This window comes from Mya arenaria, chromosome 12 (assembly GCF_026914265.1).
Source record: "Mya arenaria isolate MELC-2E11 chromosome 12, ASM2691426v1".
Classification (NCBI taxonomy): domain Eukaryota; kingdom Metazoa; phylum Mollusca; class Bivalvia; order Myida; family Myidae; genus Mya; species Mya arenaria.
This window is the reverse complement of record NC_069133.1, coordinates 32,464,573-32,536,661: the sequence shown is the minus strand read 5'-3', so window position 1 is coordinate 32,536,661 and position 72,089 is coordinate 32,464,573. Positions and strand designations below refer to the sequence as shown.

The 72,089-nt window shown below is 36.3% G+C and overlaps 2 protein-coding genes across 6 annotated transcripts in view; both read left to right on the top strand.

Annotated features, from left to right (window-relative positions):
* Window positions 1-27,077: 27,077 nt before the first annotated feature.
* Window positions 27,078-59,179, top strand: LOC128211209 (NHL repeat-containing protein 2-like). Of its 3 annotated transcripts, none has more exons than XM_052915734.1 (14): window positions 27,078-27,130; window positions 30,709-30,872; window positions 31,321-31,820; window positions 32,635-32,724; window positions 46,547-46,681; window positions 47,041-47,173; window positions 48,900-48,993; window positions 49,874-50,008; window positions 50,500-50,590; window positions 50,947-51,069; window positions 52,219-52,428; window positions 55,828-55,887; window positions 56,481-56,655; window positions 57,025-59,178. In XM_052915734.1, exons 2-14 carry the CDS (start codon window positions 30,725-30,727, stop codon window positions 57,261-57,263), a joined length of 2,133 nt encoding a protein of 710 aa, XP_052771694.1. In that variant the 5' UTR covers window positions 27,078-27,130; window positions 30,709-30,724; the 3' UTR covers window positions 57,264-59,178. The 3 variants fall into 3 exon arrangements, with proteins under 3 accessions (XP_052771694.1, XP_052771693.1, XP_052771695.1); XM_052915733.1 differs by lacking the exon at window positions 27,078-27,130 and adding an exon at window positions 28,485-28,625 and having other exon boundaries at window positions 57,025-59,179; XM_052915735.1 differs by lacking the exons at window positions 27,078-27,130; window positions 55,828-55,887 and adding an exon at window positions 28,486-28,625 and having other exon boundaries at window positions 57,025-59,175.
* A 3,753-nt stretch (window positions 59,180-62,932) lies between these two features.
* LOC128211208 (uncharacterized) overlaps window positions 62,933-72,089 on the top strand; it is a 51,345-nt gene continuing 42,188 nt past the window's right edge. The window contains exons 1-2 of one of the 3 annotated variants that reach the window (XM_052915724.1): window positions 71,019-71,288; window positions 71,471-72,089. The exon at window positions 71,471-72,089 is cut by the window's right edge and continues 375 nt beyond it. In XM_052915724.1, the coding sequence (XP_052771684.1) occupies window positions 71,785-72,089 (305 nt within the window). In that variant the 5' untranslated portion in view covers window positions 71,019-71,288; window positions 71,471-71,784. Of the gene's footprint in view, window positions 62,966-71,018 lie in introns of those variants that run through there. The other 2 variants (XM_052915732.1, XM_052915723.1) reach the window with 2 other exon arrangements.

Here is a 72,089-nt window from a genome sequence, read left to right as displayed (position 1 = left end):
CCGACATGTGCAAGTTAATATACCCCTTTTCTTCGAAGGGGCGCATAATAAAAAATGTCTTATTATGCACAACAGTAATTACATTGACAGAGACATTTTTCCTTTGAAGTATTTATAAATTGAGTCAGTAGCTGAGTCCTTGGATGACATAACAGTGTAGTATGTTGGTTATAATATTTGTTTCCTTTTTAAAAGATATGCCAGCATGTATAAAGATGGTCTCTTCTTCCTGTATAGAGTCAACATCAAAGCCCACAGTAAATAGATTCATGTGAGTTGCACGAAGACAGAATTTTCAAGTTTAAACAATTTACAATGTTGAATTGATGTAAATAGTTGCTCAGATCACAGCGAGGGTAAACTGAATCAGAATGAATCCATTGAAGGTGTTGAAGCAGTTTCTGTTTGAAGGCTGTTCAACTCAAGCACAATCCTTTGATATGAGATGGTGGCATAAACTGTTTTGTGAATTCTGTCCTTGAAAAGTCTTTGGTAGTCTCAAGTATCATCTTGAAAAACAGTTAAGATGAATTTTGTAGAGATTGGAAAGTCTATTGCTCTTTCGGTAACTTTCATTATAGGTTCCGAAGTATTTGTAACATGGTGCTGAGTCTCTGAAACGAAAAACAAAAATTATTTAAGACCAAAAAACAATGATAAAAAAAATTGAGTACATACAAAATATTTTAAATTTACACCTCTTAACAGTCACAGAATATTTCACAGAGCCACTTGTAAAATATGTATAATAAAACATCTGTTGTTTTCTCAGTTAAATAAAGGGCATAACTCAAAATCACTTAAAGCCGGATTTATAGACCTAATAATTAGGACCTATACATCATATACAAATATAATACAATAACATTAGTGTATTGTCTCTGACATGACAGACGGCTATAATGATACCTTAAATTTGGTTCTTTGACAACAGACTTATCTGCTAGAAATCATTAAAAACCCTTTTTATTTCATTTGTTTTCTTCAAGGCTGCATTCTTACAGATTAACAGTTTTAATAATATTTTATCTTTTGTCCAGGAATGAGCAAATTTTGTGTAAACATCTGAAAACCAGCGATACAAGAATGCTGACAAAAGACTTTATCACAGTTTTTCATATTTCTGTCGCAAATTAATGTTTTTGAAAAATGCATAAAACATCAATTTTTGAAAATAAATATGAAAAGTTGCAATGTTTCAGCAGTCTTATATCACTTGTTGCTATGCATTTTCACATGCAATGTTACATATATACAGTATCCAGTGATGTGGATCATTCCATATATATGCTGCACATCTTTAATATTATAATTATAGAATGTGCATCAAACTATATGCATGATAAGCTCAAAAGTTTGTATTAAATTGAGATTTGGTAAAAACAAATGCTACAAACTGACTGTAAATACATACATAATGCACGATTTCCACTTGATTCGCTCTTGTGGTGTATTTACTTTTATCTTGCTTATAAATAACACAAGTAAACCGGAAATATGGAAATTTAGTTACCCATCCAGAAACCTGCAGTTCTGTGTAAAAATCCGTCCTGCCTAGTTACCAGCATCTTGGATCCATGTCAGGATCTGAAATAAAAAATGAATAATCTATTTATTTATAAACAGGCTGTTTTCTTTGTGAAGCTTAAAATATGGTTGACATTTTTCTTTAAATGCAAGGTGGTTTCTGTTTTAATAAAGCTTTTGCTTGAGCTCAAGTATTCATCAGTCGTGGGGTTCAAGATCTGAACCTTTCCCACTTTTGCACCCAGGTTTACCGTACTAATATTATACCGTTCATGAGTGTGTCCCAGTACTACCCCACAAAGGTCAGATTGTTTGCAAATTAAGTTATCAGGAACAGTTTGTCGAGCTGGTTGAACAATTCAACTGCAAGCTTTAAGTTATTTTAAGTTCTAAGGGCCTGTGAGCCAAGTTGATAGAGCACAAACTTGCAAACAGGGAGTCCCCAGTCCAAGTCCCATTACTAGCTGCAATGTTTTCAGAACCGCAAGAAAATTGAAAAATAAAAGTAGTTTGGGACAAACAACCCAACTGTGACCAATATAGCTTATGCTTACCTTCTGGCTGCTCTGGATATTTTAAAAAAAATACTTTTTGACCCATCCCCCCCCACCCCCCCCCCCCATCCCTAGTCATTCTAAAATGCCGTCAAGGCTTTTTTTAATGATGGTTAGCCTGGCTAACCATCATTAAAAAAAAGCCTGGACGGCATTTAAGAATGACTACCCGCATCCCCACCCCCAGGCAACTTTTAAATATATAAGCTTCAATGTTGGTTTAGAATTTCTGAACACTATTAGAGACATGATAATCTTGTAAATATAAGTCAAAGCAAGTTATTTAAAACTTATAAAAACTTTGACAGATGAAATGACAGATCAGTGTAAACACTGTCATAAAATCAGTCTGTTTTTAGCTTGTTTGATTTATTTAAAACACCGTAAAATTCAAATACCATGAGGCTAATGGTTGGATAGTATTTCAGTCTATATTCCAGTGTTCTTATCACAACAAAACTCTTGAAATGCATCGAAATAAGAGCATTTTGTTTTTCAAAACATTTTGACAGTTGGCGCGAGGTTGCGTACCCTAAAATTTAGTCAAAACGGCGTCTTAACGATTTGTTAATTTACTCACCGGGTTTCAGATTCCACGGAGTCGTCTTCTGTCTTGAAATTGGTAGTTGGTTTTGTTAAAATACGCCATAATAAATGAAAGATCGCCAATATAGAATATTTCTGTTGTTGTGGCGGCCATTTTTTAGTCTACGAAGTTCGTACGCCACCCTAAGAACTTTCGTAGAAATTTTCGTAGATCTACGAAGAAACAGGTGCTTGTTCGTACGAAATTCTTAATAAAACGGCTAAACAGCCTGAGATACATCGTACAAAGTTCGTGAGCAAAACAGACTTCGTACGAAGTTTAATAAAACTGGCCCTTATTCTAGTAAAGCTTGGAGTCCGGATTTATTCTAGCAAGTAATTTGGTTGGTGCCAAAAAAAGGAAAAAGTCCAATGTCATTAAATGTAACGATCAGCTAACGCAGGAAAAAATCAAGATAAAATAAATCATGCATTCTTAAGTAATGTATTTTAAACATATCCTTTGTGCTTTAGAATTATAGGTTTATTGCATAATTATTAATGTTCTTGTAAGCTATTGAATATTACTGGTGTTTTAAGCATTGAAAAACCGCACTCTTTCTTCGACCGAGACAGGCGGTAAATCGGTTTGTAACTTTTCAGCCGATTGCCCCTACTATGAACGCTGCCCTGAGCGGGGACCGTCCAAAAATCAGATAAGCGTAGTCAATACTCGAGTAAGCTGATATTAAAAGAAACAGAACATAGTAGCAGCTATTGTGTAACAAGTAGAATTCAGATGTATAGTGTGCTTCTAAAAGATTGTCGGTTAGAATATAATTTCTTTTCTTTGCCAAATCATGCCGTATATCTAAAAGATGCACTTTCATTTGGCAATTTTAAGCTGCTATAAAGCTTTTAATGAACTAGGCTTCCATGCAAGAGCTGATGATCAGATCAGGATACACCGTTAGCAAGGAAGCTCAAAAGCCTGCAATTTACGGAAGTTAATACCTTCCAATACTCAACGGAAAAAAACCTTTTTTAAGATATTTATTTCTGCTATAAAATCGTAATAAAAGGAGTAAACATATGTATGTGTTTCAATCACGTATTCTTCTTAAATATGTCTAGTAGATGCAATAAGATTTTTGCCACACTACAAAACTGACAATGTGGAATTATTTTTGCTTAATTATATATCCATTGGCGATTACTTCATGTTCTTGAAAGACTTCCAAGTACCACATTTTTGAAAACCTCATTTATAGTCCGCCAATATGTTTATATACAAATGTAGTCGAATATTGTATAAAAACGTGCTCATAATCTTAAACATCTTAACGGTCTTAACATAAATGGCAGACTCTTAATTTCCAATTAAAAGTATTTAAATTCGTACCACTAGATTATGTAGCAGTTTTATCTTAAACTGTTGAACTAGATCAATGTACAATACGATTACAACAATGCCATTTATGTTTTCGTTGAAACGTTAATTCAAGAAATTATTAATGTATGTTGTTTTTTTAGAATTATTGTTTTATGTTAATTCAGTAGTTTTCTTTGTCACATCTTTAGCATCTTTAGTTTCGAGTTTGCATAATAAAACTAATTTTTATTGTACTTAAATGAATGAGTGGACTTTCCTTTTTTTCCAGCTTTATAGGATGACATTTTTAGATATTTATTTATTTTATCTAGCAACGTTTGTGATTCAATCTGAAAACTCGAACCGTCTTACTGTAGCCACAATGCGATAGCGTTGACACTGACATTGCGCCGATATATTCGCATGCGCAGTTTTAGCAATTTACTTCACCATAAAGAGTCGTCATCAGCAGTATGTTATTACTTTTTACAAATAAGAAACTAGACATTTTTTTTTTATATCTAGCGCCCCTGATTGTATGAAAAGTTATGGTAAACACTAACTTTATTTTTATGATTTCTGTTATCATTAACAGCCAATAGGGATTACTTTAAACTCACTAGAACAGAAAACACATGAAATTGAAGCATACTAATCTGGATATATTAAGTACTTGCCGGTAACCAGCCAACAATTCAAATTTCTTCGCACTTATTCATATTTTCGTAGCAGCATTAAATTCAGTACCATCTTTTAATGACCTGATAACCGTTCGTAGAGCGATGATGCATTAATATACAGTGATGTGATACTATGATAAGATATCACCTTAAGGACACCCTAAATTTAGGTTTTGTTCTACGGATTAACCGCACCATTTTTTTTAAAAATAATCAAAAAAGTATGTGGGACCTCATCTTCATTATAACCAGATTTGTTGTAGCAGGAAACTGCAAGTTAATCAATGAGGACTTTCCTAAGCACTGATTTGCCTTTTTTATTGTTTATATTATTTGGTACACATACGTGGTAAATTTGATTTTACTCCATTGTTTAGATCTGTTCACCTATCTTTGTATTCATATGAACTACTTTGAGGAAATTTTGTGCAATCGGCCAAGGATAGTTCAATTTGCTGCTTCAGATAATTGATGTCTTTATACACATGAAAAAAATGCACAGTGCGTCATCGAAGCCGTTTGAGTCGACGAAACAAACAAAACGAAAATTGTCATTCGTGTAATGATGATTTAAACATCATTTACTGAGGTAAATGGGTGTACCATTACTGTCCGTGATTAAATGGGTGCTTAAACATTTTGTTTTTGTCTTATTTTTTGATATTAAAAGAAAAAGAAAGCAGGCCGTCATATATGTTATCAGGTTCTTAAACAGACTACGGTTGTAAGGATAAGTTTCATTAATGTCAGATCTTCACGAAGGAAATTGGAAACTGGTCTGTATGAATATTATGAGACGAATGCCTCTCTATAACAAATCACTTTTAAATTTAAGCTTACATCGAATACTTTCGTTTTACTTTTTCTTTACAGTATGGTGTCTTTCAGATCATTGCAATGGTGTCTCTTTTCAATCATTGTATACAAAGCAATATCAAAATGGAGGATAGTGGGACGAAAAACAATAGCTAGATGTGTTCTCGTATTAATCCTAAGTAATAAGTTAGAGCCAATCGTTTTCAAAACCTGTCGTTAGGACAACGTGTGTAAATGGATGCATGCACTGATGAATTCGTCACCTCTCGTTATTGAAAGTATTGATATAAAGTCATAAAACTTATAGATGACGAAAGGACATTTTAAAGCAGCATATACTTTAAAGTTTTGGTAGATGGCGTCTAACATATCATTCTGGCCCCAATATCACGAAAATACTTCAGTCAAATCTCAAGCTCAGTCTAATACATTCATTTAACCACATGGCATTAAAATTTATTCAAAATCATATATATTTTTACATCCTTTGAACGTGCATTCTATCAAAGCATATTTTGATTAACTACGGAATGCTGTTAGGGCGATCGCCTGTGAATGTGTTGATCTGAAACGCGATACTCGAACGTACAATGATGAAAACGCAAAATTGCGACAGTACGATGGTGAAAACGCGACAGTGCGATGATGAAAACGCGACAGTACGATAACGAAAACGCGATAATACGACAGTACGATGATGATAATGCGACAATAGTCCAGCAGCGGAAGTCGAGAACCTTGCATCGGATTATATAGAAAACGTTTTTTTTTTTTTTTTTAGTAGCTTAGACCCCCTTGTTAAGGAATCCGTTTGATGGCCTCTCGCCACCCTTGGGGAAATCGAGATATTCAAGATGGCGGCTAAGATGACCGCCAATTTTTACCAAAATCAATAATTGACTTTGACTTTTGTGTCAATGCATTGATAGTAGTGCAAATCTATATTATTATGGGTTCTGAATATAAAACAATGAATTCTTTTAAATTTCACACCATATTAAGGCCATCATGGCGTCCAATATGTCCGCCAAAACGAAACAAAACGGTCTTATTCGTTATATTTTGTTGCAAATTCCACCATTTTGGATTGTTTTAAGATTTATGATACGTGTGTGCAATATATATTGCAAATCATAACATATAGTCACATATATACCAAGATGGCGTATAAAATGGCCGCCATAGCAATTTTAAATGAACACAGAGTATAGAAAACGTGCACAACATTTTACGTATGTATAACAAACTATGGTATTTTTTCTTCATTCAAATCAACAGTATTTTATATGGTATGGTTATATGGTATAGCTTTTTGTTTTTGAATTTGCTTATTCAAAGCCTTATGATTTGTTTGTTTGCTCATTGCAGCAAACTTCTGACCCTTGACAGTTGCAAAACATTGTTCATGACATCCGCGCATGGTTGCAAAGACATCGAAGAGTAGGACTCTGTGACTCACTGGAACACTTTATCATTTTAAGAACATTATCAGGCGCTACTGGAATTTCTTTTGGTAGCATTATTGTAACCAAAGAACAGGTCTCCTCCTTCTTTTCCCAACCATTCTCCAACGGGTCCAGGTCTGATGGTTCTGGATCGACCGCATGTTTCCATATAAATGTTTGAAGATGAGCTCTTTTGACATTTTCCTTAAAAATGTCTCGTTTGTTGTGGGTAGAGAAGCAAGCTTTGGAGCACACGATGTCGATTTCCCAACCTTGGAACTCCATAGTACCTTCTGTCGAACTTTTGCATCAGACATTTCTTCATCATCAACTGTCACGCTGTAACATTGAGAAATAAAACGAGTTGACGCTCGTTTTACTAAGGAGAAGTCAGATGTTTCTTCAACACATGTGGGTGATACTTGTTGAGATTTCTGCAGTTTCAACACTGTACCTTTACCTATGCCATAACAACAAGCAGTCGTATCTGACCCCGATAATGCGTGTGCTGCAAATAAATCTGAAATTATAGGTTTGTATTTATTGACTTTTTCAGTTATATCTATCATCTTTCTTTCACAGGTGACTCCATAATCACATTGTTTGTGATGTTTTGTTCCAGGTTATGGTGAAACAAAAGTACAAAAACATCTGTATCGTCTAAAATGACTTAAATGCCTTCATGGTTTTCATTAGCTACACAAATCACTTGTTGAGCAATGATGATGTCGGCTTCTACATGTGTGTTGCGCATATCATGACGCACAATTTTTACCGTTGGTGTAAATTTAAATGGTGAAGCATCGCCTCCAGTAACAATAAGCTTCCGTGAAGCACTCGCATTCTTACGGGAAAAAAATGTTGCTACACAAGTCCGACATAATCAATGCAATCAGTTGACTTTTGTTTTCCAGTACAAACAGGATTGCTTACTGTGGAGCAATTTGTATTGTAGTTGACAACTGGTGTAATCGCTGATTGTACACCTTTCAACAATACCGGGGCGCTTGCTTTAAATATGACTATGCTTGCAACACCAGGTGCTGTGAAAAGTAGCAGATCGTCACCAAATCGTTCAGTCAATGAGCCAATGGGTCAGTATTACACCTCCTTCAGCCTTATACTTTCCAAAGAGTTATATTGTATTCCACACAGTCGAAGGATTCGCTAACATAAATCCACAAATATATTCAAATGCTAAATCAACATCTCTTTTTTCAATGTTAGACCCTGTAGACAAACTGGATGCAGTGCAGTGAATATTTTTGGGTGACATGAATTTAGCCTTTCTGTCTACATGATATCAGGCAACAGAAGCATGTACATTACTTACTGCTCCGTGTAGTCTTAACTTAACATCACTTATCCATTTATTCCCACGCATTTTACACGTTTGAATGATATCATTTTTGTAATCACCAATATCACTTAGGGTTTTAAACAAATATTAAGCTTCATTCACCGCTCAGTGTGCCTATAGTCTCGTTTTATGTCACACTTTTTCCACAAAATAAAGAGTGTTGTTGGAAATCAAAACGTTTAGTGTCAGAACGGCTTCTTCGTTTAGGAGGAGTCTTTGCATTGTCTCCGTATTTAAGGAACCGGTCGATAGTCTTTGAGAATGTATATGTTGAAACACATGATCGGTGGGTGTCAATGGTAAAATCACTGTCACACTCTCTATCTGCCTCGAGTTGTTCATGAAGATTGTCATTATAGATCTTATTATAATTGATAATGGTCTGTATTCGTGCTTGTCCGTTAGATGTTATATGTTAAGAGTCTGGACATCTGCAATTTTCAATCCTGGAAAATAACATTGCTCCATGACTTGCTGCTAGCTTGCATATCTGTGTTTATTATTTTAGAAATAATAAGTAAATAAAAGTTTTCTTACGCCACTTCGGTTACATTAAAACGATATTTGTGGGTTTAAAGGGTTACTGACCTCTATCTTCATTCTATGTGTACATAATCACAACATGGTTGTGTATAGGCCTGCAAAACACAATCATAACATCTGAGTGAAGTAACTATGTTACAACATGGTTACGCTATACTTATAACTGATTAACTGATCAAATAAACAAGACGCATACATCACCAGAGGTTTTTTCTATAGTAACATGAAACCAAGCATTTATTCTTAAATCAGTGTATGCTTACTACCCATTTACGGCATATATCGCGCAATAGTTTGATAATCCGGTAAGTTTTGCTACATCTAAAAGAAAGCGATTTAAATCAGAAAATTATATATAATAAATATTGGTATATATAATAGATATTGGTAAAGCATAGAACTATGTTATATGTATACGTCAAGTAATTATGATCTAATTTGTCGTAAAAATGTCTTTCCATACAGGGTTGTGCATACTTTTATTAAATTGATGTATTCGGGCGGCCATTCAGATTGAACGGCGGCCATTTTGGACGCCATCCTGGTAAATTTGTGACTATATATTATGTTTTGAAATAGATACTGCACAAATGTATCATAAATATTAAAACAATCCAAAATGATGTTATTTGCAACAAAATAAAACGATTTAGACAGTTTTGTTTCGTTTTGGCGGTCATATTGGACTTCATCGTTTTAAATTCATAACCATAATAATATAGATTTGCACTACAATCAAAGCAATGACACAAAAGTAAAAGTCAATTATTGATTTTGGTAAAAATTGGCAGCCATCTTGGCCGCCATCTTGAATATCTCGATTTCCCCAAGGGTGGCGCGAGGCCATCAAATGGATTCCTTAACTAGAGGGTCTAAGCAACTAAAAAACCCAACATTTTCTATATACTCCGATGCAAGGTTTAGCCAAAAAGTCCCATTTGGCTGCTGGACTAAACTATCGTGTTTTCACCATCGTACTGTCGCGTTTTCACCTTCGTAGTTTCGTGATTACGCGTTTTCAACATCGTAGTATCGTACTGTCGTGTTTTCATCATTGTACTGTCGCGTTTTTATCATCGTACTGTCTTGTTTTCATCATCGTACTATCGCGTTTTCATCATCCTACTATCGCGTTTTCATCATCGTTCTGTTGCGTTTTCATCATCGTACTGTCGTGTTTTCATTATCATACTATCGTCTTCCGGCGCGCATGCCCAGAGAAGAATTTGCCCTCCATGTGACAAAATGTCGAATGCAAGGGTGCGTTTCATAGCATTTTTACGATCTGCCATTATCGTAAATGTACGATCATAATAACGTCCAACTTTATGATAATTACAAAGGCGTTAAATAAACGTCTCGTTAACTCTGCAGTCGTTTACCAAAAAACTAACAATAGCGCAGCGTTCAAGCGAATGGCACATCCTGAAGTAAAATGACGCCAAGTGATATAAACCTGATTAGAACACCTGTCTTTTTTATGAATGATACTTCTATTACGACCACTACTGCTTCTGCTACTGCCACTGCCATTGCCACTATCACAACTACAACAACTACTACTACTACAACTACTACTACTACTACTACTACTACTACTACTACTACTACTACTACTACTACTACTACTACTACTACTACTACTACTACTACTACTACTACTACTACTACTACTACTACTACTACTACTACTACTACTACAACTACTACTTCTACTACTACTACTACTACTACTACTACTACTACTACTACTACTACTACTACTACTACTACTACTACTACTACTACTACTACTACTACTACTACTACTACTACTACTATTACTACTACCACTACCACTACCACTACCACACTACCACTACCACTACCACTACCACTTCCACTACTACACTACCACTACCACTACCACTACTACACTACCACTACCACTACCACACTACCATTACCACACTACCACTACCACTACCACACTACCACTACCACACTACCACACTACCACACTACCACACTACCACTACACTACCACTACCACTACCACACTACCACACTACCACTACCATTACCACTACCACACTACCACTACCACTACCACTACCACACTACCACTACCACACTACCACTACCACTACCACACCACCATTACCACTACCACACTACCACTACCACTACCACTACCACACTACCACTACCACTACCACACTACCACTACCACTACCACTACCACACTACCATTACCACTACCACTACCACTACCACACTACAACTACCACTACCACTTCCACTACTACACTACCACTACCACTACCACACTACCATTACCACTACCACACTACCACTACCACTACCACACTACCACACTACCACACCACCATTACCACTACCACACTTCCACACTACCACACTACCACACTACCACTACCACTACCACACTACCACTACCACTACCACACTACCACTACCACTACCACACTACCACACTACCACACTACCATTACCACTACCACTACCACACTACCACTACCACTACTACCACTACCACTACTACTACTACGCGGGGTCTCTTTTCTGATTGCCTATATGTTGCTTATGCTACTATTGTATCAGTAATATATCAGTCTTATACGTTTTATTCTTAAAAAACGTCTAAAATAATCCACAAGCACTTGTGGATTATTGTAGACGTTTTTGTTCAAAGATCACGGCATAATAATGAGTGCTTGCTAGCGACTAATTTAACATAAATTGAATGATGAATTAGAGTGTTCTGTTGTTGTTGTTGTTGTTGTTGTTGTTGTGGTGGTGGTGGTGGTGGTGGTGGTGGTGGTGGTGCTGCTGCTGACCTCAGAGGTATTGCATTTGGAAAACTGTTCGAAGATACTGTTTGACTGGTTGGCCTTATTGTATAAAGACAATTAATAATTTAATCTTTATTGCGTCAATCGTTGTTTAAAATTGTAATGAACAGTATTTCAGTTAAATTCAAAATGCGTGATAAAAACTTCAGCTGAAGACATGATTTAATGACTTAATACAAGCACCCCTGAAACCGACATTTTGTCACATGGAGGGTCAATTATTCTATGCGCATGCGCACCGGAAGGCGATAGTACGATGATGAAAACACGACAGTACCATGATGAAAACACGACAGTGCGATGATGACAAGGCGATAGTACGATGATGACAACACGACCGTACAATGATGAAAACAGGACAGTACGATGATGAATACTCGACAGTACGATGATGAAAACGCGAAATCACGATATTACGATGGCGCAAACGCGAAAGTACGATGGTGAAAACACGGTAGTGTATCGCATTATCCTCATCGTACTGTCGTATTATCGCGTTTTCGTTATGGTACTGTCGCGTTTTCATCATCGCACTGTCGCGTTTTCACCATCGTAGTTTTGTGACTTCGCGTTTTCATCATCGTACTATCGAGTATCGCGTTTCAGATCAACACATTCACAGGCGATGGCCCTAACTGCATTCCGTAATTTAAAACGCATTTGGTCAAGGTTCCAAGTTAAAGTTGTTCTACAGCCAAAAATGTAATTGAGTACATTTCATTGCTTTTTATCAATAACTCAAGTATATTTCGTGCTCTGGGAGTAGTTTTCTATGAAGTATAAAGAAATATTTTTATCAACACATTCTATGAGAACACAAGTTTTCAAAAAGTATAAAAAATATGTAAGATTTTGAATCAAACTATGCATTCATGTGATAAATTGAGTTGAGATTGAGATTTGACTCGAGTATTTTTGTGATATTGAGGCCCGGATTATGTACAAACGTGCGACTCAAGAAGACATACATAATCATTTATATAGTAGAAGATTTATTGCGAAAGTCGAATTTCAAACAAGTTCAATTACATTTGTTAGAACTATGCATCTTCCATTTTTATTCAGGATTAAACGTTTTATAAAAGGGACACAGTTTTGAAGGCAAACACCTACGTTGTAGTTAGGGTTGCCGTAACAACAGGAATAAGAGGTTTTATTTTTTAATAATTTGTTTTTGCAGTAGAACATGAAATAGTACGTGTTATGTGTTATTTTATTACACTTAACTCCACGATAATAGCATCCACATTTCCACATTGTCGCGCATTATAGTTAAACTATGGCATAACAACTTTTCAGAGACAAGTTTATTTCTAATACGGAATAGGGAACCAAAAAAAATAATATTATACGGAATAAAGTACAACCAGTGAAGACCTTGAACCCATAAGTGTTCTTTTTAGAATTCAGCCGGTCGACGGTTATTGTTTAATTTGATACAAGCAATTAAGCTGTCCACCGAGCTGTTGAACTCGAGCCTTTTATACATACAATAGGTAATAAACACTCAAGACAAACATACATTTTCACATAAGAATACATGATTATTTCAAACATAACGAATTTCTCACATAATGTGCCTATGAAGTCAGAAAATAAGATCATTAGAAGTTAAGACTTTGTTTAGAGCTAACTAACCTTATGTAAACAGCAAATTGAAACATGACCGGTTGCTCAACTTATTTAACTAGTTTTATACAAATAAACATATCTCAAATAATGGAGTGCAAACATCTATTTTACAACATATAAATATATAGCTACAGTATGGTTTCCTGTGAAGGTTATGATGTTCCCATGATCGACACTACTCTAATATCGACTGGTAAGGTCAAAATCTGCGACTATCGTTACTTGAATGATATTATGATGAGCTGTTGTTCCTTGATTTATTAAACCATTTCAGTCCAAAAACAAAAACTTTTCCCAAAACTAATCAACGATATTAAAACTAAATTTTAGATAATTCCCAACACTGGTGACAGTTGTTCATGCACAAGACGTTTTAAGGTCACATGAAAATGCCACACAACCTACGTGAGCCCTCATGACCCCCGAAAGTTCTTTCAAACAAGACAATAGTTTCAAGGAAACGTGCACGAGTGGCATAACATGTGTAATATCACAACAAACTGAACACTTAAATAAAAACTGTTTACCATTTACGTTTTTCCAAACACTGATATGTATGATCCATATCTAGTTTTTATCTAAACTGAGCACAAAGTGCTCACCGTGATCTATTGTGATAGGTTCATTGTCCTTCGTCTACCGTTGTGCGTCCTGATCATTTTCCTTCAAACAACTTCTCCTAAACCTCTGGGACGATTTAAACCTAACTTAACAACAGGAATGTTCTTTGGTTGGTCCAGAGTGCTTCAGTAAAAGTAGTTCCATGCAGAATTCTGGATGTCATGGCAACCGAAAGGAAACTTCTCAGAAATCGCTGGCCCGAAAATAATTCCACAGAAATGTTCATTAGATCGCCCTGTATCAATTCGTTAACCCCATGTTGATCCATGAAAAAACATGGCTGCTCAAATCTTAGTCATATTTCACCAAAATGTTCCAAATGTTACTCTCTATCAAATTTCTTCAACCCTTGTTCATTCGTAAAATACATGGCCGTAAGGGGACGGGACCACTTTTCACTATATATTTACATGGATATCTTTGAATATATTCCCTTCAAAAACCATTCACCCGATTTCAAAATATTTTCACAGAAAGAAGTGATCCTGAGGTTATCCTTTTATACAAATTATTACTTTTTTTATTTTATTACTGTATATTTATTTTTTTATAATTGTTTTACTGTTTTACAATCATTGAAAATATCAACTTCAAACTTCGTGAACTTATACACAGTAACAAAGAGCCTTTTTGTGACAAGTATTATAACTCCAATTTAAAAATGTAAGAGTTATGGTCCTTTGTAATTTTTTAAACAAATATATAGTTCTCATTTTTGTATACGCCCGTTCAAAAACGGCACGTATTACAGTTCCACATGCGGCCTACGGGCGGGCGGGCGTTTCTTGCGGATGGCGTTCTTGATGGTGTCCGATTTATAACTTTTGAACATTTCGTCCAATCATGACCAAATTTAGTCAGAATGTGTATGGGTATAGTATCATAGACAATGGCGATAACCTTCCACATCGCTCGAGCTACTTGAGAGTTATCGCCCTTATTATAGAAATTACCTAAAATACCAAAATCCTTTGTCCAATCACCACCAATGTGGTTAGAGTCTATTAAGACGAATTAACTTATAAATCAAGTTATTATCATGGACCAATCATTATCTTTTACCGTTTGATGGACAATTTCTATATGGGTTACATATTTATCGACTTACAACAATTGTAATATGACAATTATTAATCAATAACAGAGTACCTACATGAATATAATTATGAATCTCAGTTCTAAAGGTTTTTACATATCATTTTAAGAACAATGAATGTTCTTCAACTCAAGTTCGTGAACTATACACGTTTATGAACAGCATTTCGAGAACTGCTCCTGTTCTTGAACCCAGGCACAAAAAATATTCTAGTGCTTCATTCTTGGCTCAGGAATTATTTAATGATTGTCTTTTCTAGAAAAGTTCTTCAAGTTCTACAGGAGTTTCTATGACTTATTGTTAAGTCTTGAGCTTTTCTAGCAGCAGTTCGCGCTTTACCTTTTAATATCAAACAATAGAACTTGGATTGCATAAGGTTGGATATCAATAACCATGTTTTGCCTTTAAGTTTATAATTCCACTGGAGAAATGTCATTGAACTTAAGTACAGGGATCACATTAATATTTATTGAATCGGAACATCTGTAGGCTTCAGCGCATACAAATAAACATGGCAATGCAGTCCACGTGGGTTGAATGCCTTCAGTGCATACATATAAACGTGGCAATGCAGTCCACGTGGGTTGAATGCCTTCAGTACATACATATAAACATGGCAATGCAGTCCACGTGGGTTGAATGCCTCCAGTGCATACATATAAACATGGCAATGCAGTCCACGTGGGTTGAATGTACATATAAACATGGCAATGCAGTCCACGTGGGTTGAATGCCTTCAGTGCATACATATAAACATGGCAATGCAGTCCACGTGGGTTGAATGTACATATAAACATGGCAATGCAGTCCACGTGGGTTGAATGCCTTCAGTGCATACATATAAACATGGCAATGCAGTCCACGTGGGTTGAATGCCTTCAGTGCATACATATAAACATGGCAATGCAGTCCACGTGGGTTGAATGTACATATAAACATGGCAATGCAGTCCACGTGGGTTGAATGTACATATAAACATGGCAATGCAGTCCACGTGGGTTGAATGCTTTCAGTGCATACATATAAACATGGCAATGCAGTCCACGTGGGTTGAATGCCTTCAGTGCATACATATAAACATGGCAATGCAGTCCACGTGGGTTGAATGTACATATAAACATGGCAATGCAGTCCACGTGGGTTGAATGCCTTCAGTGCATACATATAAACATGGCAATGCAGTCCACGTGGGTAGAATGTACATATAAACATGGCAATGCAGTCCACGTGGGTTGAATGCTTTCAGTGCATACATATAAACGTGGCAATGCAGTCCACGTGGGTTGAATGTACATATAAACATGGCAATGCAGTCCACGTGGGTAGAATGTACATATAAACATGGCAATGCAGTCCACGTGGGCTGAATGCCTTCAGTGCATACATATAAACATGGCAATGCAGTCCACGTGGGTTGAATGTACATATAAACATGGCAATGCAGTCCACGTGGGTTGAATGCCTTCAGTGCATACATATAAACATGGCAATGCAGTCCACGTGGGTTGAATGTACATATAAACATGGCAATGCAGTCCACGTGGGTTGAATGCTTTCAGTGCATACATATAAACATGGCAATGCAGTCCACGTGGGTTGAATGTACATATAAACATGGCAATGCAGTCCACGTGGGTTGAATGCCTTCAGTGCATACATATAAACATGGCAATGCAGTCCACGTTGGTTGAATGCCTCCAGTGCATACATATAAACATGGCAATGCAGTCCACGTGGGTTGAATGTACATATAAACATGGCAATGCAGTCCACGTGGGTTGAATGCTTTCAGTGCATACATATAAACATGGCAATGCAGTCCACGTGGGTTGAATGCCTTCAGTGCATACATATAAACATGGCAATGCAGTCCACGTGGGTTGAATGTACATATAAACATGGCAATGCAGTCCACGTGGGTTGAATGCCTCCAGTGCATACATATAAACATGGCAATGCAGTCCACGTGGGTTGAATGTACATATAAACATGGCAATGCAGTCCACGTGGGTTGAATGCCTTCAGTGCATACATATAAACATGGCAATGCAGTCCACGTGGGTTGAATGTACATATAAACATGGCAATGCAGTCCACGTGGGTTGAATGCTTTCAGTGCATACATATAAACGTGACAATGCAGTCCACGTGGGTTGAATGCCTTCAGTGCATACATATAAACGTGGCAATGCAGTCCACGTGGGTTGAATGTACATATAAACATGGCAATGCAGTCCAAGTGGGTTGAATGCTTTCAGTGCATACATATAAACATGGCAATGCAGTCCACGTGGGTTGAATGTACATATAAACATGGCAATGCAGTCCACGTGGGTTGAATGCCTTCAGTGCATACATATAAACGTGGCAATGCAGTCCACGTGGGTTGAATGTACATATAAACATGGCAATGCAGTCCACGATGATTAAATGCCTTCAGTGCATACATATAAACATGGCAATGCAGTCCACGTGGGTTGAAATCTTTCAGTGCATACATATAAACATGGTAATGCAGTCCACGTGTGTTGAATGTACATATAAACATGGCAATGCAGTCCACGTGGGTTGAATGCTTTCAGTGCATACATATAAACATGGCAATGCAGTCCACGTGGGTTGAATGCTTTCAGTGTATACGTATAAACGTGGCAATGCAGTCCACGTGGGTTGAATGCTTTCAGTGCATACATATAAACGTGGCAATGCAGTCCACGTGGGTTGAATGTACATATAAAAATGACAATGCAGTCCACGTGGGTTGAATGCCTTCAGTGCATACATATAAACATGGCAATGCAGTCCACGTGGGTTGAATGTACATATAAACATGGCAATGCAGTCCACGTGGGTTGAATGCCTTCAGTGCATACATATAAACATGGCAATGCAGTCCACGTGGGTTGAATGCCTTCAGTGCATACATATAAACATGGCAATGCAGTCCACGTGGGTTGAATGTACATATAAACATGGCAATGCAGTCCACGTGGGTTGAATGCTTTCAGTGCATACATATAAACGTGGCAATGCAGTCCACGTGGGTTGAATGTACATATAAAAATGGCAATGCAGTCCACGTGGGTTGAATGCCTTCAGTGCATACATATAAACATGGCAATGCAGTCCACGTGGGTTGAATGTACATATAAACATGGCAATGCAGTCCACGTGGGTTGAATGCCTTCAGTGCATACATATAAACATGGCAATGCAGTCCACGTGGGTTGAATGTACATATAAACATGGCAATGCAGTCCACGTGGGTTGAATGCCTTCAGTGCATACATATAAACATGGCAATGCAGTCCACGTGGGTTGAATGCCTTCAGTGCATACATATAAACATGGCAATGCAGTCCACGTGTGTTGAATGTACATATAAACATGGCAATGCAGTCCACGTGGGTTGAATGCTTTCAGTGCATACATATAAACATGGCAATGCAGTCCACGTGGGTTGAATGTACATATAAAAATGGCAATGCAGTCCACGTGGGTTGAATGCCTTCAGTGCATACATATAAACATGGCAATGCAGTCCACGTGGGTTGAATGTACATATAAACATGACAATGCAGTCCACGTGGGTTGAATGCCTTCAGTGCATACATATAAACATGGCAATGCAGTCCACGTGGGTTGAATGTACATATAAACATGGCAATGCAGTCCACGTGGGTTGAATGCCTTCAGTGCATACATATAAACATGGCAATGCAGTCCACGTGGGTTGAATGCCTCCAGTGCATACATATAAACATGGCAATGCAGTCCACGTGGGTTGAATGTACATATAAACATGGCAATGCAGTCCACGTGGGTTGAATGCCTTCAGTGCATACATATAAACGTGGCAATGCAGTCCACGTGGGTTGAATGTACATATAAACATGGCAATGCAGTCCACGTGGGTTGAATGCCTTCAGTACATACATATAAACATGGCAATGCAGTCCACGTTGGTTGAATGCTTTCAGTGCATACATATAAACGTGGCAATGCAGTCCACGTGGGTTGAATGTACATATAAACATGGCAATGCAGTCCACGTGGGTTGAATGTACATATAAAAATGACAATGCAGTCCACGTGGGTTGAATGCCTTCAGTGCATACATATAAACATGGCAATGCAGTCCACGTGGGTTGAATGTACATATAAACATGGCAATGCAGTCCACGTGGGTTGAATGCCTTCAGTGCATACATATAAACATGGCAATGCAGTCCACGTGGGTTGAATGTACATATAAACATGGCAATGCAGTCCACGTGGGTTGAATGCCTTCAGTGCATACATATAAACATGCCAATGCAGTCCACGTGGGTTGAATGTACATATAAACATGGCAATGCAGTCCACGTGGGTTGAATGCCTTCAGTGCATACATATAAACATGGCAATGCAGTCCACGTGGGTTGAATGATTCAAATGTTAAGTCGTGGAATTGCCACATCAGACATATGAAACTCTCTATTATTGAAATATTATTTAATGAAGTTAATATCATATTATCCTTATAATGATACTTGCATATTATCTTGGCAAACGATATAACAATATAGGTTGTTTGTTTTCGAATCACCATATCATCATTTCTGTTGTACCATGGAAACAGACCTGAGGGCACACCAATCAGTGTATAAGCAATGTTTGTGAAAATAGAGATTAGAGAGAAAATTACGTATCATCTCAATGGGCGCTGCCATATTTTAATGCCTGTACGTTCTTAAAAGAAATTGACCACGTGATCACCGCCTCTGTATCCAAAAAATAATACCTAATTTACAAAAACACGCATATTAAGTTTACAGGAAAAGATATAATAGTAATTTCTTTTTAGCAGAAGGAATGCAAAGACTAATCATAACAATTAAACACACTGAGGGTCATAAACCCGGGCTAGCGACTACAGAGTACGGACACTATAATGTTTACTAAGATCGCCACCGGGCTGAGATCAAATCACGGAACAAATACTTGTATAAAATTAGATCACTTGGAGTCAATTTCAATTTTGATAAAACGATCAATGCCAACAAACAGGTTAAAAGGTTTAATGGAAATACGATCTGCACTGGATGAAAACCAGTCACTAGTATTAAATCATTTTTACGAGGCTTATTAACACTCATTGGAACTTTTAAGGTTTAACACACACAGTTAACGTTGTATTTGCTGAAGCATTCGGAAGTGTTTACTCACTGTAACATGGCTTATTTATTTTAACTAAGAACACTTGACAGTGAATTGAGGCTCAGAGGCTCAGACCTTCAGCTATACTTTCCATCTTTAAAGGTTTATAAGCTGACAGTTTTGTTATTTTAAAACAGGCTGATTATGCTGGATTTTCTTGATTTTTTTTTACATTTTCACTGCATTCTTTGTTTCCTTACACCTGATATCTTCACTTTCATTCAACCAACTTTTTTCTAACGCTGATTATTACACAAGTGGAACTTTCTCCCCATGTATCTCTGTGAGTATACCACGTGATTAATGACGTCATATATGCTACATCGGGAGACAATATTTTTCTTAAAATGAAGACTTTTACTGAAACAAAGGGCAGTCTATGCCTCTGAAAGAGCCCCGCCTTCGTTTTATTATCGGAGTTTGATAAGGCGATTAGTTTCATCAAACACTTCGACAAACCTGTTTCCAAAATAATGATTTGACAGTGCTCCGTCAGACGGCCGTATTTTGAAAAGGTATGTCGAATCGTTTAAGAAACTAAACTCTCAATGAAACTCTGGTAAAAGACCGAAGGTGGCGTTCCGTAAGCGGCGTAGACTGCGCTATGTATCATTTAAAATGGTGAAGAAATAGTGCAGTTATCTTTGTTTAAAGTCTCCATTCGAAGCAAAATGTTGCCTTCCGACGTTGCATTTATGACGCAATTTATCACGTGGTATACACACACTGTATATGGTGGTGGGGTCGTGAAGGTCTAGAAATCAGTGTCATATCGCATGCAAATTGATCAAATCATCAGAATATTGGGAAATTTATCTAGTGGTCTGTAGCCTGAATGTTGCATTGTGGTTTATCCTGAACAATGTAATCGATTTTGATAAAGGGGAATCAAGAACTTGTTCTTAATATGTTTATCGCAATAGCTTCAACTAAATGTTCGTGTAAATTCAATGAGAAGTCTTGGTATCTTGTATTTGCTACCGCAATAAGCAACGTCTGCGTCGCTTGCATTTTGATCCTTATGTGTCAATAAACAAGATCACACTAACTTCACCTTTTGTGCCTTACTATTGCACAATTATAATCTTTTCCCATTCGATCTCCTTTTTGATCTGCGAGAAAAGATTGAAAACAAGTTAAAAACAGTTTCCTCAAATTATTCCAAGGCTTGACTCGCCGTAAGCCAAGTCGTTAAAAAGTATTTCCAATACGAAGATAAAGAATAACTTTTTTTTATTTTGCATCATACTGGTCGAGTTATTTTGTATAAAAAGGTTTCGTTGTGCAAATATAACAAGCACTTAACTAGGATTTTCAAAACAATGGCTGATGAATATCTGTCAGTAATATGAATAAATCAGAGGCAATTGAATACATTTCTTGACAGAACTATTTGCTTGAGACGCCTGAAATAATTCCAGTGATCCATTGTTTTTGAAAGGCATGCAAAACAACCAGAGAACCTGTCTACCACAAAAATGCATTTGATATGATAATGAATACTAAATCAAAACCTTCAGTGTTGAATTGATTTGTGTTTTTATCAATGAAATTTTCTCCAATGGAACTACAAACAAAACGCTTGTTGTGAAGAAAACTGTTGATCTTGTTAATAGGGAATCACATCACAGCGGTTACTTCCCTTGCTATTTTTGTAAAACCAGTAGCCACACAACGTAATAGATCGCATTTTGAAGATCACGTTACAGTGTATGTTGGGAGGTGTACTGACCAGCAATTTCATTCGCTAAAGATATCGGTGTTTCTGCAGATAAAAAGCAAATATAATTCTTGAAAAAACTCTTGTGTAAGTTTCTTAAAAAAATATTGTTCTATATAATTTATCTTAATTTATAAAGCCACAAGACTGCTACTCTGTCAAGGAAATATTAACTCCGTTTTCTTCGCGATATTGACCGCATTTATGAAAACGCCCTGCATTTCATGGACAAAATGTATCTCAATTAAGAATTAATAATAGTCTCTGGTATTGTTAAAGATGCGTCATTAAACTGGAACTGTCTTCACCAGAAAATAGCAAGTGAATGATTTTCTCAAATTCCTTTTGAATTTTATTTTCTGTCGAAGTGTTATCGATCGTTTCGTTGTTGCTTTCGTGTTGTGGCAACATCCTTTAAAGTATACTTAAACATATTGATTGGTTAAGTGAGAAAATCGGCGGAATATTAGTAAGTAATTGTAACTGCATGGCTCGGATATGGATATTATACACGGGCGCGTCAACGATGGTAGTGGTTGGAGTAATTATTGTATACCATGATGTCAAGAACAACGTTCAATAACTAGTGTGCGTATCCGTACGTGAATAGCACGGTTATAGTTATGGAACTATAGTGTTACGTTCCGCTTTCCTTTTACCTTTATATACGAAAACAAAGATTACACTCTTTGGTATGCTACAACAGAAAAAGCGTAAAAGACTATTTAAAGATATTGCCACCTCGGAGGGTTTTTTTTAGGATGAAGAGCTGAAAAATATAATGGTCATGATAATGCTATAATAAGTTTCATGATTCATGAGTTGTTTTTTTGGTAATAAACACATTTTAACGGAGTTATCCGTTATACATTTTTGGAAATATGTAGAAATGTAGCAGACTAGTTATTGCAAAACATCCTTATACAAGACATGCTGAATCAGGCATCAAATGAGGGTTTTCAAATGCTTTTTAGTTTTGCATTGCTGTCAAATAATGTTCAAAATGGAACATTCTGACAAACAATATTTTTCTATTAACATTTCTGTACTACAACATGTTTTGATACTTAAAACATATAATGTCAGTAATGCTTAATTACTTTGTAAACATTGGTATCAATTGCTACGTATGTTTTCATATATTGACGGGTTTTGAATGTGCTAAGATTTGGCAGACTTGTCTCCCTTCGTTACGTACAATTCACATTTCACGTATATGGTGTTTTTAAACAAATGTATTTCATTTAAGTTGTGGTTTTATCATAGTGATATAATTTCGTTGAAAGAAAAACTTGCATACAAATCTAGTTCTGAAAAAGTATCTACCTATGCATATGTATAAACAAAAACGGTGTGCCGAGTGAAGACCTCGAACCAGTGACCTACGAGTTTAAGTTACTAGCTGAGCTATCGTGTCGACATGTTACCATAATTAAACTCGGGCACAGGGGGGAAATCATAGACTTCAATGGTTGGGATTTGAACAAACACTGAGTTAGTATGACTTTATATCAGAAACATAACAATTAACACGAATATATGACATATAAAATAAGTTTGAATATTTCATTGTATTAGGTGTTTTTATGTTATTTATATGATTCATTACTTGCTGTTGATGGTTTTCGAAGGTGCCGTCAGGTATCGTTCCGTTGGTGGAATGTCCAATGCACGTCAACAGATGTTCCAACAAACTCCAACTTTTGTCTTCGAAATTTTACAGTGCAGAGTAGTGTACCCTTTCTTCAGCAAATCACATAATAACACTCGCCCAGTACCATAACCAAATCAGTCTGTAAAACCATAACAATAATACTAACAAGCAAATATCTCAAAACGACAGGATGTACTCACATATCTTTACATTCAAATTTGTCAAAGTTGCTGATCTTTTTATACATAGAAATTGTAATATAGCATGGATGTAAAATGTTATCTCAGCAGAGTATTGTTCGGGATTAATTGGAATAACAAAAGCTGGACCTCACATACCCCGTAATTTAAAACCGTTTGAAAGTGTTGCAGCGTGTATTCCCTTTTGAACACTTATAAATTTGCATCGAAAGAGTATCTACAAGTGTAGATATATTGGTGTCTTATAAATCAGGAACAACTTTACAGTTTTTATTACACCTGTGATTCAGCATCTGTAAAAACAAACGTTTGAGAAGTCCAGCTTGGTGTCTTAAGCAGCTCATGTTTATCAAACAAATAGCCGTCACATACAAAATATGCTATTATACTTTATATGTTAAATATCTGCGCAGAAATACATTCATGAAGTAGACAAACGCATGTTGCTCATGCGTAAATTTATGTTTTAATTTATTAAGTACCATCTACATACAAACATGCGCATCGTGTTGTGGTCCTCATTTGTTTGTCAGACCACAAACTCATATTTATCGAAAAAGACATATAAATATGCAATATCCGCCGCATAATTCATCCTTGCAAATCGGACCGTCCATCAGCACCTTCAATGCTTTGACTCTCTGACAAAATAACCATTCCCCCCGAAAATAAAAAAAATACTGCTTCGAGGTACATCATGTGGTGTTTGGTGAACATCTTCCGAGAAAAAACATAAATAATTATTGTAAACATAACAATATATAAAGTGGTGTTTTTCTGCACACGAACATGCTGGTATGCGTTTAATAAACGGAAAGGGTAATTACTTTGTCTTCAAAACCAAAACAAAGAATTAAGTATTTATTAAGGTCTTTTTTTAATTGTTTTTGTCAGCAATAATTACGAATGAAATAACGGCTTGGTCTAAAACCTCATTAACCATGTCATCAAACACAACATTTTCTTAGCTCTTGGGAGAAGATAATAACAAGATCACATTGATTCCATATCATGGAAGACCCTGAGTAATATAAAGCTCCTCATTACTTTTAACGAGGACCGTTGCTTGTTTTGACACACGACCTTTCTCGGTAAACTGTTCTTCCAAAGGCTGTTATAATCGCCTTCTGATTTTAATGGCCTTCTTCTTTCATTCAACCAGAGAGTCGTTTACCTCCGGCAAATCACACAATAACACTCGCCAAGTACCATAACCAAATCAGTTAAATCATAACAGGAAAATAATTCTTACAAGCTTATATCTCAAAACTACAGGATGGACTAAATCAACTCTGCATTCAAATTTGTCAAAGTTACGGTGACGTTTGTATAGCATTGGACTTTATAATACCAATATATTATGTTAAAATAAACCATTGATATTTTCATTATATGTCAGAGGTATCCCTTTGGTTTTTAATGAAAATGGTTTAAAATCAAGACACACAATTATCGTTGAACAAATGATTGCCTTGAAAAGGGCAAAAGTATCTCTCTTTTCAAGAAGGGCTACGGTCATTTGCACCGATTTAAAGTCGATAAAGGGGCATACGTTCTGCACTATTTGATCAGATGCATTCCAGGTTTATTAGTGGAGAAGTTATAACTGTTGTCTTTGCAGTCGTCCTGACTCATATCATTATAACTGTTATTAGTAAGGTCTAGAAAATCATTTTACTCTGCTTAATTTTGATTTAAATCAGTGTGTTTCTTTTAAATCTTACCGCCCAAATATGTGATTCTTTACTTGTTTCGTGGATGTGTATATGTTCTTTGAATAATATTTTTTTATTAAGGCAGTTTTCATTCCCCCCCCCCCAAAAAAGAAGAGTTAACAACTCAAGTAGGGGCTGTAAAGTCTTCAAAATAAGGGATGAAAAGCCTCTAAACAGGTAGGGGTTAAAAATTGTTTAAAATAGGGCTTTTAAAGACTAAGGGTTAAAAAGTCTTTGTTCTGGTTCTGAAAGGGGTCACTGACTCTGTTACAGACGTCGGAGTCGAGACTCTGAAATCAGTATCGACAAAGACAAGTGTTGTTAACAATAAAATCGCATGACGAAGTATAAGAATATGTGTAACAGTGATTCAACGCTTTGTATTTGTCGCTAGTCACGGAAAAAAACAACGCTGTACATGACCGGGGTGACATTGAACTCATTCATATAACCATGTATCCTACTGTATAAATTAAACTGGTTAGATATATTTGGTTTGGTTAAAGTTAGCTTACGGATGTTTATTGTTAGGTCAATGTTTACTACAAACAACCAATTATTTATAATGCGAAAGCGAGCGTAACCTGTGGACAACCTATCAAATTAAGTTTTATACATTTGACTGCGAATCATTATTATTCAGCTACGTACGTGTCGTAAGCGCTATGAGTCTCGTCTAAGACTCTGTAGCACAACGACGAACAGACACAAAGACTTACCAAGACACACAAGCCAAATCAATATCTATGGAAATATTTCATCACGACATTTTGGATTACGGTCTTGGAATAGTCAGTTAAACCGCATGCTGTGGGTAATTACTGATGAGTAAAACTGGTTTTAATCCATCATCGTTGATTTTCACATTTTTAGCTTATATTATTATCATCTTCAGTTTCTCTAAGAAAAGGGGGGTAATCAAGAGGAGCACGCCATGCCGTTGTCAAGCGACAGTTCATGATTAATAATTGCAGGGAATATGTTCATTCTAAATTAGATTCCATTTTCTCTGTAAAATTAAATGTCCCCGACTAGTAATAGATAGCCCTCTGCCAAATGCTTAATTTCAACATTTTTGTATACAATGCAACCTAATCTTCAACTTATCTTTCTCTAAAGAGTCCAGTTCATCAGGTGTCATTTGCAGCTCAGTGCAGCAATCAAGGAATGTACGGCGAAATTTTAGAAATTGAAATAGAGTGTAGATCTGGGACGAGACATTTTTCGGAGGCATAATTAAATTTAAATTTCCAAGTCAAATCCAGATGTAAGAATATTTGAACAAACAGAGTGAGATAATAAACATTATAAAGTGATCCGGGTGCGATCCCCTAGCTCTTTGTGAATATACTTCTCTCTTTAACGTGCTTGGTCTAAAGCATCGATAGACAGTATATAACTTGCCCGTCTTTAAACAAGTACTTTGAGTATCCTGGTATCAATAGTTTTATAAAACTACGAGTAAAGGGAGGTCATTACATCGGAGAATGTCGTATAGCAGTACAGTTTGAGTACGGGAAATAGTAATTTACTAGAGATGTTAACAATAAAAAAGTTACCTCCCTTTATTTAAAAACTTCCATTTAAGTAAATATTTAGCAAATTAAAAGCAACTGGTATGCTGCGTTTACTTGTTTCAAAGTCTTATTTTTTGTTTTCAGATCAACCCAAATTAATATCAAACTTCATAAAGATACATGCTGTACTGGTTGAGGACCCCTTTTCGCCCGGAAATGAAGGGTTTTCTTGAGTAATAAAGTAAAATAAAGTAAACCTAAGAGGAAAAGTGCGCCCAGTGGGGCTCGAACCCACGACCGCCGGAACACTTGCACGGCGCTCTTACCATCTGAGCTAACCGGGCGGCTGGTTCTTACCCACACACACTACACTCCTCCCCCCATTAACCTTTAAGGCAGCCGTTTAGTCCAAATAATTGTACGTTGACGGATTTTTTTTAGATTTTTGATATGGCAAATCCTTCACGTACAAATTGTTTAGTATCAAAAGTGGGTAGTTGTTCCGATCAGGATTCCGGGTTAAAGCATATAGCGTCTATAAAATATCATAAAAACAAGAAATATTACCAGATAATGTTATTTTATATTAGTTCCGTACACAAAAAAATAAATATCCAACTTATAATTATGAGTTTGACGGCTTTTCTTCATTTCATTCTGTCAAAACATAACGATATATACATGAAGGGCACCTGCAAGGCTTTAGGGCACAGTTTTAAATCGCTCGGAACATTTCGGCCATGGCCGAGTTGTTACGATTGTATAAACGAGGTCTATATCGAAGCTTTGTCGGAGGAGGCCGAGCTATTACGATTGTATCGAGTTGTACCCCTTTGCATAATTGTTGTCTGTGTCAGTCAACTTTCGTTTTATTGGAAAGGTAAACAACTTGTTTTAATGCATTAAATGCTTGTTTAGTGCAAAATAACATTTCACTTACATGGTTAAATATGAATATAACTCTTCATGATCAATTTCAACCATAAAATACTTCACTTAAAACAATTTCAATATTTTTAAAACACCCCCGTTTTTTGCACATTCCCGTTTAGACGTTAGGGATTGGAAGAATCCCGTATAACACGTCTATTATTTTAGTCTATACTGCCGTTTACCGCTGCCACCAGTAAAGTAGTCCAAATAATTGTACGTTGACAGATTTTTTTTAGATTTTTGATATGGCACAAATTGTTTAGTATCAAAAGTGGGTGGTTGTTCCGATCAGGATTCCGGGATAAAGCATATAGCGTCTATAAAATATCATAAGAACAAGAAATATTACCAGATAATGTTATTTTATATTAGTTCCGTACACAGAAAATAATTATCCAACTTATAATTATGAGTTTGACGGCTTTTTTTCATTTCATTCTATCAAAACATAACGATATATACATGACGGGCACCTGGAAGGCTTAAGGGCACAGTTTTAAATCGCTCGGAACATTTCGGCCCATGGCCGAGTTGCTACGATTGTGTAAAGAGGTCTATCTCGAAGCTTTGTCGGAGGAGGCCGAGTTATTACGATTGTATCGAGTTGTTCCCCTTCGCATAATTGTTTTCTGTGTCAGTCAACTTTCGGTTTATTGGAAAGGTAAACAACTTGTTTTAATGCATTAAATGCTTGTTTAGTGCAAAATAACATTTCACTTACATGGATAAATATGAATATAACTCTTTATGATCAATTTCAACCATAAAATACTTCATTTAAAACAATTTCAATATTTTTAAAACACCCCCGTTTTTTGCACATTCCCGTTTAGACGTTAGGGATTGGAAGAATCCCGTATAACACGTCTATTATTTTAGACTAACCGGTAAAGTAAACCTGGGAGGAAAAGTGCGCCCGGTGTGGGTCTCGAACTCATGACCGCCATAACACTAGCACGGCGCTCTAACTAACTGAGCTAACCGGGCAGCTGGTTCTAACCCACACACACTACATAAACATGGCGGAAAAGTGCGCCCGGTGTAGGGCTCAAACTCACAACCGCCGGAACACTACTGCACGGAGCTCTGAGTTAACCGGGCGGCTGGCTCTACCCCACACACTACATCATTCCTCCACCAATTAACCTTTAAGGCTGTCGGAGCCACTCCTGCCACCAGTAATGGAAAGTAAACCTTGGAGGAATAGTGCGCTCGGTGTGGGGCTTGAACCCACGACCACCGAACACTAGCACGGAGCTCTGAGTTAACTGGGCAGCTGGTTCTAGCCCACACACTACAGTAACTTAAAAGATACCGAGTATTTTTAAAGTGATATTATAAAGGGTAAAAGTTAGGCACCTGAACTAAAAATCAGTATGATAAAATTTCTAAAGTATGCCAATTTTAAGTATAAATTCACATGTCAAACCTACGGTACTCTGTAAATTTCAGTGAAATCATACAGTACTGTAGTCTGTACCAATTATTTGCTTTTTATTTTAATTATTTTTTAAAAAAAGAAAAAGATACTGACCGACAACAAACTATGTAATTTATTTTTATATTCTAATATAACATTAGATAATAAATATTTTGCTCTGTTTAAGCGAGTATTTGGGTGAATAATTCTAATTTTGTTGAGTGATGAAAATCCATAATTCCCTGCCTGAAGAAATATATAATGCAATCTGGTGCAATTTCAATAGTGCAAATACATTTGTAAATTGCTCATTTTCAGAAAAAAATATCAGTACTACTCTTTTGAAACTTCATTTGAACACTAAATAACATCTTTATGAAATAACAATCATAATGGAAAAGTCTACCAAACAAGGTTTCTTAAGGATGGGTGAATATTTGGTACAGGCGAAAATTTGTCCCTTACAGGTAATATTTATAAACAGTATGGGGACTGTCAAGTCTCTCTGTAGCCACAACAATGCACGTTTATCAAGGTCTGCCCATTCCTGTTGGCCTCATTATGGCTTGACAGTGGCGTTACGCCATCATGCCTTAAATTTTATTTAAATGCCTTAAGGGACATGATATAGAAGTGACTGCAATTCTCAGTCAAATCCAGATATTAGGAGACTTGAAGAAACAGAAAGAGATAAAAGAGATCCGGGATATCCTAGCTGTTTGCGAAGAGATTTCTTGGTTCTTAAACGTGCTCTGTGTATTAGCATCAATACAGGAATAATCACTTTTCTTAGTTTATCCCTTTATCTATTATTATGCATTTTCGAAGTACTACCCTTTTAATGCAAAGCGCTAGGCACAGCACTTTATGGATCCATATTTTAACGTCTTTCTGTTTTACATGGCAAGGGTTTGAATCCGAGACCTTCCACACCCAAAGAAAACGCGCTCTACCACTGAGCTATCGAGGCTGTCGACTGACACCTTCTTCAAGCTTATATACTCCTTTCAACACCCAATAATGAAACTAAAAGTGGTTATTATGCGACTGTGTGTTTATGCTACAATTTCATTCAACAGTGTTCTTGTGATTGTTGAAGTTAGGACCCTTATCTATAGCTCTGAATATATATTGAATCACATGAGTGTTTTATCTGAAACAATATAGCAATTATCAACAACAACATTGCATGTCAACCTATAAACTAATGATGAAGGCTTCTTGATCGAAATTCTTACTTTGTTTCTTACTTGGTAATTGACCACAATAATTAAAGTCAGTGTTAATGTACATACAAGTGAAGATGTTCATACCCTCCTTTCAGACTTTTCTGCAACAACATGATAGAGCTAGCTGATATACAATGCCAGTGTTATGAACTGGATGAGAAACTGGCGACAAGTTTGGACCAAGCAGAGGAGGAGATCAGAAAACATCTCAGTCTTGTGGAGAGTAAACTAAAGTATACAGTGCCACAGTTTCCCAAAGGTTGGTACACGGATGACTTAAAATAATAATGGCACACAAGATTATTGATCATAGAAAGCAATATTTTAACGAGTGGCACAGAAAAATTCCATTTAGAAGTGGAAATTATTATGGTTAAACATGGAAAATGTAGTAAATTTGATAAAATAAGTTAAACAAACACATAAGAAAGCATTGGACTGATTGTTTAGAACTTGTAAAAGTTAACAACATGATATATAAATGGCATCGTAATTACGTTTTAAAGGGAAAACATTTTATGATATTGAAATATCAAATTTACAGCTGAAACAGTTGTCTCAAATATTGTTTGAAATGTGCAGATTATGCATGTCCTTGAATGTCCAAAGCAGTAAAGATTTGTTTACTTAAGCAAAATTAGTAGAATTAGAGCTCTATAGCAGCAGGAATGTCCTTAATGTTAAAAAGTAAAGTGCTCTTTCTGCAGATGCAGAATGGCTGAACACCTCAGGACCTCTTTCTCTGGAGCAGCATCTAAGAGGGAAGATAGCTGTTCTGGATTTCTTCACCTACTGCTGTGTAAACTGCATGCACATTCTTCCAGACTTAGAAGCCCTAGAAGAGAAATACCCGATCAAGGATGGTGTAGCGGTAGTTGGAGTTCATTCTGCGAAATTTGAGAATGAAAAAGTTACATCTAACATACTAAGCGCTGTTTTGCGCTATAACATTCATCACCCAGTAATCAACGACAAGACAGGTGCATTATGGGGTCAGTTACAGATTGCCTGTTGGCCCACCCTTGTTATTGTCGGGCCCCAGGGTCAGTTCCTTTACCAGATTGTGGGGGAGGGGCACAGGGAGAGGTTGATGCAGTTTGTTAATGTTGCTAAAGAGTTTTATCAAGCCAGGGGCGAACTTTCTGACCACAACCTTCCGTTAGATGTTGTGCTACCTCCTGATTCACCACTTAGCTTTCCTGGAAAGGTTTGTAGTCGTAAGAATTTGGTATAATGTGTTTATCTTTTTTATAATTGAAACCTTTATTATCATCTTAACTTGGATTTACTATCATATATATTCAAAAATAAAAATTTGACACCTTGTCACAATTTTGTGAAAATGTTTGAACATTTCTTGCATTGTCAAGGTGATAGTCAAAACCGAAATTAATGATAATATACGGCTTTTTGTGATTTCATACTTGTTAGAACAATTTTATTTGCAACAAGCTGCCATTTATGAACTTGGTTAAACAAGGCTATTGCACAATCCAATTCTACTTACTATGTGCCACTGTATATTCAGCAAGAGCATCCATATAAAGCTTAGCTCCCCTGTCTGCAGCCACACTTTGTATGGCTGCCACTTTGTGGTTTTGCCTTCGCGCCAAAAATAGCGGGGAATGGGCCTTACCTAGGGTCCCTGGGGTGCGGGGGCATTTGGCAATGATTTTACCAGAAATTCGTAGCGGCAGGACGGTGATTTTACCCGGGCTTGACTGGACTGAAAGTCAAATGTTCCCGCTATTCCCCGGACCAGGGGAGGCTGTGGTTACAATCGACTGGTGCATTAAATGTTTACAATAAAATAAAGCTTTAAAGCAGTTGGAAATATATGAACGAGACTGACCACAACATGCTTAATTCTAAAATAAAATATATTCAAAGCATTGGTGGACTTTGAAAATAGAAACAATAGTTAGTAACTCGACTTACTTCTAGTGTGTAATAACCAAGGGTGACCCATGGAAGCCTAGGAGCTTATACCCAATGTCAATGTAACTTTAACTTTTCTTCAGGTGTGTGTGAGTGAAGATGGCCGACACATAGCCATATCTGACACTGGACACCATCGAATACTGGTGACTGACTCAGCAGGAATTGTCAAGGTAGATAACTCTGGTTTGAAGTTTCAGTACTTCTTATTGCTCATTTTTCTTTTAATTATGAATGAGCAGATATTATCTGCCAGTGGCCATTTCGATCACTGGACACCAGCAGATACTGGTAAAAAGTACAGGTGGGTAACTCTGGTTAGAGTTGTATACCAAGGTAGAAAAAACATGCACTTTGGACACCGGACAGCACAGAATACTAGTGACTTACTCTGCATAAAGTGGAAAGGTAGAAAACTCAGGTTTGAACGTAATTTAGTGTAGGTCACATATGTACCTCCCTTTATTTATAAGTGAATAGTCATGTGTGATAAGAGATGGCCACCAGGTTACCATTTCCAGGAAACTAGTTTCTAACTGCTGGAATTGTAAAGGTAGAAGCTGAAACTCTGGTTTACGTCACTTTATTTAGGATTAAATAATGAAGGGTGAAGAGCTCCAATAACACTGTATGCTGTAAAGGTTAAGTAACTCTGGTGTGATTTTAAACATTTCTAGTCTTCTTAAAGATACTTCACTTACCTTATATCTGTAATTAAAAATTGGCCATCTGAAACCACAGGTTACAGGTGCAATAGTCAAACCCTGAAAAAACTATAAATTCAGATACGGTACATTATTACTCCTGTGTGAACCTGAGTTTACCATCAAAGGTAGATACTTAATTGCAAATGCTGTTGCCACTGCAGAATTTGCGAAAATATATTTTTCTTAACCGTTATCAAACCACACATATAACTTGATGCCCATTTATTCATGTGTTCTGTAGTGGTCTCCGCCATATTTAGTTGAAGTTACAATTCTATCAGATGAAACATTGCAAGCTGATATTAGAAAATTTTGATCAGATTATTGAAATAGAAAATGATCAAATGGACACTGTTAGGCCATGAATATCTCTTTGAGGTAGTAATTTGATCAATGGTGTCATACATTACATTACATGTCCTTTACGCACACAGTGATCTAAGCACGTCTGATCACATGTTGAAAACATTTACATTTTTCTTTTTCTGAAAACCTGCCAGATCTTAATAGAGTGTTTGCGTTGTTAAATGTGCATACAATTTCTTTCCACTTTGCATAAAATATTGTGTGGGTTGATTTGCAAAAAAATGAAAAACATCTTCATTTCGGATGATGAATGTGTCCTGTGATAAACTTACATTAATTGCCATTTAATGGTCTTGCCCAGTGTGTATTACTGGCAATGTCCAGGGTCTGCTAATAATTTTGAGAATAAGCTAAGAAATTCATCACTGTGCTACTGGCAAATCATTTTAGAATAAGCTAAGAAATGCATCATTGTATTACTGACAACTCATTTCGAGAATAAGCTAAGAAATGCATCACTGTATTACTGGCAACTCGTTTTTAGAATAAGCTAAGAAATGCATCACTGTATAACTGGCAACTCATTTCAAGAATCAGCTAAGAAATGCATCATTGTATTACTGACAACTCATTTTGAGAATAAGCTAAGAAATGCATCATTGTATTACTGGCAACTCATTTCAAGAATAAGCTAAGAAATGCATCATTGTATTACTGGCAACTCATTTCAAGAATAAGCTAAATAAATGCATCATTGTATTACTGGCAACTCATTTTGAGAATAAGCTAAGAAATGCATCATTGTATTACTGACAACTCATTTCAAGAATAAGCTAAATAAATGCATCATTGTATTACTGGCAACTCATTTCAAGAATAAGCTAAATAAATGCATCATTGTATTACTGGCAACTCATTTTGAGAATAAGCTAAGAAATGCATCATTGTATTACTGACAACTCATTTTGAGAATAAGCTAAGAAATGCATCATTGTATTACTGACAACTCATTTCAAGAATAAGCTAAGAAATGCATTATTGTATTACTGGCAACTCATTTCGAGAATAAGCTAAGAAATGCATCACTGTATTACTGGCAACTCATTTTGAGAATAAGCTAAGAAATGCATAATTGTATGACTGACAACTCATTTCGAGAATAAGCTAAGAAAGTATCACTGTATAACTTGCATCTATAAAGAACCAATGATATGTAGTTTTCTCTAGCTGATCTTAATACCTTGAATATTTAGAAATAAAGAAACAACCACATATTGTATAACTTTATACAGAAGCATCATAAAAACAATTCAAATACAACTTTGTATAATGAGCTTCAATTGTACCATTTTAAGAAAAGAATGGGCAAGCCATCCTTACCTTTCTACCGTACAAATGAATTGTACTTTTTTGACAAATTCATATTTTACTTTTACAAATCAACTGGTACATTTTCAAACTTAAATGTCTTAAATTTTTAGGTTACAATACAACATCAACATTGCTTTGACTCCTAACTAGCAATAAATAATCACAATTTAAAGAAGCGTCTAGAAAATCCTCCCAATCCTACAACATGGGGACGTCCATTCCCATTGCACCCATGGTCATCATGCTGAGGAGTGGGTTCTGGGAAAAACCTGAACCAGACTGACGGGCAAGGAGAGCACGGGTGAGAGATCCTGGCATTCTGCCACCCATGCCACTGGGGCCACCCATACCAGCGCTCATACCACTAATTTCAGCCATACTGCCACGGCTGCCAGGGAACCCTTGCAGTCTCATGATGACGTCTGGGTTTTCGGTCATGGTGCCGTACATGGTTCTCTGCTGTACCCACTGCATGGTCTTCTCCATGATGTAGTTATCAAGCTGGTCTTTTGTTGGTTGTCCAGGGATGCCAGGGATGGTCATGTTCTGTTCACGAGCGGATGCCTGCATCAGAGCCATATAGGGCAGCATTCCAGTAGCGGTGATGGGCATACCTCCTTGCTGGGCGGCAAGAATAATCAGGGCTGGGCTTGGGGTTGCATTTGGGCCCATGATGGCTTTGACAGCATTATCCAAGGTCATGAATTCGCGAGCTGAAAGGTCACCGCCAAGGGCCAAGCCAACAGGCAGCATGCTTCCCATCATACCTCCCATGCCTGCCATACCGCCCATGCCTGCCATACCGCCCATGCTACCGCCCATGCCTGCCATAGCCCTCATACCTGCCATGCCTCCCATACCTGCCATACCTTGACAGTGCACTGTAAATAGTAAAAGGAGGTTAAGCAAGATGTGTTTTCATCTGTTATTTGTTTTTATGAAAAGCAAATGTTCAAACATTCAGCTTCAAGTAAAGGTTTGAAAAACAGGATTACCTTTTTTCTAATAAATGGTAAGTTGTTTATATTCATTCATAGCTTTATTTAAACCCTCTGTTTTTAAATTTAGAACAATATTTTTTTGCAACATTTTCTAGGTCAAAAGTGATGTGTTTTAGTTTTGATCAAGGGTATGAATTACAATTGATTTTAAAAGAAGTTATTTTTCATTCCCAATTTTGCAGTGAATTTTAATGTCAAATCAATATTTTCACTGTTGTTTTTTCACTGATAAAACTCCATATTTCATCATTATGCTTCAACCAAGTAATTTTTAACTTAATGATGGTTATTTAAAACATTAATATTGTAGTAAAAGCAATAAAAATGATAACAATGATGTAAAAATTGTAGAGAAGATTACCTTTTGTGCCAAATATGGCAATTAAAGTCACCACAGCTACTATCCTCATCATCTTTTCAAGATTTCTGTTTTTTTCCCTCGGTTTAATACTTCTCAACTTTCTCACCTCCAAAGTGCAACTGTAGCAAGGTCAAGAAAAATGATACCTTGAACATTAGGCACCCTACTTTTGATTGGTTGATCTTTGAACCATTCTTAGCCTTATTGGTCAATCTGTTGTACAGTCTGTGTCCGTGTCCCTGCAATTAGCATTTGACATGCTGACCACTTATTTGCCTTGTCAAGGCTGTCCTTCTTTGGTCATGAAGTTTGGATAAATGATTGGTTAAGTGCCGAGCATTGTCACAAGTTTCTTGATGTTTATGTGTCTCATTTTGAGTTATTAATATCGGTTATAAGATCTGAACTTGCTAAGGAGGGTTTAAATTCTTACAAAACTGTGTTAGCACGTTATATCGGTTAAAAGGTCTGAATGAGAGTTTTCTGACAGAAATTGAGGTTCAAGACCTAAATATTATGTTAGTAGTATTTATATGCAATAATTGGTATCTTTATATACTAGTATCTCTGTTGCACACTTTAAGTATCAAATTTACTTGCTGTGAAGTACGAGGTATGTTCAGAAAGTTCCCGGACTGTACTAATAACTTTGTTATTTTTCAACATCGAAGTTTCAAACTTCGGTCAAGTTGAGACACATACCGGTATATATTCATTTTGATAATAAACGGACATTCGCCTAAGTCAATACATTCTAAAAATATTGTATCCATAGCAACATAATATTTGCTGTTGTGCAGCAAGCCTTATATATTCCTATAATGTTCACATTAAACGCATTTTGTAACGTTAAAAAAGCGGGAAACGTCATCTTGACGTCGAACCAACAACATGACGTCATTAGTGCAGACACCGCCTCGCATAACAAAATCCAAAACATGTGCTCAAAGCAAGCATGCAATGCGAAATTATTGAAAAACAGCTTGTTGTGATACAGTTTCTCCAGAGTTTAGATGTTTCACCGTCGAAAACATTGATAAAGTTGAAGAAATCTTTTGGAGACCAAACTTTGAGTTGTACAGCTGTTTTTGAGTGGCACAGACGCTTTAAGGAGGGGCGCGAGTCAACATCAGACGACGAGAGATGTGGGAGGAGCACGCCCCCTACAGCTCAGACTTTGCTCCACTTGATTTTGAACTTTTCCCGGCCATCAAAGCCAAGCTACGCGGAATCCGATTCGACGATCTCAAGAGCCTACGTCGTCACGTGCAGACAATAATGTCTTCATTTTACACAACATGGGTCAGGAGACATGAACGTTGCATGCAAGCACATGGCCGCTATTTCGAGAAAGAGTAAACTGAATTGACATTGACGTTATAAATTTTAACGTCGGGTTGCTCCGCCATATCGTTGGTACATGTTTTAAATTTATTGTTACCTTTTTACTGTTATATGTATGGAATCGAAATTTTAGAGTGATATGGAATAATAGATGTAGTTTCATTATAATACAATGAGCCTTTCAAAAGGAATGCGTTCAGTCCGTGAACTTTCCGAACATACCTCGTACATTTGCAAAAATGCATATAAAGGCACAACTTGATTTGGAACAATGTATGGGCTTGTACACAGAAAGAAAAAATATTAAGGATAGAACATGTTTTCAGACGAATTGTCAATCCCTGCAGTGACTATTCATATTAAGCTTCACTTCGTAAACAGTTAAAATCTTTTTGTCACAGACCCGTCAAACCAAAATGTTACGCATAAAAACATTATCAATATGCAGAATTGGCTTAAAGAATTGCATCACTATATTACTGGCAACTCATTTCGAGAATTGGCTAAGAAATGCATCATTATACTACTTTTTAGCTTTATTCATATATAAACAACAGCAATATCAATACATTGTAAATTATATGATTGGTTCATCATTCTGTTTCATCTATAATGAGCTTATTTCTTGCCACATCTTTCCATATTAGATATTGAATTGTTGTGCTTGACGTATTAAGTACAAAATAAATGGAGGGGGGAGGTCATCAAAAAGGTTACTGAGTTGCAAAAGAATATTTAATGATGGCTATTTTTGCTCAATATTTATACGTATTTGAATGTAGCCTCAAAATTGCAAAACTTCTGTATCACTTGCAGTATTTTGAACAGAAAATAAAATGCATTGTATTTCAATAGTAGAATAATATGTCTGCTAGACACTATATATGGCAACTATAAGAACCACAAATACACAGATCTTACACACTGATCACATGACCTTGAATAGTTAGAAATAATGAAACAACCACATTGTTTATATTTTTATACAGAAATATTATAAAACACAATATAAATAAACTGTCCAAGATGGAAGAAACATTTTATAATGAGCTCTAGTATGAAAGGAATGGGTATGTGATCCCTGCTTTCTACACAGAAATTTTAACTTGTTGACAAAATATATTATACTTGCATTTTATTTTTACCAATCAACTGGTATATTTTCTAAGGATTGTATTGTCTTACTTTTTAAATAAAAACATCAAAATTGCTTGGACTCATAAATTACTATAAATAATCATAATTGAAAAAAATCGTCTCTAGGAATTCTTCCCAATTTTACACCATTCCCATTGCCTTCATGGCCATCATATTGATGAGTGGGTTCTGGGAGTCGAAGAGCCCACTGCCCTGATTGTTAGAGGAGCCTGATTGAGCAGATGATGCAGAGCTAGGCTGGCGGGCAAGAAGAATGCTAGCTAAGGTTCCTGGCATACTGCCGCTGTTTCCAGTGGCACCACCATTACCTCCATTCAAATTGACCATTGAGGCCTGACCACCACGCCCACCAGCGGAGCCTTGCAGTCTCATGATGACGTCCGGGTTTTCAGTCATGGTGCCATACATGGTTCTCTGCTGTACCCACTGCATGGTCTTCTCCATGATGTAGTTATCAACCTGGTTCTTTGTTGGTGTGCCGAGGACACCAGGGATGGTCATGTTCTGTTCACGGGCCATTGCCTGCATCAGAGCCATATAGGGCAGCATTCCAGTAGCGGTGATGGGCATACCTCCTTGCTGGGCAGCAAGGATAATGAGGGCGGGGCTTGGGTTGGCATCAGGTCCCAGGATGGCCTTGACAGCGTTATCCAAGGTCATGAACTCTCTAGCAGAAAAATCGCCGCCTGCCATGCCAAGAGGCAGCATACTTCCCATCATACCTTGCATGCCTGCCATAGCTGCCATGCCTTGACAGTGCACTGTAAATATAGTAACAGGAGGTGAAATTACATTTTAATGATAAATATCATAATGAGACATGTAAACAGTAAAAAGATGGAGAATTAATGCTTTATTTCAATTTAAAAGCTTTAAAAGCAGAAAAACTATCATTTGAAAATATATTCAAAACAATTCTCCAGTGGATTTCAAGGGACTTAGACACTAGATTATTCAACTGACAAAATTGATATCGTTGTGGACAATGCATTGAATCTACTCATATATCACATCGCTAACGACACAATTTTTTTGGTATTTTTGCGTATTTATCGAATTTGAAATTTACCGGGTTTAATAACCACATGTTACGCCAGTAAATAAAAAAATGGGGTTGGTATATATACATGTATACCTGTAGTACGGTAATCACGTGACTTTCACAAGCTTAATATACACACTCTAAACTGACAAACCGTTATGCATTTTAAATGTGTAAACTCAGCTTGGACAGCAAAATAATATTATTTTAATCATGTAATGTGGTGTATTATCAGCCTCATACTATGTAGCTCGTATTGACAATTCTAGGCTTGTTTTGAGGATATACTGTATTTGCAGATATTTGGGACCAATTGGTGTTCAAGTCCCTTTTAGATTAAGTATATAATATGCTTCACACCAAGTTAGTTTCAACATAAAAATGGTTATTAACAATAATTGTAGAGGCAAAATAAAATGAAATAACAAGTTATGTATAAAAATATGAAAATAAAGATTACCTTTTGTGCCGAATATGGCAATTAATGTCACCACAGCTACTATCCTCATCATTTTTTCAAGATTTTCTTTTTCTTCCTGATTTTTAAAAAAAAATATGTTAACTCTCTTACTCTCAAAATGTAAGTGTGGCAAGGTAAAAAACATCTGTATTTGAGTATGTAGCAGCTTACTTATGATTGGTTGCTCCTTTACCCTCCTAGACTCCGATTGGTCAACCACTTTCTTAGTTTGCAACCATGTCTCTGCAATTAGACTATGACATGTTGACAGCTGATTTGGCGTGTCAAGGCTGTCCCATCATGGTCATGAATTTTGGAAAAGATGATTAAGTACCAAGCATTTATAAGTTTATTGACAGCTTATTGAGGCACATTTGGGGTAATTAAGAACTGAATTTGCTAAGAAGGAGCAACTTTTCTGACATAACTCACAGACTAGCAGGTTATATCAGTTATCATTAAAAGATCTAAGGAGGGCTATACCTGGTATACCACTGGACCTGGGGGGGCCGTGGTTACAATTGACTGGTGCCTTAGCACTATATATTATCGTTATTATTCTATCATACATGTAGTTATATATATAATCTTTATATAATAGAACATCTTTTCATCTCTTTCAAGTTTTAAATATTATTAAATCCATATTCTGTGCTGCAGAAAGGAAACATAAAATATCCTTTCATAATTCTTACTGATTTAAAGGTGCCAGCATAATTTTGAATTATACAAATTATACAAATTTACAAAATGTAAGTTATAGTTAAATTTCCAATTAGCTTTAAGAATTTAAATATGCTGTTTCTAATAGCAATATTTATAGCTAAGAATGCTTACATTTCAATTTTGATCTTTTTTCGTAAAGCGAAAGTGCTTGAATAAGGAATTCCTATCTGTCATGACTACTTAGTTTCTATACACCATAGCGAAGTTTCCACAACACCCTGTGCTTGAGCAGTTTATAGCAAGAGTAAAAATATTCCTATCAATTAATTGTCCCATTTTTGTGCCACGGGACAACATTTTAAATTACAACACCTTCATTCTTAAAATTTTCGTATTAAGAAAACAACTTCATTATGGTTTTAGAAAATATTTTTTGTATACAAATTATAGATTTTAAATTATTGAAACTAACACATTCAATCCTATACAGGTATTTTTCCAATGGTACCAAATGGTGCTTATCTATAATGATCAGATTATTTTGAATTTAAACCAAATCAAAAATAAATTTACTTTTACACGTACTTTACTTGATTAATTTTATTTAGATCAACTACCTACCAGTCAAGATTTATTAAAGTTACTAAGCTGGTAATAAAAACAAGTTGTGTGTCAGTTTCATGCAAAAACCATTTGTGCAATTGCTCTGCATGATTTTACAATAATGTTAGTAATAAATGCTATCAAATTTATTTAAAAACAATACTGTTTCTATGGAGATGAATTATTTAAAATGAAATTAATAATAACACAGTATTTAGGTAAAAACATTCATGAGGTTAAACATTTCAAAATCACCATGTGTTCAAGAGGATGAAATTGATTTCAGAACCAATGTAACATGTCTGCTCATTAAGCTGTTGTAGCATAATTAATGAACATTAAATTTTAACTGAATGGGGGATGGGAAAACAACTAAACCAGACTTGGACTTGATAAATATAATGCAGCATAATAAATGATTTATTTGGATATCTATTTAGCATGTTGAGCTGTCAAAAGTGACAAGAGATCACAGACAGCATGTAGACAATGTACTTGAACACATGTATTGTATCATGTACATGTCAGATAATGTACATACCAGTAATATATGTATAAATCAGGATTTGTTGTCTAGACATTTATTTGACAGCTTTAATGTCAAAGTGCCCTTTTACTGGTGAGTCCACCTGTCTTTTGTTTAAGGTGATGAAACATTTCTTTTTATGCCCCCGAAGGTGGGCATATTAAAATCGCACCGTCCGTCCGTCCTTCCGTCCGTCCATGTGTCCGGCTCACTAACTCGTGTCCGGGCTGTAACTTTCCCTTGTATGGACAGATTTTAAAATAACTTGCCACATGTGTTCCACATACCAAGACGACGTGTCGCGTGCAAGACCCGTGCCCCTACCTCAAAGGTCAAGGTCACACATAGTCTTTATTCACAATGGAGTACTGCATATAGGACATAGAGTATAGGTTGTCGTGTCCGGGCTGTAACTTTCCCTTGTATGGACAGATTTTAAAATAACTTGCCACATGTGTTCCACATACCAAGACGACGTGCCGCGTGCAAGACCCGTGCCCCTACCTCTAAGGTCAAGGTCACACTTAGTGTTTATTCACAATGAAATGCTGCATATAGGACATAGAGTATAGGTTGTTGTGTCCGGGCTGTTACTTTCCCATGTAAAGACAGATTTTAAAATAACTTGCCACATGTGTTCCACATACCAAGACAACGTGTCGCGTGCAAGACCCGTGCCCCTACCTCAAAGGTCAAGGTCACACTTAGTGTTTATTCACAATGGAGTGCTGCATATAGGACATAGAGTATAGGTTGTCGTGTCGGGCTGTAACTTTCCCTTGTATGGACAGATTTTAAAATAACTTGCCACATGTGTTCCACATACCAAGACAACGTGTCGCATGCAAGACCCGTGCCCCTACCTCAAAGGTCAAGGTCACACTTAGTGTTTATTCACAATGGAGTGCTGCATATAAGGACATAGAGTATAGGTTGTCGTGTCCGGGCTGTAACTTTTCCATGTATGGACAGATTTTAAAATAACTTGCCACATGTGTTCCACATACCAAGACAACGTGTCGCGTGAACGACCCATGTCCCTACCTCTAAGGTCAAGGTCACACTTAGTGTTTATTCACAATGGAGTGCTGCATATAAGGACATAGAGTATAGGTTGTCGTGTCCGGGCTGTAACTTTCCCTTGTATGGACAGATTTTAAAATAACTTGCCACATGTGTTCCACATACCAAGATGACGTGTCTCGTGCAAGACCCGTGTCCCTACCTCTAAGGTCAAGGTCACACTTAGGTGTTTATTCACAACAGAGTGCTGCATATAAGGACATAGAGTGTAAGTTGTTGTGTCTGGGCTGTAACTTTCCCTTGTATGGACAGATTTTAAAATAACTTGCCACATGTGTTCCACATACCAAGACGACGTGTCGCGTGCAAGACCCGTGCCCCTACCTCAAAGGTCAAGGTCACACATAGTCTTTATTCACAATGGAGTACTGCATATAGGACATAGAGTATAGGTTGTCGTGTCCGGGCTGTAACTTTCCCTTGTATGGACAGATTTTAAAATAACTTGCCACATGTGTTCCACATACCAAGACGACGTGTCGCGTGCAAGACCCGTGCCCCTACCTCTAAGGTCAAGGTCACACTTAGTGTTTATTCACAATGAAATGCTGCATATAGGACATAGAGTATAGGTTGTTGTGTCCGGGCTGTTACTTTCCCATGTAAAGACAGATTTTAAAATAACTTGCCACATGTGTTCCACATACCAAGACAACGTGTCGCGTGCAAGACCCGTGCCCCTACCTCAAAGGTCAAGGTCACACTTAGTGTTTATTCACAATGGAGTGCTGCATATAGGACATAGAGTATAGGTTGTCGTGTCCGGGCTGTAACTTTTCCATGTATGGACAGATTTTAAAATAACTTGCCACATGTGTTCCACATACCAAGACAACGTGTCGCGTGAACGACCCATGTCCCTACCTCTAAGGTCAAGGTCACACTTAGTGTTTATTCACAATGGAGTGCTGCATATAAGGACATAGAGTATAGGTTGTCGTGTCTGGGCTGTAACTTTCCCTTGTATGGACAGATTTTAAAATAACTTGCCACATGTGTTCCACATACCAAGATGACGTGTCTCGTGCAAGACCCGTGTCCCTACCTCTAAGGTCAAGGTCACACTTAGGTGTTTATTCACAACAGAGTGCTGCATATAAGGACATAGAGTGTAAGTTGTTGTGTCTGGGCTGTAACTTTCCCTTGTATGGACAGATTTTAAAATAACTTGCCACATGTGTTCCACATACCAAGACGACGTGTCGCATGACAGACCCGTGTCCCTATCTCAAAGGTCAAGGTCACACTTGGGTGTTTATTCACAATGGAATGCTGCATATATAAGGACATAACAGTGTCGGTTGTCAACTATGGGTGGTATTTTTTTATGTTTAGAGGCAATTTAAAATAACTTGCCGTATGTATTTGACATGTAAAGGCAAGATCAACTTTTCATGTACTGACCTTGCTCATAGGTCAATGTCACAATCGGGGGCATTCTTCACATACTGTGACAGCTCTTGTTATTTATTTGAAATAAATATTAATTGACATTTTATAATAAAATTTATTCAGAGCTAATTTCATGTCAGTTTGATCAAAAGAGAGCAAGTTGTCGGAGAGTCTAAATGATGCCCTCAGATACAAGAACTATTCCAAATGGGTCAAGTTTGTTCCATGACCATACATTCAATACAATATGAATGAGGCTGAATGAACCCCCTTTTTTGGTACGCATAAATTTTAGTTTTACAAAGTACTTAATGGGACTCAAGAGGAGAGTATGCGGTATACAGTGACTCATGTTTGGGCATGTTTTAGTGCACAGACCTTCATCATTGTTAATTATTATTTATAAGACAGGTTGTTTCATGTGGAAAATGAAAAGTATTGGGAACCAATTGGGCTCGATGAATTTAGATACTGGGTATACAAATATTGAAAACAGTTTTACATTCTCTAAATCTTAAGTTGCACTGTACATTACTGTGTACTTTATGTGCCTATTGATAAATACTCAAGAATTATTATATTTAGTTATTTACCTTGATCATCATCATCTGAATATACCATGCTCACTGGCTGAAGGATCATTATGTATATCAAAATGTACTCTGAACATTGTGAATGTGGGCTAGACTGTGGTCCTGTACTGTTTTCACCCCAGAAATTAAGGTCGAGACTGGTGAATATAGTGTTGGCAAGTACTGTTTTTACCCAGGACACAGGTCGAGACTGGTGAATGTGGTGTTGGCAAGTACTGTTTTTACCCAGGAAACAAGTCGAGAATGGTGAATGTGGTGTTGGCAAGTACTATTTTTACCCAGGAAACAGGTCGAGACTGGTGAATGTGATGTTGGCAGGTACTGTTTTTACCTAGGAAACAGGTCCAGACTGGTGAATGTGGTGTTGGCAAGTACTGTTTTTACTCAGGAAACAGATCTAGACTCAGGTGAATGTGGTGTGGGCAAGTACTGTTTTTACCCAGGAAACAGGTCGAGACTGGTGAATGTGGTGTGGGCAAGTACTGTTTTTACCTAGGAAACAGGTCCAGACTGGTGAACGTGGTGTTGGCAAGTACTGTTTTTACTCAGGAAACAGATCTAGACTCAGGTGAATGTGGTGTGGGCAAGTACTGTTTTTACCTAGGAAACAGGTGGAGACTGGTGAATGTGGTGTGGGCAAGTACTGTTTTTACCCAGGAAACAGATCTAGACTCAGATGAATGTGGTGTGGGCAAGTACTGCTTTTACCCAGGAAACAGATCTAGACTCAGGTGAATGTGGTGTGGGCAAGTACTGTTTTTACCCAGGAAACAGGTCGAGACTGGTGAATGTGGTGTTGGCAAGTACTGTTTTTACCCAGGACACAGGTCGAGACTGGTGAATGTGGTGTTGGCAAGTACTGTTTTTACCCAGGAAACAAGTCGAGAATGGTGAATGTGGTGTTGGCAAGTACTATTTTTACCCAGGAAACAAGTCGAGACTGGTGAATGTGGTGTTGGCAAGTACTGTTTTTACCTAGGAAACAGGTCCAGACTGGTGAATGTGGTGTTGGCAAGTACTGTTTTTACTCAGGAAACAGATCTAGACTCAGGTGAATGTGGTGTGGGCAAGTACTGTTTTTACCCAGGAAACAGATCTAGACTCAGGTGAATGTGGTGTGGGCAAGTACTGTTTTTATCCAGTAAACATGTCGAGACTGGTGAATGTGGTGTGGGCAAGTACTGTTTTTACCCAGGAAACAGATCTAGACTCAGGTGAATGTGGTGTGGGCAAGTACTGTTTTTATCCAGGAAACAGATCGAGACTGGTAAATATAGGCTTTCAGTTGTTTTCACAATTAAGCTTAGATAAATGAGCAAATTATACTTATCTCCCTCTGAAACAAGCAATTATCCCATTATAATTGTGTATCTTTCTTTAAGCATGTGATAGGCAGTTCCAGCCGAGGGTTTACAGATGGATCTTTCTCAGAGACAACATTTGCCTCACCCCAAGGCCTTGTGTTTCACGGGAATGACCTGTACATAGCGGATACCAATAACCATGCCATCAGAAAGGTATCGGTTTTAAGTAATAGTTTCAGCACCACAAATCACAAAGTTGGGTATAGTGTTTTGTACTCTATTGTCAAGCTTACCATGCAGTTAGTAGTGTGTGTAACATTATATATCACTGTAATTTCTCTTCCTGCTACTTATTGCACAGAAGAGGCTCATAACCATTCTGATTAATGTATTGACATAATCAAAGATATATTTTAAGAAATTGCATACAATACAATAAACCTCAAGATATATGTAGCCTTGTCTAAGGAGAAATAAGAAGCTGTATTACACAAAGTTTATACAACAAAAACCCTTCATAATATGTCCTTTTCTTGGAAAAATTAAACAATATTTATAAAAATATTTTTTAGGCCGCCTTGGAAACACAGGAAGTGGTGACAGTTGCAGGTACTGGTTCTCAGGGTTCAGACAAGATAGGAGGGGAAACTGGCCTCAAACAGGAAATAGCCTCTCCATGGGACCTAGAATTGGTAGATGGACTTGGTAAGACTTTGATCTGGTTGAAAGGATAATTGCCCCTTTATTATTCAACATAGAAATTATCACATATCCATAAGCAACTTATTTTCACTAAGCATAAAAGAGACGAGCGATTAAAATCATTTTGGAATTATTTTGTTTTACTGAGATGGGAGAAAAACCATTTACAATGGCCCCTTATGTAAGATAGGTTCATACCAACCCTAGTGCAGTGTTTGACAGAGACTTTGTAAACCTCTTCCTATGCTTGGGTTGGGATGTTTCTATCTTACATAAGCTGACATGATAAATACTTATAATGTTGCATTTAATGCAAACTTTGCCCCTTTATTATTTGACTAAAACTTCGCAATACTTATACTTTAAAGCCGTGAAATAGTCGAGCACTGTCTCTGTGAAAGCTCTTGTTTTGTCTGCGTTTTCTTGCAAATTTTAACTGACAATTTAATCACAAACTGACTTGTGGCTCATATATATACTGGTAGCATTAAAGGATCACAGTAATGAGCGTGACCTTTCATTGAAATATATAAGTCACTGTGAATATTTAGTAACATTTAGAGAGTACCTGTTGAGTGGTCAAAATAGTGTTCTGTACAATAATTATTAAAACAATAGATAATGCAGGTTGACTTTTGATATATATTACCATGATTATTGTTATTTATTATTAGATGATGACCTACCATGATAACTACCTATTTTGTTTAATAATAAATGTATTGAATGCAAATCAATGTGTTTTTATTGGTGCAAGCTTATCATGTGACTAGTAAATCTCTCTCCATTGGTTGAGCAAATCAGGATGGTTTGGCATCATGTCAATTTGGAAACATTTCAACAATTATCATTTATAATATTGTTTAAAAGCTTGTTGAACTTTGAGGGAAAATATTTATTTTGGTGTCAAGACAATGTTTATGATCTTAACTTAATTATGAGATGAAACAAAAACAAAAAATCAGCGACCACTATACCATGACAGCCATGTCATTTATACATGGTCACTAGTTAACCTTTGAAATACCCCATATTTATAATGAAATGCTTATACAGTCCACTGTTCAACTAGTTAGTGTACTGTATGCATACTGTTGTCCTAAGCGGAGCTGTCTGTCACACACATTGTACCTCTGTTTAATTACACCTATGAAAGCTTGATAAATGTTTATGTTAGCATTAGACATTGTAAGCCATACATGGTACATTATCTGACAAGTGAGACATTTATAATGTTCACATGGATTCAAATGTATAATATCCTTTCTTAAGATCATAGCAATTTTTCATTTTAGGAATTAATTGTTGTGTCCTTCAAGAATTAATTTATTGATGTAAAGACAAATCTACATTATTTCTTTCTAGTATCTTTGGTTTTATTCAGTAGCCATGGACTAGTGTGATCTGCCTTGATTTCCAATGCTTCAAAAAGCTATTTTTAATTAATTATTTTTAAAAAAAATTGTATAAACTTTCAACTTTCATGATATTCTAAACAATTTCATTCAGCTGTTTATTTTCAGTCAAATATTAAATAATTGCTCTAGGACACAATAATGATAGTACTGGTAATTACTTGAATGTTTACTTGTCCGTTCTTATATAACCATGTCATGACCCATTGATGATAGCCATGGCTGGAGCCCATCAGATAGGGACATTATTTTGGTCTACACCCCCCCCCCCCCCCGGGCTCATAGACACATGTTTCTGACCTTTCTTATTTCAGGAGGTGAAAAGGATGCCCTTTTGATGATGGCCATGGCTGGGAACCACCAGATGTGGACATACTTTCTGGCAGATGCCACCTGGCTCAAAAACACGTAAATAACATAAAAATTATTACGATTTTAGCTTGCCCGATTTAGAATAAAATAAATGTTGCAATAGCCTTGGCGTTCTTGTCTGCAGTCTCATTGCTGGCAAAATGCTTCACCTAGGACACAGCTCAGAAACTGAACATCAAGGCGTATAACTCCTACCTGATTAGTTATAGAGCTGTTAATCAACAGATGTTTTTTGGCATTCTCTCCTCGTCTTCCTTGTTTAAACCAAATGTTTGATAAAGTACTTGCTACAACAGCTTTATCAGTCCATGGATGTATCTGTTTAGAGAATACTATATTAACCAATAAATATATGTATATTATTGTTTTAATACATGATCTACAGGTATAGTTCGAGGATTTCGTTCAATTAGCTAAATTACTTGCTAATTAACATTGACTTCACAAAATAAAAATTGTTAATCCTGTCGAGAATAACTTAAACTAATTTCTCTCTGTCTTAAAAAGCTTTTGAAAAGGAGAACTTTTAAACAATTTATATCAAAACAAAAATAGCATGCTGAGTTTGATGATGTTGTATGGGACAAATTGGGGCCTATAGATTGCCTTGAATGAGCCAGGTTCCCCATTGGGGACGTCCTCTAGGTCTAGGGGTTTGATAATTTTTCATCTAAGTATTTAAATTATAATGCAATAATAAACAATGATTTGAATGGCTTACATGATTATACACAAAGTTTTACATAACTATATCATTTGCACCGAAGCTTTGAATTGGCTATGTCATAGAATCGTGAAATTAACGAAAATACCCTTAAAAAATAAATCTATCTTCTGTTAAACCTACGAATATTCAAGTATTACTGTAATAGGATTACAGTGGTTCTTTATTTTTTCAACCTCCATAAAATTATAGGCACCATCCAGCAGGGACTTGCCTTAGGTTCAGTGGGAGCGGGCTAGAGGAAAATCGTAACAACAGCTACCCGGAAAAGGCGGGATTTGCTCAACCATCAGGGCTGACAGTTTCTAGGAAAAATGCCTGCCTTTTGTATGTACATCATTGGTGGCAATCCTGGTTCTTCTAATTAGAAGAAGTAGAACCTAATAGTGTACTGGGTGTATACAACGATATTATAATGATCCGTGCAAAAATAACTTATTTTGGAGGATACTTTATCGGCACCATTAAATTTGGATTTTGAAACCATCAATAACCATTTAGCTTACTTGAAAAAATAAATGCATTTTTGTAGGCTTTTACTATGCTAATTGAATAAGCATTTTATGTTTTATAGCAATGAATAATGGCAATGTTTACTCTGCACCAAATAAACTGGCCCTGTTAGTAGCCGTGTGTGCACTTGCAAAAAGTACAGCAATCACTTGCTTTTTTCGTCAATATAATACTTTCGTATTGACCTTAGCTTCAACCATCAATAAACTCCAATAAATGTTGCCTACTGCATGATGTTTAATGAGAAAGGACATAAATTATGGTGTCATATTTATTAAAAAATATTTTGTATTAATCTATTACAGTGTTGCAGACAGCGAGAGTTCAAGTATCCGGCGCGTACAGTTGAAAGATGGCTCTGTAAAAAATGTGGTTGGAGGAGATATTGACCCAAATGTGAGTTGAGTAATGTAAAGATATTCCCCAATTAAGTAAGTCAAAGCTAATCAAGTAAATTTCATCTTAAATCAAGAAAATAATTTTAGATCTTGGGTTTTTTAACCTTCATAAGGACACCTTTTCTTGGTTTTTTAAACCTTTTTCTCTGATGTTACATAAAAACTCCTGACTAAACTATAAAAAAGAACCAACTCAGTTTTTGAACACAGAAGTCAAGATTTGTCAAAGCCTTGGTTTCATTGTCAGCTTCATTGTTGGCTCTTTTGGCAGCAACATTGTCAGCAACATTGTCAGCATCATTATCTTGTTATTTATAAAATTAAGCTTGGCCAAAACTGAAATTACTCTTTTAGAACCTGTTTGCCTACGGAGATACTGACGGGGTTGGGACAAAGGCGGGACTTCAGCACCCCCTGGGTGTTGCCATGGCAACTGATGATGGGCCACTGTATGTTGCTGACTCATATAACCACAAGGTAAGTTCTTATGCCACACCAATCTGATCTTTTATTTGACAGTTTTGCCACACTTTTTTCAGAAAGTAAAAACAAAATTATTTTGTTCACCTGATTGCCCCCATTTTTCACACTGTTACATGAAACAACGCATGTCTGTGACAACACCCTGGAGACTAAAGTAGTTCTCTAAAATGAAGACTTACACATAGGTTGCAGAAAAAGTTTAAATGTTCAAGTTTGTCATTTTGATATAAACAATATTTTGCATTTGCCCTTTCATGATTTAAAACAAATATTGTATTTTCATTCTGAGTTTAAAACTGATGAACAAGAAAAATATACTGGTGTAGCTTTACAAAAAGTTTAAGCTTAAGGTTTAATTTCAGTGCCCCCAAAAGCCAGCATTTTCACTATTGAATTTAATATTTGCAATTTAGCATACTGTAGATTGTTTCGGTTAGGCAAGGTCGTTTTTTCACACTTTTAAGCTTTATAAGGAAACAGATTGGAGTATTTTGATATACTTGGTGTCTTTGTTGACAGTATTGGCATTAAAAAACTTTAACATCTGCCATAGCTAAAAAACTGTTCAAGATATTCAAATTTAAATGGGTACACATGTTTTCAGAGACAATATGAACATGTAAAGCAAGACCCATAACTCTTGCTATATTATATCATGTTCGGCACAGCGTTCAATTGGAAAAAACAATAAACATGTGTTGGTGTTTGGTCCACAGCACTTGACTCTTTGGCCATATGAAGCTTTCTGACCAATAACAAATGTTTTCAACATAAACAGTAAAACCATAGCAGTTTCCTTTATCAGCTCAACTTGTACAATTTGCCATATCTAATAAGGGTGAGTGTGATCTAGTGGTATCTGCTGCTCACCTTTGAGGTTGTGGGTTCAAGGCCCACCTGGGTGAGGCTGGTTTAGTGGTATAGGTGACTGCCTGAGACTAACCCAAGAGGTTGTGATTTTGATCCCCACCACAGGAAGTCTCAGAAAAGAGACAAGTACTGGTTTCTATGAAGGAAACAGTCTCTAGAGAAATATAATATATCAGCTTTCAACAAACTTCACCATTAAGGTAACATAAATCAGTACGAGTTGATTATTTGTCTCAACTTCTTTCTTTAATTCATTTTTATAATTAATTTCAGATAAAGGTTGTTGACATTGCAAAAAGGAACTGTAGCACACTTATCGGCTCTGGGAAACCGGGAAATGCCAAGGGAGCTAACCTGTTACAGTGGGAGCTTAATGAACCAGGGGGAGTAACTTGTGATGTAAAAAACAAGCGTCTGTACATCGCCGACACAAACAACTGTGATATTAAAGTCTTGGATCTGAAGAATGAAACATTGCTTAGTGTAAGTTATAAAAATTTGTTTGATTTATGTTGTTTGAACTCTATTGGTCAGAGATGGCATTTCTTTATATATGAACCAAGTTTTCCTGAGGCTTCCCCACTTTTTCTGAAAGAAAACCAAGTTTATTAGATGGAGTCTGTTTGTGTATGGGTAGGCATGTGTTTGGCATAATCAATTTATGTTAGCTGTCCATGCATAGAGGTATTTGAAAACATCTTTGCACAAATGTGACAAGACCTGTTTCCTCTGCAATACCAATGTATGCAGGTCAAACGCCAAGGTTTTACTCATTTGTCAAAAACCCTTGCATTTAGCTTGTCTCAGCTTAAACTTGGCCATTGAAAAGAGGATTTTGAAATAAGTTGGTACACATGTTCACCATGACCAATGTGTCCTCTGCAAGAGCCATAATTTGTGGGCCAAAGATAAAGGTCAAAATCTAGGATCATTGGTAAAAAGTCGTTGTATTTTAGCTTGACCAAGCCGTGACTAGGCCATGCATAGCAGGTTTAAAAAAAAATGTTACAAATGTTTGCTATAATAACACTCATGTTAGAATTTTACACATAAAGGTCATAATTCCTATATTTTCTCCTGTAAAGACTGTTACTTGGTCATGCATTTGTGGAATTCAAAATAACTTCATTTGACCATTACAAGACTGTGACACCGGCAAAACAATTCAATTTCTCACTTCAAGATCATTATCACACTTCGAGGTGAATATCTCATTCCAAGGTCTTTGGTCAAAAATTTTTGGTTCTGGGGGTTTGGGTCAAATAATCTACAGGCGCATAAGTTTGCACTTAGGTCACAGCTCATGTTTTATAAAAGATAGTCATGTACAGTCACAACTAGTTGGCAGTCAAAACTAGTTGGCTCGATATCCTTGTTGGCTCAGATCAGTTTAAAAGGACTGATTTGTTATACCCCCAAAGGTTGGCTTATTTAAATCACACCGTCAGTCTGTCCGTCCGTACGGCTCAACTTCTGGTGTCTTGGCTGTAACTTTCTCCTGTATTGACAGATTTTAAATAACTTGCCACATGTGTTTGGCATATATAAAGACGATGTGTCGCGTACAAGACCTGTGTTCCTACCTTTAAGTTTAAGGTTATAATTAGTGTTTGAATACTATGGAATGCTGCAAATGAGACATAGAGTATAGGTGGTTGTGTCCGGGCTGTAGCTTCCTCGTATATGGACAGATTTTAAAATAACTTTTCACATGTTTGACATATCAAAAGGATGTGTCACATGCAAGACCTGTGTTCCTACCTTTAAGGATAAGGTCATGCTGCAAATGAGACATAGAGTATAGGTGGTTGTGCCACGGCTGTAACTATTTCATGTTTGAACAGATTTTAAAATAACTTGCCAAATATGTTTAACATACCAAAACAAAGTGAAGCGTGCAAGACTCATATCTCTAGCTGGAAGGTCAAGGTCACACTTAGCAATGAATACCATGAAATGCTGCATATAAGGACTTTTGGCTGTAACTTCCTCCTGTATGGACAAATTTTAGAATAACTTGCTTCATGTGTACCACATATCAAGTTGATAGTCTTGTGCAAGACGTGTGCACCAACTTCTAAGGTCAAGGTCAAACTAAGTGTTTGTTTACTATGGAATGCTGCATATAAGGACATAAGACTGTAGGTTGGCAAATATGGGTGGTATTTTTATGTTCTTAGGCAATTTGAAATAACTTCAATCCTATGGCTCTGACATAATGTCATGTGTTCTTGCAAATGCACCAGCCATGTTGGTAAGACATACTGCCATGTTGTCTTGTAAATGAAACAGCTACATTGGTTAGACATAATGTCATGTGGTCGTGCAATGCCACCAGCCATAATGGTAAGCCATAATGCCATGTAGTATAGCTAATGCACCAGCCATGTTGGTTAGACATAATGCCATGTGGTCTTGCAAATGACCAGCCATGTCAGTTAGACACAATTCTATGTGGTCTTGCAAATGTGCCGACCAAGTTGGTTAGACATAATGTCATGTGGTCTTGCAAATGCACCAGCCATGTTGGTTAAACATAATGCCATGACTGTGGTCTTGCAAATATACCAGCTATATTGGTTGGTTAGACGTAAAAACGGTAATGGACATTTCATTGCTAATTTCTTCCCTTTTTTTATATTCTGGCAAGGTCAATGTCACATCGGGGGCACTCGTCACATACTGTGACAGCTTTTGTTTTTACTATATGTCCATATAAAATTCGATCCGATGGCTCGATTTCTTGAGGGTCGATAATTCTCCACACTGATGGTCCCCACAGGGGCAGGTTGCGTTGTTTTGACACACCACGCCCCCGTCCGTTTTTTTGTTTTTTTTTATAAAAATTTTTTATTAAATTTTAGTAAGAATATGATGTGGCAACTGTAACTTGTGAAAAATGGCAAAAAAAAATTATTTTAATTTTTTATTTTATTATCTTTGTAAAGTACAAAGATAATAAAATAAGAAATTAAAAAAAAAATGCCAATTTTCACAAGTTACAGTAACCACATCATATTCTTACAAAAATTTGATAAAAAAATTTGATAAAAAAAAACAAAAAAAACGGACGGACTTTGTTGTGTTTGCTTGGCTTGAGAAAGACAATAGCCCGATTGGTTATGAAAATCTGACCTTTGTTAATGTTATGTCGCAATTTCATATTTATCCTTTTTATTTCTATTGCGTAAATATCAAAACTTAATGATATTTTCATGGTACCAAGTCGAATGCGTCATGTTGCGAACTGTACGATGTGTGTACGGTAACTATGTCCAATAAATACTCTTCTTTTGCGGAGATAACGTAGCAAATAACAAACGAGGTAAACAAACTTTTCTTTGTCGTCTTGTTCATCAAAGAAAAATATACATTCGGTAAGCAAACCCGCTTGGCTCGATAATCTCGAAGCTCGAAGTATTTTGACCGGTCCCTGGAATATCGTACCAACGGGTTTCGACTGTCCAGTGCGTAAACGTTTTGAGGATCCTACAATTTGTCCAAATCCGATCTTTGCACAAATCATCAAATGTTGAAAATTTGTTTTTTTGTCGCTTCTAGTTTTTATATGTTTGTTAATGAAAATGTATCCAAGACCGTTTTCAAACCAGCTTGCAGTTGCCCATTAACCCAGAATTTTTCAAATTAATAAATCAGAAATAATGAACATGATCCAGTCTCCAGAGCGTGCCTTTAAGAATTTGCCTTGGCTGAGCTTCTGGATGTATACGCTGCAGAGCCTTTCAGCATGTACGTAGCTTGTTAACTGATTTTTTTTAAATTAATATTTAATAACTAATTTAATTCTTGAATGATTGACATGTTTCAATTGAGTGAATGTGCAGATTATTAGTAATGATTTGTATATATATGTATATTTAGATTATATCAACAATAAAAACAACTTTCCATAGACATCCAATTGGCAAGGGAGACAAACTGGTATTTATTGTTTTATATGATCTGGGTGGGTTTTCTGCCTTATAGAATTAGGGCATATTAAATACGTCATTAACAACACTATAATAATGTATTGATTATTGGCTAAATAGAAGATTATAAGGACAGAGTGATACTGGTATAAAATAATGAGAAGGCATATATATGACCAGGAAAAATTAGGGTAAGAATTAGATAGTCATACAATGGAAATATTTCATAGATATAGAGATTTGAATTTCATTGACTTTTGTTATTATATACATTCTGGGACCAATAATACACATGTAATCCTACTCCCAGATACATGTTACAATTTCACTTATACCTGAAATTCCAATCATTGCTAGAGGACTTCTTGTTCATGTTTTGACAATTTTTTGTTCTGTAAGTAGTTTGCTTCATAAACATTGGAATAGACCTGGTGCACAACCTGCACAATGACCTTATAAACTTTGCTTGCAGGGATTATAAAAAGAATAAGAAATTGTAATTGATTAGAAACAGGTTCAAGTATATATACATTGCAAAATAACTTAGACATTAGATTTGATTATATAATAATAGTATATCAACTTACGTTATTTTGTTTTCAGCTACCGATTCTTTTCACAAGTGAATCCCAAAAATCAAGTGAGGTGAGAATCCTTTGTACCAAACCTGTTACCATGTCAACAAAAGAAGGAATTCCTGTTACCTTGGATATCAGTCTAGCGGAGGGAGTCCATTTGAACGAGGAGGCACCTAATTCATGGACAATTTACTTTGAAGGTCAGGAAAACTTGATTAATGGTAGTTTTCTTGTTGTAATGTTTAGTTTTCAATCGATGCTGCAGCAGTGTACAAGTTCGAGGTATATATTGAATTGTTTAACAATACATGAAATGTGTATATAAATATATATTTCACAACTATTTATTTAAACAATTATACATATATTTTAAAAGATATGTAGTCTACATGTATATAAACTTTTATTTTATTACAAAATTCCCTGGTTTTACATTTTATTCAATTCAACCAAATAAAAACCATGTCTCCACTAAGAGTAAAATGTATAGACACCTATAAGTACAGTACACAACAGTTTGTGTGTGAAAATTACTGCACGTTATTATTTGAATTCCTTACACCTTTTAGATGAGAGTCTACAAAAGGAGCTCGCCATTTGTGGAACCACTATGACAGGGGAGTTAACTCAAGCTCTTCAACAAACTTTGCTCCAGTTACCAGCACAAATTGTTTCCATTGGTGGTGAATTGTGCTTAAAATTAGATCTGTATATTTGTGATGATGCTGGCATGTGTAAAATGGCCAAAGAAGTTTTAAAACAGAAGCTCAATAGTTCTGAAATGAAGTTCCACTTAAGTTTATCCTAGTGTTGATTTCTACTACTATTTGTAGCTGCAAAAGTGAAATTGGTATTTTAATTAACCACTCTGCATTTGTTGATCAAGGACATGGCTATTGAAACGGTCCACGGTATTGAAAATTTATTAAAAGTTGAAGTTGAGTTAAAAATTTAAACTTTCACAAATTCTGGCATAAATAGCTTTCATTGTGTGTGTGTTTATGTCCTTTTAAATTAACACATACTTACATGATGAAGCATACAAAAAGTAGTTCACACATACACATACATTTACCTACATGATGTAGCATACAAAAAGTAGTTCACACATACACATACATTTACCTACATGATGTAGCATACAAAAAGTAGTTTACACATACACATGCCTACATGATGTAGCATACAAAAAGTAGTTCACACATACACATACATTTACCTACATGATGTAGCATACAAAAAGTAGTTTACACATACACATGCCTACATGATGTAGCATACAAAAAGTAGTTCACTCATACCTACATGATGTAGCATACAAAAAGTAGTTTGTACATCCACATACCTACATGATGTAGCATACAAAATGTAGATCACACATACATTTACATGGATGATGACTTACAAAATGTAGTTCACACATTCACATACCTGGATGACGTAGCATGCAAAAAGTAGTTCACAGATACATATACCTGGATAATGTAGCATACAAAAAGTAGTTCACACTAGCACTTACCTGGATGATGTAGTTTACAAAAAGTAGTACACATACACATACGCATTTGCACCTACATGTACTCTATTATACTATTTGTTTACCAAGGCTGAATGTCCAAGGTCTTTAAGTACATTACACGTACCCACATATATCTTATTGCTTACTTACATTTTGAATGCAATTCTATTTAATGGAGTTCTATGTAATTGACATACACATGTTTGATAAAACTTTCAACTACCTTGTTGTCATGTCTGTATTAAATTTCTGATGCGAAATCTTTTTCTTTTAAGGGAACAGATTTCTGTTTAAGCTATAAATGGAGGATGTACAGAGTTTATTAAACAAGATTTCCACAATTGATAGAAATGAGCCTTGTGTGTTTTTATATGGTCAGTCAGGGTAATAATTATTGAGGAGAAAGATGGTTGCTTCTGTGTTTAAAGGTCATTAAAAGTTAAAAAAAAAACTATTCATTTTGTTAATGTTTTTTTTAAATGTGATTGACAATGCTTGAATGGGTCCAAAGGTACCTTGGAGTATCCATTTCTCTAGACATGTTCTGGTCAAAACATATGAGCAACACCATTAAGGCAAACTCTACCAAGTCCTGTATCAGAAGAATAATCGCGTCATGTCCACCCAAAGCCAAGGTAAATGCGTACCGCCTATATGTACGTCCAACCTAGTATGCGTGGAAAGTCTGGTCCCCACATGCAGACTGCCTCATTAATCAACTTCTAATGGTTTAACGTAGGGCAACCCGCTTTTTCAAGAACTAGTATATGGAGGCTATTCGTTGCCAAAAGTCCAAACGTGTAATTCACACAATGTGCTTCTTAATCGTACTAAATATCTCTTACATTTGTCAATGTAGATGTGCTATTTGTTGTTTCTATTCGTCAGTTTTTCCGTATTGATTTGTCATTTATCATTATAGTTGTCAAAATGTATATTTGTCAGATCTACCCTGTATAAACTCACTAAAACATAGATCGTATAACTTGCCTTAAAGAATATGATGATGTAATTTAGAAAGCCGAATCATGCATATGTAAAACTGTAATCCTACAGTCGACACTCGCATTCGTAAAATGAACATTTGCAGTCCAACAAGTCCAGGTTTACAAAAGTGAATTGACAAGTTCTGAATAACAAGGATAGACGATTTCGCCTATACCTTAATATATGGTAAATGTCACCGAAAAAAACAAAGGTGAATGGGCGGAGCTTACGATTCGGATTTTCTTTCGTTTATTTCAATCGAATCAAGCAAGGGAGATAACATCTTCGCCTACTTCCTGTAAATTCCCGGTTGTAAGTCCGAGAACTCTCTCTTTATTTCACAATAAAAAACTAAAATTAACTTCATCTTTTATTTTATTTTGACGATCAATGTTCCTAAATGGGTTATAAATCACCATATTATTTAGTCAATTGCAGTTGGGTGTATCTGAGCTGGGTTCACGGACCCAGATTTATACTGCCACTGTCAGTTTTTTTTTACTTATATACCCAAGCAAGCAAAAACTGTTCGTTTATTATATTTACAAGTGGACCATGGGCGGGTCGTTCAGTGGGGGGGGGCGGTAGGGCCTGTGCCCCCCCCCCCCCCCAGTTGGCCCGCAAGTAAACTTAAAGGTTAATTTTTTTGTCAATATTTCTCAGAAAAAAGTACTTAATTACGCCATAATGCACCAATTCAGACTAAAAATATTCTAGGGGGAGTACCCCTAAACCCCACTTCCCACATTTTAAACATATAAATGTCATGCCCACTCATGGGATCATGTCCAAAAAGTTGTGCCCTTAAGTAACGCCCCTCTAACGCAAGTCCCTGTTCAAAACCTGCTCCAGCAAACCCACGAAACTTTTGATGGACATCATAATGATATCCACCTAGTTTTGTCTGATGTTATACATTTACTATCTTAATATGCATGTATGGTGTAAACGTGTAATTTCAATACATCATTGAAACAAAATATCCATGTGGATGGAAGAACAGCCCTCCAACCCACTTGTGTCCCCCAGTTATGAATTACGGGATCTGCCACTGTGAACCATAACAATCAAGTGGGGGATTTCAAGAACATGAAAAATAGATATCGTGAGCCTTAGTTTAGAAAAACAAACGCGCGATTTTTCCCCTCCAAAAGGGCTAGGGCCGCTTCACCTAAATGTGAAAAAAGCTCTGACTGTTGAGTGTGAGTGGGGACAAAAAATAAGCCCTGTCCGGGATTCATCTTTGTTATTATTCAACAAATCTTTATCAAACTTTCAGAAATTAATGGCCATGTTGTAAACTTTCGCCTCTGTGAATTTGGTACAGGTCACATGACCCTGACTGGAGTTATCTCCCCTTGATGTGTTAAAGTAGGCAAAATAAGCCCTGTCCGGGATTCATCTTTGTTATTATTCAACAAATCTTTATCAAACTTTCAGAAATTAATGGCCATGTTGTAAACTTTCGCCTCTGTGAATTTGGTACAGGTCACATGACCCTGACTGGAGTTATCTCCCCTTGTAGGCAAAATTAGCTTTGTCCGGCCTAACTCCAGGGCAAACAACCTAGACATGGAGGGGTGGGGGGTATTCGTTAGCCTAAGGCTTACAGTTCTAGTTAGCAATAAATTGACTTCATCATTAAAATACTTTATAAATTACCTAGAAAATAATATTCGTTATAGTATAATGTACGAGTTATATGAAGTTGTAATCTAAGTGTATTGTATCCATGCAATTCCAGCTACCAGATAATAAACCTCTCACTGGTGCATCTAAGTGAATAATTTCAACTTAATGAAAATTTAGATTTGTTTCTTCGTAAATTTTAAATTATCTAATATTACGAGTGGAATGGAAATAATTTATCTGTACACTGAAGCATAAAATAACTTCAATAGGTCTGTGATTAGTACTGTTTACACGCGGAAAATTGAAGATTTGAATTTGCTGTACTCTTTCCGACTAAAGAAAAACAAGAGAATTGGACATTGAATTATGCTTGTTTGTCTAAAGACAATATAGTTATACCAACATATCGCACACCATTTTAAAGGTAATTGACTCTTCTTTCCATGTTACTTATTTAAAAATGGATTGTTTATATGTTGGTTGAGAAATTTGCATAAAACTGGACTCTACCGTGAAATCGGCTAAGTTTGAGTTACATACCTTGTTTCTATTTTGTATATCAAAGACTAAATATCTTCAGATGTGTTGTTTACCTCATAGTATGTACCCAAAATGGTTTTAAACAACATTTAAGTGACAAACAATGATCCAGATGCCTGTGGATGCAACGAGAATAAAACTCAAATCGGTACAACAAAAAATGAAAATGTGCAGTGTAAAATGTAAACATACAACCGATGGGTTGGCGGTTGTAAAATGTAAATTGGTAAATCATCAATGTTAGAAACCTAAAATACACACATACACGTCTGGACTTTTGGCAACGAATGGCCTCCATACTAGTAGCGCAAGCGTGATGTTGTCCCACACCTACCCATATACTTACACAATCATTTAACTCCGCAAGGGGGCACAACTTAGCTAGGAAATCAGCCTATCTACACAACTTCTTGTCATCTACCATAAAATGAAGTCAACCAGTTTACTTTCCGAGCTCAATATTTTATCACATGGCGAGACGATGATGATGATATCACCTGGCTGCCTGGTATCTACTTATTTCATTTATGAAACCATAATAGATGACGCGGATGTTTTTGAAACCTGACTGAAAGAGAGCAATTGCAGTTCACCAGCATACCAAGTCTGGGGTACCGGGATAGAAGCATTCTTTAGTTATAGAACGAAAACAGATTTTGAGCTCAACGTCACCACGACCTAGACCTACGACCAACCTACGTCAAAATAGTTAGGGGATCTCTACCGAGTTCTAGGAATCTGGTCCTATTGATTGGAAACTGCATATTTTCAGTCAACGGTCATAACAACCTTGACCATTGACCCACTGCGTACTTTCAGCTTACCTTCACAACGACCTTGACCTTTGACCCACATACCTCTAAAGCAATAGGGTTCATCTGATGACCATGACCAACCTGCCTACAAAGGTTCCCGTGCCAAAGCGTGCTTCATATGCTAATTGAAAACCGATTTCCAGCTTATGAAATGTCACCACTGACTTGACCTTTGATCCACTGACCTAAAAATTGATGTGGGCTATATGTCATCATCAAATTTTGACCCACTGACATCAAAATTAATAAAGTTCATTTCATGGTCATGATCAAACTACCTGAAGAGTTTACGGACCCTGTGCCTAAGCGTTTTTCCTATATTAATCGGAAACCGATTTCCAGCTGAATGTTATATCCTATTGTCACCACGGCATGGACATTTGACCAACTTACCTCAAAATCAAAATGCACAGACATCTCAGGTTCTGTAATTCTAACAGTTATAAACTTAAGGTTTACTGTTTTTAGTTATGAGTAAAGTGTGCCATAAGGTTTCGATGAATAAGGATAACTCTACACGCTTCCAGTTTATATAGGGTATGATAAAAAGGGAGAAACAGGGGCGGCCTCAGGAATTGACGCTAGAGGGGGCGCAACCCTTAGAAATGTGCGCCCTCTCTTAATCCACTAGTTGGAAATGTGAGAAAAAAATTAAACTAATTATAACAAGTTTAATGGTATTTGCTTTCATTTTCATTTGAGATATTTAAAACAAAACTCACATGATTGTTTTCTCAACAAATAGCAAAAATGATCTGAATAAAAAAACAAACTATACTGACCTGAGGGGAATATTTAAAGTACATTTATTATAAAAGCATTTTAAGTAAATTTTGAATGAATTAAGCGCGCACAACGTCACTACGAAATTTGCATATCACGTGACTTTCTGAATGAAGAAATACCATATGAAAATCTAAATTTAATTACTTTTAATTGGGAGGTATTAAGTCTACTTGGTATGGGATAGGTTTCGATATTGTACCATGGAGAGAGTCAATAAACTGTTTTGTTATGGTATGTTGTTTTGCTTTATATGATTTTAAAATATCCTAGTCACTTAGAGATCGTTGTAATGGTAAATATTGAAACATTGTCTGACTGACTTTTACACTGATAACCTTGACACTTAGATACAAGATTCTTAAAAGTTTGCCGTATAAGATAACAAGAAACATTAGCTGGACGAGCTATACGACAGGAATAAAAGCATGCATAGAATAACATAACAATGAGCTGGTGGCCTTGAAATAAAAACATATTGGTTTAAATGGCATATTGGAAAATGCCATTTGAAATAAATTGTGAAAAAAACAACATAATTAATGTGTAACATAAACGCACGCACGTACACGCGATTTATTATATTTGCGCATTATTTATTTCCAAAAATAACCTACTGACAAAGCTTGTCCCGGTTTTGAGGCAAAACTTCGCATTCAAAACTCCTGTCAATAGCATAAAGATCAAGGCCATATTCACACATAAGAGACGTTACTTAGTTGCGTGTTGGAAATGTAACATTGTCCTGCTTTTTGAAAACTCGCACAGCTTTGAGACAGTATGAAAGACCTTAAGGGCAGAGGCACACATATAGATCAGCCCTATTATTATGTGGGCGATAAAATGTGCTTCGATGAACTCCTCTACTTCTACTGTATCAGTAGTTCAGGTATTTAAAGGGGACATATATAGGTTACACTTAAAGCCGCACTCTTTACAAAATTGACCGTTTGAACAACTTTTGTTTTATTTCTTGTCTTGGAATCAGAAAATATTTGCTTAACTGTCTATGAACCAGCGATACAAGACTGCTGGTAAAATATCAGATCGCAGTCTAACTAATAGTTGCGACAATTTATGTTTTATGGCTTAAAACGCTTTGAAAAAAAATATTTTTTCGACAGTTTTTAAAATTGTTGAGATCTGTTCTGTGGCGTGTTATCTAAAATGACTGAATGGAAAGCATTGATTCGAATATCACCTGATTCTGAGACAAAAACTAAAAATATGTCAATCTGTGAGAGTGCAGCTTTTAAATATAAATTGTTTTAAACTTTACTGCCTTTTTATCTTAAACTCATTCGACTTTAATAAACAAAACAAAAAAAAGACATTTGTGTACAGATAAAATAGATGTTAGTGACATTATGTCGATTTCGAATTTGTGGCCACGTAGATATTAATTGAAAACCCCATTTACAAGGGTTAATATAATATTAAACTGTTCACAAATCATATGGCTTTTGTTTTATCAAAAAAGTCAAATGAGTTAAACATAATAATGCATAAAAAGTAAACAAACATTGCGTCCATCATGTGTTAACTATAGTGTGCCTCTTAGAAACTACTAGTTTGTAAGGAGTTTAATTGACGTTTAAACTTTAAACGAAGGATAAAATAACGAAATGGAGAGTGCACGTGAAACATTGATATATACACGTATCATAATGAAGTATGCACTTAACGAAATAGAGAATGTACCTACGGTAACGTTTTGATAAGTACACATACCGTACTGTAGTGCGAACATAACGAAATGGAGAATGCACCTAACATATTTAAGGGTGTACATAACATAATGAAGTATGCACCTAACATAATGAAGTATGCACATAACGAAATAGAGAATGCACCTAACATATTGAAGGGTGTACATAACATAATGAAGTATGCACCTAACATAATGAAGTAGGCACATAACGAAATAGAGAATGCACCTAACATATTGAAGGGTGTACATAACATAATGAAGTATGCACCTAACATAATGAAGTATGCACATAACATAATGGAGAATTCACCTAACATATCGAAGGGTGTACATAACATAATGAAGTATGCACATGACGAAATAGAGAATGCACCTAACATATTGAAGGGTGTACATAACATAATGAAGTATGCACCTAACATAATGAAGTACGCACACAACATAATGGAGAATGCACATAACATAATGAAGGGTGTACATAACATAATGAAGTATGCACATGACGAAGTGGAGAATGCACCTAACATATTGAAGAGTGTACATAACATAATGAAGTATGCACATAACGAAATGGGGAATGCACCTAACATATTGAAGGTTGTACAAAACATGATGAAGTATGCACATAACGAAATGGAGAATTCACCTAACATATTGAAGGGTGTACATAACTTAATGAAGTATGCACATAACGAAATGGAGAATGCACCTAACATATGGAAGGGTGTACATAACATAATGAAGTATGCACATGGCGAAATGGAGAATGCACCTAACATATTGAAGGGTGTACATAACATAATGAAGTATGCACATAACGAAATGGAGAATTCACCTAACATATCGAAGGGTGTACATAACATAATGAAGTATGCACATGACGAAATAGAGAATGCACCTTACATATTGAAGGGTGTACATAACAAAATGAAGTATGCACCTAACATAATGAAGTACGCACACAACATAATGGAGAATGCACATAACATAATGAAGTGTGTACATAACATAATGAAGTATGCACATGACGAAGTGGAGAATGCACCTAACATATTGAAGAGTGTACATAACATAATGAAGTATGCACATAACGAAATGGGGAATGCACCTAACATATTGAAGGTTGTACAAAACATGATGAAGTATGCACATAACGAAATGGAGAATTCACCTAACATATTGAAGGGTGTACATAACTTAATGAAGTATGCACATAACGAAATGGAGAATGCACCTAACATATCGAAGGGTGTACAAAACATAATGAAGTATGCACATAACGAAATGGAGAATGCACCTAACATATTGAAGGGTGTACATAGCTTAATGAAGTATGCACATAACGAAATGGAGAATGCACATAACTAAATGAAGGGTGTTCATAACATAATAAAGTATGCATATGACGAAATGGGAATGCACCTAACATATTGAAGGGTGTACATAACATAATGAAGTATGCACATAACGAAATAGGAAATGCACCTAACATATTGAAGGGTGTAACTTACATAATGAAGAATGCACCTAACATAATGAAGGGTGTACCTAACATAATGAAGTATGCACATGACGAAGTGGAGAATGCACCTAACATATTGAGGAGTGTACATAACATAATGAAGTATGCACATAACGAAATGGAGAATTCACCTTACATATTGAAGGGTGTACAAAACTTAATGAAGTATGCACATAACGAAATGGAGAATGCACCTAACATATTGAACGGTGTGCATAACTTAATGAAGTATGCACATAACGAAATGGAGAATGCACATAACTAAATGAAGGGTGTTCCTAACATAATGAAGCATGCATATGACGAAATTGGAATGCACCTAACATATCGAAGGGTGTACAAAACATAATGAAGTATGCACATAACGAAATGGAGAATGCATCTAACATATTGAAGGGTGTACATAACTTAATGAAGTATGCACATAACGAAATGGAGAATGCACATAACTAAATGAAGGGTGTTCATAACATAATGAAGTATGCATATGACGAAATGGGAATGCACCTAACATATTGAAGGGTGTACATAACATAATAAAGTATGCACATAACGAAATAGGAAATGCACCTAACATATTGAAGGGTGAACCTAACATAATGAAGAATGCACCTAACATAATGAAGGGTGTACATAACATAATGAAGTATGCACATGACGAAATGGGAATGCACCTTACATATTGAAGGGTGTACCTAACATAATGAAATATGCACATAACATAATGGAGAATGCACCTAACATAATGAAGGGTGTACATAACATAATGAAGTATGCACATAACATAATGGAGAATGCACCTAACATAATGAAGGGTGTACATAACATAATGGAGAATGCACCTAACATGATGAAGTATGCACATAACATAATGGAGAATGCACCTAACATAATGAAGGGTGTACCTTACATAATGAAGTATGCACATAACATAATGGAGAATGCACCTAACATAATGAAGGGTGTACCTAACATAATGAAGTATGCACATAACATAATGGAGAATGCACCTAACATAATGAAGGGTGTACATAACATAATGAAGTATGCACATAACATAATGGAGAATGCACCTAACATAATGAAGGGTGTACATAGCATAATGGAGAATGCACCTAACATAATGAAGTATGCACATAACGAAATGGAGAATGCACATAACTAAATAAAGGGTGTTCCTAACATAATGAAGTATGCACATAACATAATGGAGAATGCACCTAACATAATGAAGGGTGTACCTAACTTAATGAAGTATGCACATAACATAATGGAGAATGCACCTAACATAATGAAGGGTGTACATAACATAATGAAGTATGCACATGACGAAGTGGAGAATGCACCTTACATATCGAAGGGTGTACATAACATAATAAAGTATGCACATGGCGAAATGGAGACTTCTCCTAACATATTCAAAAGTACACATAACACAATAGAGTGTGCACATAACGAATTGGATCATGCAACTTGCATGTTGATAAGTGTTTATAGCATAATGGAGAAATCACATGATAGTACGTAGACCAGTATATTGAGGCAGCAAAGGCGTTCAATAAAGGATAGTGTCACTAGTCTCCTTTATGCCTAGTCCGTTGGTAAAGGTGCGTTAAAGGTGCATTGTAACTCTGATTGTATGACATAGTGACATGGTAAACACTGTCGTTATATTTGTTGTCAATGCCTGGTCTGGTCACCACGATCAGTTATCAATAAGTTAAACATGTGTTATTTGAAATCGATCTGGAAACCTGCACTTCACATTGCAATGAATTGTTAACTTTTAAATCGTTTTTCTCAATATTTATTTTCATTTCATTTCGGTCGCTACTTGTTCGATCACTTATAAGGCTGAAATCTGGGCTGTGGTTTTATTTACACAATGTATGTTTGTACGATATATTAGAGCTAGTTTGTCATTGATAGTGAATATACGGTGTAACTGTTTCTACGATCACGTGTCCATAAAAAAACAGTTCTCCTTTCTTTTATCTTAATCGTAATGCGCGTTTCTTTCAGATATGTTTATGTAAAAAATGAGCACTATTGGAGAGCCCTCATCACTAACAGCATCGACAAGCTTTTCAAACTTGTTTTTGATGAAAACTAACCAGTAAAGAAAAAGTCTCCGCGAGGCAACGGACGAGTTTTGAGGGCTATTTTGTTACGTCGATGGCCCACAAATCACAAAATTGTGCAATATTGTGATAACGATTATGCTTATTAACTTCAAGCCTCATTTTTCATTCAAAAGTTTAAAACAACACCTTTTATCAAATCTGTTAAACATGTGATTTCATGAAATGTCAAATAAATTGTAAAAAGGTGCTTCTTTGCGACAAATTTGACCAAGATGTTGTAAAGATGTGGTCCGTTGCGAAAGAAATCGTCAATATATATTGTGAAGTGTGCAATACGCTTTCTATCACACTATCCACAACTGTAATACCGGACTACGGTTTTGTTTTGACAACATAGCTACGCTTTTTTTATAAAGCCATTTATAGATAAACACACATAATTTAATCCCCCGTTCATATTATATCGAGATAATAATTTAAAAACACAGTAATACTCTAAATAAAGCGGTTTAAGGACAGGTTATTCTATTTATGTCACTGCCAAAAATATTTAAGAGAGTATTTCAAATATGCGACAGCCTATTTGAGTGTACAATATCTAAAACAGTTATTATTTTTGGCAAATTGCATGTAGATAATAGGTTTGTAATTTTAGCAACGAAATGATTAAGTAATTAACAGGTAAACTGTTTCCAATAATTCGCGCAAGTGAATGTAAGTCAAAACAATATTTTTTTAAACTTTTTTAAGTGAAATGAAGATTGTTCTGCCACCTGGGAGATGAACTAGCCTTAATCGTTTATTTAGCGGTATAACTGAGTTGTTGTTGTTGTTGTTGTTGTTGTTGTTGTTGTTGTTGTTAATGATAGTAATTGTGTTTGTGGTGATTGTGTTCTAGATAGAGATTGTGATTTAAATGGTAGTATGGTTGTTGTTGTTGTTGTTTTTGTTGTTGTTGTTGGTGGTGGTGGTGGTGGTGGTGGTGGTGGTGTTGATGATGGCGGTAGAGATGATGGGGGTTGTAGTAGAAATGGGTTTACTAGAGTTCTTCAAGAAATATAATTTTGTTTAAAAGGTATTCAAATTTAAACTACATCGAAAATCGAAGAAGCCAATTTTTGATTGGAAATTCAGACTCGGGCATTCCTTTCAATTTGTTCAAATCAAAGTAAAGTGTGTATTTTGATTAATGAAGAGTGCACAAATATGGCCTGATAAGATTCTATTCGATTATTTAATTTGCATGCTATTTTGACATAAAAGGTATGATGAATGAGTTCACTGTCTGTTTAGAATACTTCAAGTGCATGCATAGTTCGTAGAGACATCATTATTACTTTGGGAATGTTTCACATTCACCTGTTAGATAATGACTATTCAAGAGGTTTCATTTTAGTACGACGGTATGGTGGGGGTACCTCCTGCAGCTTTGCTACGTAATTGAAATCTTTCAAATTGATATGGCCAAGACAGTTGAGACCTACGGGCCCCGTAAGGCCAAGACCCAGAGAACCCCTGCCCGCTTGATTATTGGAGCATTTTGGAAACGTATGGGCGCTGTTCGGTAACTGCAGCATACACAGCTTTAATAAAGCAGAATTAGCCCGTAAACAGTCGCATGGAACCCGCGTAAAACCCTTGTGTGTATGCATGTATGTTTGATATCCTGACCCCGTGCTGGCTGACTCAGGCCCCGAACAGCCGACAAAGAATCGAATATGAGCCGTAGGGGCTTCGAGCGGGGCGATCAAACCCTTACGGTTCGTTTAAATGCGGAACCCGCACGGTAATCCAAGGCTAGTAACGGCCGATTTACAGACGTTTGATCGTAGAGGTGTTTGACATGCAACTAACGAGCCCGTACGTTACACGTTATACGGATTGTGCGACCCCACAACTCACTGAAACCCATAGAATCCTTCGGGTCTCCAATCCGCTCAGCTTCCAAAGTCACTCGGAATCCGTCGTGGTCTGGGACAAGGACTTAGTTGCAAAGGTTGCAATACGCATCTTTTTAAATTCACAATTAAATTTATAGTAAAACAGTAGTCTTACATATAAAGTATATTGAAAAAGTCATAAAACAATGAGATGTATGCTATAAAAGGAAAAATACCCCGCCTTAGGCAAACCAAAATGTTTTTAATTCAATGGTTGTTGTTGTTGGGTTTATAAAGGTCTGCCCGCTCCCTATAGTGGCGGCATTATTGCTTGACCCCGTCACATCCCCAAGTGTCACTGAAACATAATTTTGAGGCCAAAGGGAAATTCAATGATATGGAAGGGTATATATGATATACTGATGATTTGATCATGTGGTCCTCGATTTGTGTTTTACCCACTGGACGAGTACCTTCATGACGAGTTGTGAAAAGCTCATTTATCAAATAAATTTTCCGATTTTTTTTTCGACAAAGCTTGAAGAAAACATTTTGCCGACTTGCCAAAATCTTGTCGACAGAATGTTTTTAACCTTTTCAAAGAAATTAACATATCTTAGACCACTAATTTGGTCAAGCTCATGTGGCTCACGTGCTTTAACTCGACAACAAACAAGTCCGGCAAGATCATCAGGGATATACGCTTTCATATAAGAGAGATATCTAACGTTCATTAAAATGTTTCTTATTCAACTTTTCTCGTCCATTTTGTTAAATATTGCCAATGAAATTACTTGTATCCATTCACTTTTGAAGAGATTTTATCCCTTATTTATATAAGGATGTCATTAAGATTATTATAGCATAAGTATGAGCATTTGAAGGGGAAGTATGGAAACAGAGGTTTATGTTTTTCGCTTCTTGATTTTTATACAGAAAATTTGTTCTAATGAATTAGAGCTTGATTTGGAAATTTAGAACAATCTTTAAGCAATGTTATATATCACCAAAATAAGATTAAACATGCTTAGTGAAAAAACATATCTCTTCTATTACAACAATATTAATGGATTAATGTTGAATAACTGAATGCGGGGACAGTGAATCGAAGTGGTTTAAGCAAAATTTCAGTTCGTTAATATTATGCAATTCTATGCGGCTGTTTCACACATAGTTACAGTGAAATATTTTTATGACAGCGTAAAGCTGCTTTATTTCAACCGCCATGGCATTAAGATACTTACTCTTATATTTTCCGATATCTTATGTTTTTGTCAATGACTTGTTTCAAAAAAGATAAACCTTTAGGATTAATCGTCCGAAGGTATTTATAAATTGTGCAAACTTTTGAGTGACCATGGTGGGATTAACATATTTATATTAATTTATTTTTTTAAGATTTAAAATCGTATTTTTGTCAGTGTTCGCCGGGATAGCTTATCGTTATGAACAATAACAAAATCAAATATTTGAGCTTTTCTTCAGAATTAAGGAAGTGTGAGGTAAATGAGATTTATTGGTTTTGAATATTGGCTTTTACAGGAATATTATTACAATTTTAAAGTGACCAACACATACGGAAATGGATCATTATAGTGTTGTGAACTCGTTGAAATATTTTAACTAACTTTTTGTGGATTATTTTCAAGTAATTGTGAAGGGTTTGTTTAAAATGAACGATAATGGCTCATTTTATAAAGCCCTTTAAAGGTGTTGAATATCATCAGAATCTACTGACTGTAAATAGGAAACAAACTGGCATGTATTAAAACTGATTAACTATAAATCTATATTGTAAACAGTACTGGAGTTTTAACTTATTGTTGATACAAATATAAAACAAAACATCCCAAGCAATGACAAGTCTGTTGAGATCGGTCGGAGCTCCGAATCCTACCAGCAGTAATAGCTTTTCAAGCGCTTTTACTGGAAGTTCAACACAGAGGACTCCCCGGCGCCAACAGCCTTCATTGCTCGAACTTTCGCAAACCGGAAATAACTTTCGCAGCAGTGACCTTGAACGGAAGTACAGATCAAGGTCGGAGGACGTAGCACGCGTGGAAGAGGAGCGTGAAAAACGGAAGAGAAAGACAATAATCAACCGGAGCAACTCCGTCAGTTATCGTGATGAAATTGATGCAAAGTCACCGCGGAAAACAGG

Coding starts and splice junctions, on each gene's coding strand:
- LOC128211209 (XM_052915733.1), top strand. CDS start 30,725: ATGATAGAGCTAGCTGATATACAATGCCAGTGTTATGAACTGGATGAG. Junction 46,682..47,040: donor ATAACCATGCCATCAGAAAG/GTATCGGTTTTA, acceptor AATATTTTTTAG/GCCGCCTTGGAAACACAGGA. Junction 48,994..49,873: donor GCCACCTGGCTCAAAAACAC/GTAAATAACATA, acceptor ATAAAATTATAG/GCACCATCCAGCAGGGACTT.